Consider the following 72089-nt stretch of genomic DNA (forward strand, 5'->3'; position numbering starts at 1 on the left):
TGAGATGAAGGATTTAGGTGAGCTAAAGTACTTCCTTGGCATTGAGGTGATCAGATGTGATGATGGTATATGGCTATCCCAAAGACAGTATGGCTTGGATATGTTATCCAAGTATGGTATGACAGCATGCAAACCACTTTCAGTCTCGTTGGAGCAGAATGTAAAGTTGAGTGCTGATGTTGGGGATGAGATAGAAGACCCTACTATATTTAGGAGGATAGTGGGGAGTTTGATCTACATGACCATTACAAGGCCAGACTTGAGCTACGATGTTGGTCTTGTGAGTCAGTTTATGCAAGTACCTAGAAAGCCACATTTAGATGGAATCACACACATATTGAGATATGTGAAGTCCACATTACATTATGGACTTTTCTATGAAGCAAGTACAGATGTACAGGTGTTTGGATACACAGATGCAGATTGGGCTGGTAGTATGTCTGATAGAAGATCTACCAGCGGATACATGTTCTCTCTTGGTAGTGCAGCAGTTGCTTGGAGCAGCAAAAAGCAATCTACAGTTGCTTTGTCGAGTACAGAGGCTGAGTATAGAGGTGCTGTTGTTGCAGCATGTGAGGTAGTATGGTTGCAAAAGTTATTGGCTGATTTGGATGTGCAGGTGGAAGGTCCAGTTGTCATTTATTGTGACAACATGAGCAATATACAGTTGGCTAGGAACCCTGTGTTCCATGCTAGGACAAAACATATTGAGGTACACTACCACTTTGTGAGAGAGAAGGTACTAACAGGTGAGATTGACTTGGTGTATGTCAGCACACAGGATCAGATAGCTGACATCTTCACGAAGGCATTGGGTACAGAGAAGCTTCAAAAGTTTCGAAGCTTACTTGGAGTTGCAGGGATGCAGTTGAGCTTGAGGGGGAGTGTTGAGATGACAAGCTCAACACATGCGGACATTGATGATGGACCGCCTGGTTAGATGGGTCCACACGTCTACACTTAGCACGTCGGTGGTCATTATGACTCTCACATGGCCACTAACTCATTACTTATTATATTCAAGTTGTTACACCTATTTACAGCTGGCATAGTTATAGCGCCAGTCGACTAGTGTAGTCGGTTATGCATTGTTTGACTTAGTAGGCCACTTTCCTTTATATTGTATATTATTTATACTTTGTGTATATTGTAAAGTGTGTGGAAGAAGAAGAAGAAACCAGCAAGAAAACGTTTTGGCCTCCATCTCTCTTCTTGTCTCTTGAGTGAGCTTCTCCTTGTGCATTTTGTGTTTGTTCGGCGTAGCATCTTGAGCAAGTCCCCCCACCACACGATTCTTAACAGTAACAAGAGGTCAAAAGATTGAAGAGGGTGACAAAGGAATTGTAAAACCTGTCAAGGGCAGCCCTAAGCAAGATGCTAGGAAAAAGCGAGTCTTAAATCCTAATAAGGAAGGTGGACCGTTAAGACCTATTGGCAGTAAAGTCGATCCCGAGGAGGATAAAGGATTGCGAAGAAAGAAGGTAAAGGCTAAAAAAGAGGCACCAAAGCCGGTGGAAAGACCAAAGGAGAGAATGGTTTGGCGTGAGAAGAGAACTTTGGCTAATTATCATGGCTTTGATCTACCAAGTTCCCTTTGCGAAGTCAAACCAGACGTGAATCTCTTGCAATTAATTAAACTTTCTCCAAGAGTACGTAAGGAATTCAAGAAAATCCTACGTATAGGGTATATAGTAGAACCTTTGGGCATAGCTAGAGTGGGGGAAGATTGGTTCAATCATGCTGAAAATCATTGCCCTAGGGTTCCAACATATGTGGATGGAATATTAGTGGAGCACCCTATCATGGACACTCGATCCTCCGTCAATATCATAAGTTTAGACTTGATGGAGAGGTTAGGTCTAGAGATCCGAAAAGATGGCTCCACACTTCTTAGGATGGCTAATGATAGTCTAAGACAACCAGAAGGTTGCATTACTAAGGTCCATGTTATAGTTGCGAGCGTGGAATGCTATCTGGATTTTAGGGTGATAAGGTTTGCAGGATGTCCTAGCTATCGAGTTTTGCTAGGCAGGCCATGGATTCTACAGACAATCAAGTCGATATACCCGCTGGTCGAGTGATTCTAGGTCGAGATGCCCATCGTATAATAGTGGATGCTTACCCTAAGTCTCCTCAGAGTGAGAGAGATCCACTATCCTCCATTAAACTAGAAACAATAGATGATCCATCTAGTAGTGAGACTTCATCGAGCGATGGATCTAAGGAACGGTTCACTACAGAGGATATTTATCAGATAACCTTGAATGAGCCAATAGAGCCTCATGATCGAATAAGAGATGTGGATGTTATTGAGCTAGATCTTGGTACGCTAAATGATTCGCGGCCAATTAAATTAGGGTCCATGCTTAGTTCAGAAGAAAGAGAGGATTATGTCCTTAATTTGAGAGTTCCGTGATATCTTTACTTGGAGCTATGACGAACTTCAGGGTATTCCTCCCAGTCTAGTTGTGCATACTATTCATATAAAGGAAGGTACCTGCCCTGTAAGTCAAAAAGTAAGGCATATGCCTTTTGAATTAAGGGACGGGTTGTACGAGGAACTACAGAAGTTGTGAAAAGCAGGTTTGATCTTCCCTGTTCAACATATTGAATGGTGCTCACCAGTTGTGATCAGGAAGAAGAATAATAATCAAATCTGTCTTTGTGTAGGTTTTAGAGAGTTGAATAAGCAGATTGTTAAAGATTACTACCCATTTCCGTTTATTGACCAAATTTTGGATTAACTAGCGGGTAGGGAAATATATTCGTTTATGGACTGCTTTGCAGGGTATAACCAAATGGCAATTGCTGAGCAAGACAAGATAAAAACAACATTTATTATAGTATTCGGTACCTTTGCATACCATGTGATGGCGTTTGGGTTGTGTAATGCACCTAGTTCGTGGCAAAGAACAGCCGACAAGACCTTTGGTGACATCTCCCCAGAGAAGCTGAAAGCATTCATTGACAATCTAGGGGCAGCCACCGTAAGGGATAGACAGTTGATCATTTTGCGAAAGTGTTTTGAGTGTAGCAAAAAAATTTGCATAGCTCTTAACCCACAGAAGTGAATCTTCGGAGTCCTTATGGGCTATTGTTAGGCCATATGGTTAGTTTTGTAGGGATTGCGACTGATCCTGAAAAGATCAAGGTCATAGTCGCCATGAGTCCACCACGTACTTCAAAGGAAGTGCATAGCTTTCTGTCATCAGTAGGGTATTATCAGAGGTTTATCAATGCCTTGGCAGAAAGAACGTTGCCGCTGACAAACTTACTGTTCTTTAATTGTCAGTTTACATGTAGTGATGCTTGCAAAGTATCTTTTGACTATGTGAAGCAGGAGCTTGCCAAAGCATCTGTTTTAAAAGCACCAAAAAGGGGCGAGATGTTTTATATATTTTTAGCAGCAACTATGTATAGTATCAGCTGCTGTTTGGCACAAATTTGGGAGAAAACGTGGTACCATTCGATAGCTTTTGCTAGTCGAAAGTTGGGCATATCCAAAATTAACTACACCTATATGGAGAAGTTGTGCCTTGTGATGGTATTTGCGACCAAAAAGTTTAGGCACTACATTCTTTATGAGAGGGTGGTTTTTTATACGAAGGCGGAAGGGCTCAAATTGTTTTTGAATAAGTTACAACCACTTGACCGTTTAGCAAAGTGGTTAATCACTTTGCAAGAATTTGATTATGAGATTAAGAGCAAGCCGCCGAAGCTTTAGGGCATTGTAGAGTGTCGTGAATTTCGAAGAGCCAAAAGAGGTCGTGGCTGAAGGAAGTGACATGGAGGCTTTGTTCAAGATTGATACGGTATCTATTTCCTCCTAGTATGCTACTATAACTCACTATCTTTCTACAGGAGAGACTAGAGCTACTTTATCAAAATCGAAGAAGATGAAGATTAAACAACAGGCACTGAAACTTTCCTTGATCGCAGGCACATTATATCGGCAGGGTGTTGATGATATCTATCACTGATGTGTGATACCTGACCAGGTTCCCTTTATTTTGGAAGAGTGCTATGACTCCGCTTGTGGAGGGCACTTTGCTAGGCAATTAACAACACAAAAGGCTTTAAGAGCTAGATATTGGTGGCCATCCATCTTCCAAGATTCCTTTGAGTACGTTAAGAGATGTGATACCTGTCAAAGGCATGACTGCAGAGAGAACAGGAAGCGTCCACTTACATCTATCATGACTACCCTTCCATTTGAGAAGTGGGGCATCGATTTTGTGGGACCGATCACCCCGTCATCTATTACTCAGAAGATGTACATTATAGTAGCAACTGATTACTTTACAAAGTGGTCAGAAGCACGGGCGACGAGGCAGGACAATGCAAAAGAGACTGCGAGTTTCCTACTTGAGTTAATCATCTACCAATTTGGTCCACCAAAAGAAATAGTATCGGACCGTGGAACTCACTTTTTAAATAAAGTGATTAAAAGTCTAACTGAAGCTTGGAAAATCAAGCATAACAAGACAACCCCCTATAATCCACAAGCAAATGGACAAGTCAAAAGTACCAATAAGCAACTTGTGGGTATTCTATCCAAGATAGTCTCCGAAAAGAAGCGGGACTGGGATACAAAATTATATGTGGCAGTTTGGGCATATAATACGACATTTAAATGAGCCACTAGCCACACCCCATTCAAATTAGTTTACAGAGAGGAGTGTGACTTGCCCTTAGAATTTGAGTTGCCGACCATAAGATTCGCAATCAATCATTCTTTGGGTGATGAAGATGCCCTATTTGAGTGGTTTACGACTATAGCCCACTTGGACGAGCTCAAATTGCAGAGTTTGTTGCACCAGGAGGTAGCTAAACGGCGGATGAAGCGGTTGCATGATCTAAAAGCGAAGAGGTATACCTTTAAGAAAGGGCAGTTAGTTCTAGATTACGATGCATATAGGGAGCTATTTCCAAGAAAGTTGGAACCTCGATGGGATGGCCCTTACAAGATAGTACAAATAGGTAAAAATAAGTCCATAGTTCTATTAGCTGATCTACAAGGAGTAGCATTTAAGAATAAGGTTAATCTTAATAAGATTAAACCTTATTATTTGTAAGTATGCTAATGCGGAAAAAAATGCATTCCATGTCCATGCTGGGGCTGATTGGAGACCTACAGGAGAGCTTAAATTAGTTGATGGGGCGGTTAATCCCTTATTTGGAGCACCCATATCTCGAGCAAAGATATCATCAGGGGCAGCTTATCTAGTGGAGCAAGGAATATGAAGTGATTGAGCAAGAAGACGATACCTTTGTGTGGGAAGTTAAAGTTTTCTGCCATCACTGTTTACAAATCTTGACAAGCATCCCTGTTGAGTTTAATGAAGAAGGTGCGATGGAGCCGTCAGTTCATCCTCTAAATATGTTGAACTTTGACTATCATAATTACGAATAGGGGAGTCCTTGATGGCTGGTTGTGTACATCCATTATGGACATATACATTATACTTTGATGGAGCATCCAGGGGCCCTAATAGAAAAGGAAGTGTTGGAGTAGTTATCCGAGATCCCCCGACGTAGAGTTACAATGAAATTAGCTGCTTATCTCGGGGTAGGATTTACTAACAACATGGCCGAGTATAAAGCCTTGATTATGGGATTGAATATTTCTAAGAAAGGTGGTATTAGGCAATTGTTAATAAAAGGGAATTCCCAGTTGATCTTAAATCAACTCAATGGGACATATACAGTCCGGAATCCTCTTCTTCGTATGTATCATCAAACTGCTATAACCCTACTTGATGAATTTGAGAGCATATCTCTTTAGTTGATTCCGCATTATTGGAATCAGTTTGTAGATTCCTTAGATAATTTTTATTATGAAGATGGCCACTTTTTCAACTATGGTCCTAGTCTGGATGTCGTTATTGATACTGAGACAGGACCTGGTCACTTGTGGGGAATGTTATCAGACCATGTGTTATATAGTAGGCGATGATTGATATGGGTAATGCAAAGAGTAGCTGAGACCCATCTACCGTTGTTATCTTGAACCCATAGGTTAATCCAACGACATGTTATCCGTACGCCTCTTGTTACATATGCATGAGGTATGGGCCATAATTTGATGCATTTAGTTTAGGGCTGAAACCCCTATTTTTCCCCTTGGAATGGAGCATTTCTTTAGGCCAAGAGGGCCCTATCTCTATTTGGTGCAGGTACGTTTAATACTTTGTTGTTTTATAGTGATTGCACCATACAGGTTGACGAAGTTGCTGGAGGGAGCGTTTGCGAAGAAGCTTATTGTGGCCATTCTAGGTGGTTTCATCCCCTTTTTTCCTTAAGAAATTAATGATATATGTGCGGGTGAGGGCTACTTTCTTTTGTTTGTTGGGGACCGACACTTGAGACATGAAGTCCCAAGATTAGGCTCAGTATGTCTGAGGGAGGTCTAAGTAGTCATTGCCTCCTGCAAGGCATTGTCAGGCATTGAAAGACCTGTTTTAGATGGGAGTTCTAGTGACCCTGACCTGCTAGGCGGCCGTTGTAGGAGTCCCTGCTAGTTGTGAGGAAATTAGAGAAGCCTACTAAAATAATGATGGAAAGAGACAAAACCCTAAAGATATGAAAGACAATATATAAATATACGGAGGTGTGTAAAAAGGGGTTTTAACCCCCTATAAAAATAGAAAATGAAAGAAAGAAAAATCCTTAAGATGTTGTTTATTGCCTTGCAAAGGCCTGGTAGGTTCCTGGGGATGAGACAAGACCCGGGGCTGATGCCTTGTCTTCCTTGGGGTAACATCTTGCCATAAAATAAAGAAAATAAAAGAAGGTTGGAGCGAAAATAAAAGTGAGCGTTAAAAAAGGATTAAGTGTGTCGCCTTGCGAGGGCTTGGTAGGTTCTTGGGTACCGAGACATGACCTAAGGCCGATGCCCTGTTCTCCTTGGGTCACTAATCTCAACTCCCTCCTTTTTACACACCTGAGTATGGAAATATAAAAGCCTAAAAAAAGAAGAACTATGCTAAAAGAAAATATTTCTTGATCAGGCTATAGGAGTCCTCGCCTTGGAGGAGCTCCTGGTTGAGTTGTCCTTAGTTAGGTAGGTAGTTCAAACCACCACTTAGGGCGACCTCTTTCATAGTTCTTTTTAGCTTGACAATGTTGCAGCAGTTGGTTAGTGACTAGCTTTGGGCTTTCTATTAGATTATGCTGGGTCTACTCCTCGTGGATTTCATGCCTTGGTTTTATCAGGGGGTAGGGTATGAGCTGTGATGTGTTGTGTTGTGTATATTTTGTACCAGCTTGATGCTCCTTTTTGTTGTTTATGTGCAGATTTTTTCGTGGGATTCAACAAGCTGAGTCCCCCTATCCCGTGGTCGCCAATGACAGAGGATTTTTTATGCTGAGAAAAGCTTAAAATTAGCCAAAAATTATGAATATCAGGGAAAAAATAGACTTCCTCGAAGGCGGCGATGGCAATCAGTACGATTTTAAGCGGCAATGCTCCAGGAATGCTTAAAAGAGCCATTAGACGGCGGTCGGAGAACTTTCACAATTTTTTGGCATATGAGAAAAGACCCTGGGAGATGCCCGACATAGTGGAAGAGTTCAAGATGGACGCCCAGGATTTTTCAAACCAAGAATCGGACACCGGACATGGAAAAGGGAGCGCCCGAAAGGCCAAAGGCCAAAATGGCAAGTGTGGAAATGGACTTTAGGAGAGCCCAAAGGGTGTGAACCTTTGGGGCTCCCTTTGAGGCGCCCAAAAATAAAAAACCTGGGCGGGGGGGGGGGGTTTTGCATTTTTTTTGCCTAACAGGGAAGACGGCGCCATATCCACGAATTGAGGAAGAGATGGAAGTTGGGGGCTATAAACAACCCCCTCAACTGACCGGATACATGATCTACATTCTATCTTCACTTCCTATCGTTAGTCTCCACTCCTCAATTGGCTACCTGGTTGTGGAGATAAAAAACCAGCCTTTCTCTCTCCTCCCTCTTTCTCCTACATAGAGGCAATTCATGTGCAAGAAATCAAGAAGAAGAGGGACTTGTCCGGCTGTGATCGGATTGCTTCAAGATGAAGAGGAGGATAAGGAAAGAGGTTCAACACTGAAGAATGGTTGCTAGTCTGTCTATGGGCTGTCTGGAATAATTATTAAAAAACCCGCAACATGCAAGACACGCGGTATGCTCCAATTTTATGAAGAAATTTGCTTGTTTTTGTTGTTTCATGGTCCAAATGTTGTCCATATGCGATGAATTTTTGTTTAAACCTTGTTTGCATCATGTTTGAGGGCTGTAACTACAAAAATGTAGAACCCGTAATAATTTAGAGCCGTTATTAATTCTTTAAAATCCGTAAAATGCCATTTTTAATGAAAATTAGTGGTTTTTTTTAATTTTGAGTCGAAAAAAATGAGTGAAAATGGAATAAATTCATAGAAAATGTTAACTTTCAGTCAAAATAATAAGCCAACACAAATAAATCAAAAAATACACATTTTTTATGAATAATAAATAGAAAAATTTAGATTTTTCGCACTCAAAAAATATGAAAAAATAAGATTTATGAGCGTGAATATTTGACGATGTTAAAGCATGAGGTTAAGCCTCAGTTTGGCCTCATCCTTTGTATTATAGTCCCTGTTTATTGCTTTTTACATACAAAAATGATACAAAACAACCATTTACACCTATGCACCGCAGCAACACTTAAACGATGAGAGGGGGATGAAGTTTGTGCGACGATTTAATTACTGAAAAGATACAAATGTTGATTTTCCTCTTTGTGCATAGCATTTAGGAATCGTTTCATAATTAAATATAGGTGACTAGTAGCACGAAAGTTCCAATGCTAGTCCCTAAAGCAGCGCAGCACGTAACTCTTAGTTAAAATTCATGAAATGACTGTTTTTCGCACCTCACATAGCTATTTTTTTTTTTACATAAAATGGTTGTGCACAATCGTCATATACCTTACATCAAGCATGTCACTTGGTATCTCCTGAAATGCATTGCAATTGATTAATAAACTTTGACCAACGTTGAGAGGACAGGAAACCCAAGCTGTAGGTTTAGACGGGTGCTCCCATTGGGGAAATTTTTGTGATGCAAATCAAAATCTCCTAGAACGCTGAATTATGAAAGAGTGGAGTTTATGCGAATGTTATATGTGTTAGCGACGCATCTTGGGGCCAATCCTCGAGGTGTAGGAGAGTCGCAGTGGAGCTGCGGCAATCAGCTAAGAGGTGCTTCCCTATGTGTGTATTACGAGGCATTATGTCTATATGTTATGGGATCTCCCTCTGAGGAGAAGGGAAGGTGAACGTTGGACTACATATTGGATACAAATTCAAAATCGTCATAAGCATTTAGTGCAAAGTGAGTCTTAGACGCTCCTGGCCCGCGAGTCTGTGTGGTGGGGTTGTCTGTCGTATGCATGAGGTCCAGCTAGTGCCATAGCCAGTGCCGGCACATTTTAGGTCCCATCATCTATCTGCAAATCAAAGATAACAACATGCATTGTTACATAAGCATTTTGGGCACTCATTTCTTCCAACAATTTTTGCATATTCTCTTTTTCAAAATTCAAATCAAGAGATAAACCAATCTCTTGTGCATGGATCTTCTCATCCTTTCAAAAGATAACCTATATTTCTAATGCATCACAATAGGAATCATAATCATGCCTCTCATGACGAGGGCTATCACACCATATATATATGTGCAAAGCCCTCATATAAAGTCTTAGGACTATTGTCTACCCTTTCTTATCCACCTATGCAACCTTCAATTGTAGGTCACAGGTTCCCTTCACCAACTACTCCATAACATCCTCTTTTACTATTGAAACAATAGGTTTAACCTTCGAAACAACCATAGATGTAGGTGGCTTAACTACAGTTTCAATGGTCATGCCAGAAGTAGTTAGCAAAGCCCCCACATGCAACATTTCCCTTCTTTTGTGCCTCTTGACAAGTGCATTTTCAACATCTTTGACATATCACCATTTTGTTTTAAGTCTTGTTTCAATAAATTGATCTTCTAATAGATCATCCAGCTTCTCTTTCAAAGCAAGATTTGCAACTTGTAGAAATATCTCAATTTTATAGGGTTCAAGAGCCTATTGCTCTACAATATCCAATTCCTTAAATCTACTTTCAAAATCTCAAAGCAATTTAGTATCTACAAATACTATATTCAACTTAATATCCCACTTTTGAAATGTTCTATAAGTAACCAAATTGGCATCTTCTATATAACTCCTCTCTTAATGTCTTCTTAAACACAAGCCAATCAACATTTTACAAATACAATTTTGCAATCCGTGCCTTTAATTCTTATACAATGGATCATACCAAATATTGATTCCATGCAAATTAAGCCATCCCATAGAATTCCATCTTAAGTGCATACAAATACAAATATGTTGATACATTCTGGCCATTAAACAATTTCATCTCTTGCTCTACAACTTGCAAAGCCTTTACCACATTTGACTCTAATTCTACATATGCATGCATCCTTTGTCGATGCTACTATTTTATCTACAAAATCATATTCATATTTTGAATCTGATGCTAAATAACATTTACTTGAATCCAAACTTGATATATCTCCTATCTTGCACCTGTCGACGGCTTTCGCATCACATTTACCACTTGTCAGGGGATAAAGGGATGAAAGCACATACCACAAATGTCGAGGGATACAAGGATGAAAACACATACCACAAATGTTAAGGAATAAAGGGATGAAAGCATTTACCACAAGGGTTTCAGAAAGAAGGGTATAGAGAGTAGTAATTGAAGAGAAAAATAAGAGAGAAGAAATAAATCTCACATCAAATGAGTCTGAAGGCAAGGCTAGCCCTTAATGGGACAACCGATCAACTCAAAAACAATTTCCCAACATATATCCCAACCCTAAATAGAAAAAAATAAAATTCCTACTATACATAAGACTGTGATAGACTAACACATCGAATCTTCTTGCAAGTGCATGAAATTTGATGGGGGAAAGATCAATCTCATCAACAAGAATCAATACCATTTAGCAGAAATGATTAAAGATGAAGGAAACCATGTATGGCTCTAAATTTTGTACTTCAATCCTATCTTTACTATGTATTACAACAAATGCTCATAAGTTGCTCCAAAATCTTCCACAACCATTGTCTTTGACAAGTACAAAGCATCTCCTATTCACCTAAAGGACACCAATATGCAAAAACAATTGAAGATGGAAAAAACCTTGTATGGACCTATTTTTTTTTACTTCAACTTTGTTCTTTCATGTGTATTACAAGAGGAAATAAATGCTCATATATTACTCCAAACGCTTTAAATACTTCGCCTTTCACGTGTACAAATCATATTTTGTTAGTGGAGAGTGGGATCCTTTGCATAGATTGTCCAAAAATCAATAGGAGGTGACTAAATCTCTCGAAACAACAAGCTACCCTATTCTATTACTTGTAATTCCATGTTCTAGACAATAAGAATAAGACAAACAACTCTCTATTTTTGTCAAGCTATAAGACTTCTTGCCTTAATGTTAGAGAGCCCTCTTTTTCGTTGTTGTCCCCTCTAGTTTGCATGCCAAGTTCTCCCCTATGTAGTTCACGAATACTCTTACCCCCTTTTGGATAGCTTGCACCAATTTTCAATCCCTTCTTTACTACTTCTACCTCTCTCTTTCCTGCACTTTCTCCCTTTTACTCCTACCTTCTAAGTCTCCACTTGGTCTCTACATTAAGTCCCATGCTTACCGACTCTTGGGCACTAACTTTCATGATTTCTACTTATCTTGAATCCGACATTACTTTTAGTGATTGAACCACTTGACAATACTATTGAAACATGGATCTAGGACATGGCAATGCAGAAGCTATGGAGGTTGAATGATGAAAATCAAACTCATGAAGACATAAACACAAACAAGACCAACTGTCACACAAGTGATTTAGGTTCCAAGATTGAGACTTGGACTCATAAACACAATCTTGTGTGTTGACAATGACAACATACACTTTACTAGAAAGAAAAGAGTACTATCATTGCATTGAAAAAAGGAAGCAAGTACAATGCTTTATAAAAAAGTCTAGGTAACACATCCTCCTACTGTGCTTATGGGATTCTTGACCTGAGCCCTCACTACTCCATCCAAAGAGACTGAAGTAGGTGTGATTACAAATGTCTCAACACCCCTCCTCAATCATAACCAGAAGTACAAAGTATGTAGAGGCTTTAGTGAAAGCAACACATGCAAAGTATGGTCACACCATAAACATGGCAAAACACCATAGGCTATCGCAAAAAAGGCTAAGCGTGGGTACCACAGACATGGTGTACATCCAAAGGCTGTAACAGGGGTTGCACAAAGTGTATAGAGACTATAGTACAAGGTTTACATGAGGAGTTTACAAGCTTATGTCAAAAGCATTAGGGCTAGGAAATACAAGGCTAAAAAAGTCTATCAAAATAGAAGGACTAATGAGGTTTGTCCTTCTCTTGGTAGTCTACTTCTTCTTTTTCTTCATGGTCTTCTTCTTCTTTAACAACAACTAGATAGGCCTTCTACGACCTCTTCCTGGCATGATAGAACTTCTTAGTGTGTCCGGTCCTTTTGTTGCACAAGTCACAAAATATATGATCCTTTGTTCCTGTTACTGACATACAACATTTGTTCATCTTTAGAGGTGCTTGGTTCTTCCTTTGAAATTATCTTATTTTCCTCCTCTAGCAAAGAAGCTTTAATGTCAACCAATTTAGGGTTAGGCATGTTGATTAAGGTGGTTGAAACATTATCATAATCAAAAGGCAAACTTTTTAGCAAAACACCAATACAAATATCTTCATCCATTTTGAGGTTTCTCCCTGCAAGTTGGGTTAGGAGACTTTCCATGTAGTTCAGATAAGATGCTAGGGATGTATTGGGCTTCATATCAAGTCGAAAGAATTCAATCAATAAACCATACTTTGAGGACTTGGACTGTGCACCAAACAATGTATCTTATCTATCCCAAGTGTCATGGGACATGTCACAAGCATCTACATGATGGATGTAGCTGTCATCCAACTCCAATTTGATGATGGCATGTGCTTTGTCATCATTTTTCTACCAAGTAACTGTAAGAGTTGCATCCCGAGGCTTCTTTTCTTATCCATTGGTAATGGCCCATAGGCCCTTTTTCATCAGGATGAGTGCAGGTTTGCCAGGTGCGAAATCCGACTCCTTTGAAGTGAGTTGTCGGAGAGTCTTTTCCCATGTTGGATGGTTGGAGCAACAGCAAATCAACACAAAAATTTATCAGATTAGATCAGCAAATGAGTTGATTGTATCAAAGGACACAAGTGGCAAAAGTCATTGAATGAGTGTCAATAGACACTATGCTTGCATCTTCTTGGGTCTTCCAAAAACTTCAAGATCTTCCAAATCCAAATCTTCCCCTTCTTGATTTGATGCTGGGAACTTCAGATTTAGTAGGTTGGAACTCAAGTTGATTGGAACAATGAAAAACTTAAGTGAAAAAGAGAGCTTGACATGAAATGGTTATGGCTGCCATAGTTAGAGCCTAGTTTTTTGCTTACAGTAGCTCATACAGTGAGCCGTTTTGCAAAATATTTAAGCTAAGAGTGGCTTAGGTAGTTCCCTTCCATTGCCCTATGGTTATGGGAAGAATCGTTGAGCATAAGCGCAGCATTAATCTTACAATAGAGTGTTGATGAAATTTGCACCAGATCTGAGAAAAACTCCAATGCCGGTTACCGTGCGCATGAATCTGACAAATTTTTAGGATGGGATGGAGTGCCTTAACCTCGAGAAGATATCCATAGAAGAAAGCTCAGGGAGATGTGCCTTGGTTGAAGAGATCTCAACCCTCCAAGTCATCTAGGTCCTGCAGGCTATGGCAATCATGAAGGAAATAATGAGGATGGAGGTGAGAAATGAGCTCATTAGCTGGACTGGAGCTGGCAGAGGTGGAGAGAAGGTGAAAGAGTAGAGAAGGGAGCCAAGACCATGCTCGACTGGGCTCTGATACCATGTTGGAACATGGATCTAGGACATGGCAATGCGAAAGCTATGGAGGTTGAAAGATGAAGACCAAACTCATGAAGACATAGACACAGATAAGACCAAATGTCACCCAAGTGAATTAGGTTCCAAGATTGAGACTTGGACTCATAAACACAATCTTGTATGTGGACAATGACACGGACACTTTACTGGAAAGAAAAGAGTACTATCATTGCATTGAAAAAAGGAAGCAAGTACAATGCTTTATAGGAAAGTCTAAGCAGCACATCCTCCTATTATGCTTACGGGATTCTTGACATGAGCCCTCACTACTCCATCCAAAGAGATTGAAGTAGGTGTGATTGCAAACATCTCAACAAATACTTCTATAGTAGCTCCTCATCTCGTAAAACCCATCTCTCACTAGCACATATGCATACCACTGAAAGCATAAAGGTACAACCCTCAAAGCTTCATAACATGGACAAAGTCACATGACAACAATGCTCCAATAAGGGGATACACATTATTTAATGTTAGGGATGTGTAGGAAGATGATGATTGTTGAAATTAAAAATCTATATATACTTTTCTATGTGCCAACTATTTGGGAAGATATTGTAAAAGTAGTACTTAGAAGGCATTTAAAGCTCGAACAAACTTAAGATCCAATCAATACGAAAGTTAAGAATATCTCCTACCTACACATCATATTCATGTCTACAATGCTAAAACCACCCTTGCTTGTGACAACTACTACTAGCACAAATCCAAAATGGTCTTCAATCCCCCTATCCCAACCACCCATGCTTACAAAAAATTAAAGAAAAAACCTAACTTCCCTCCCAAAGACCCTAAACACATATCATGTCCCCTCTTGGGAAGATTGAATACTTCCCTAACTCCTAAACATCATCCCCCTCCCCTTTCTCCCAAAAAACCACATAAAATCCTATACCCTTAACTTGTTGGGGTAAAGGCGCCTCCGCTGTGCCGCCCCGTGTATTACTACACTGACATTACCCGCCACTGCACACTGCAGGTGGCGGGCGCCCGTCACGTCACTTTATTCTTTACATTCATTTTTTAGTGACTAGTAAATAAAGGAAGGCCCGGTCACACATTGTGACTGTTGGAGTTCCCATTTCTTGTCTCTCTCTTTCTTGCTCTTGCTCTCCCGCCATAGCTCGTGTGCAAGCTTCGATCCTTCTCACCTTTCAACTGGTATCAAAGCTTGGCTTTCTCTTACTCGAGCTCGACTCGGTGCTTCTCTACCTTCGCATCGACTCCCTTCACACATTGGATCTCCATCCCGGCAGCCACATCCGATCTCCCCGAGCTCCTGTCACTCCCCGGCTTCCCAAGCACCTTCCCGACCTATTGAGGCACCTTCAAGGCATTGATACTGAGGTATTTGATCATTCTTTCAGGGTTTTATTTCAGTCTACAGGTTGCAAACAGCAAGGGCAGCCATGACTTCAAACCCTTGAAGCTTATTCTCCTCATATTGTGCCTTACACCTATAAGGCTCAAAGAGGCTTGTCATAGGCCTTTGATAGGCCCTTCTTGAGCCCCCCATTACCCCCTTTTCAGCCCATGTGGAGCAGCAGTAAGTTCAGCACCAACAGGGCAGATTGCACCATTTTTTTCCAGGCTGTTAGCACTCGTCTACTTCAACTCCACACTTGGCCATTGCTTCTTGCTCTCTACCTTGATCAAGAGGGCTATAGACTTCATGTTTGATGTCATTCAAGCTTTGGGCATTGGTCTTGATCATTCGGGGATGATTTCTTCAAATTTGGGACTGTCATAAACTATCATAATAGGCTGAAAACAGGGCAGCACCATTGGCATTAGCATTTGTTGCTTATACTCCATTCCGGTTGTGCTATTTGATGCCGTATGTGGTCTACATGATGCCTAGTGCCTTGGGAATGTATGCACATGATTTTGGCCTGAAATATTGGCTGATTTGGGACTGTTATTTACTATTATACAGTGCTGGAAACAGGGCAGGCACACTTGGCATTGGCATTTGATGCTTATACTCTACTCCGGTTACCTTGTTTGATGCCCGTATGCGGTCTACATGATGCCTAATGTCTTGGGAATGTATGCATTCGATTTGCCCATGATTTGGCATTGTTTTTGGGCTGAAAATTGATAGTTTTGGACTATTTAGAGCTGTTTTACATGAGCGGGCTGAAGCTCATTTGTCACATGTATTGCTTCTCTATCGATACCGGATGTATGCTATGGGTTATGTCATGATGTATTACACTTTGGGGATCGACTTCGAACTCATGATCGTGATTCCGGAATGCTTTTGAGCATCGCATTTGCTCCGTTGTTATTGGTTTGTCATTGGCAGTTTGGTCGACTTGACTGGCATTTGGGCCACTTATGCCTATTGTCTGTACTTGACGGATAAGCTCTATGCATTACATGCTTTGGTCCGTGGTTGATGCCTCTTAGTTCGTCCATGCTTGACAGATATTTTGGAGCTCCGATTTGGATGTTTTGAGCACTTTTGACTCACAGGGATATTGACTTTGGCTTGCTACTGGATGTATTGACTTGACAGAGATCTTGCCATTGGGATTATGTCTTGCTTAGTGGTTGCTACATCAGTTGCTTCATGTATGTCATGCTCTTGGGAAGCATATGACGCATTGACTTGGTCACTTGTCACTGGTACTTTGTCTTGGGTTGCTTGAGCCCTTAACTCGATTGTACGCCTTTTGTGTCAGTGGGAGCATCTTGCATGCTTACTTGACCTTGAGCAGGGATTACATGCTATTGGAGTAGTCTATGTCATTGAGCAGTTATGGATGTATTGAGACTTTGGGATTATACTCCGACAATTGGATGTTGCATTGAGTATATGTCTTGGTTCACAGGATGCTTATGAGCTAAGTCTCAATTTTGGATCCGCTTTCTTTTGAGCAGACACCTATTTGTGTCAGGTTTTGGCAGTTGGTTCTATATTTTGCCTAGATTGTCTGGGGTGTGCCTCTTACTGGCAAATGCTATTTGACATCTCTCGATGTTATGCTCATGTATTTTCACTGTCATTTGGCTTTGCTTTGTCCTCTTTATGCCGGCTTTGGACCTAGCATTGTTTAGTTGACATTAGATCCAGTTTTGGGACAGTTTGCTCTCATTATTGAAATTCTGAAATTTATTACAGCAAGCATTTATTGGTGGACTGAGTAGTATTTTTTATGCTGAAATATCCTGATTTGGTGAACCGCACCTTTTACTAAGTGGGCAGTATCTTTTGGCACACTTTTCTCGCCATTTGGAGCTCATTTCAATGGATTTTGAGCATTTTCTGCAGTAAAACAGCCAGCAGTTTTACATTGTCTGTGCATTTCCAACCTACATTATGGCATCCTCTTTGACTAATAATGCCATATTTAACATCACAGAGTTGGATGGTACCAACTACTCTTATTGGAAGAGTTAAATTTGGCAAGTCTTGGTGCAGAAATCTCAGATTAAGCCACTTCAGTTGAGTGGGGAGTAGCCTGAAACTATGGACAATGACGACTGGCTTGAACTTGATGAGCTATGCAAGTCCACGATTGTGTTGTCTCTCACTGAACATGTACATTATAATGTATTTGAGGAAGCACAGAGTGCATGGGATCTATGGAATAAGATCAAGAATCTTTATGATAAGAAAAGTCCGGCGAGTCAGATGTACTGGTTGAAGCAGCTTATGGATCTGCGCATGAAGGATAATGCGACTATGTCTGCTCACTTGAGCCAGTTCCATGCTATACTGAAGAACTTGACTTCGCAAGATATCACCTTTGGAGAGGAAGTAACTCCTCTTTTCTTGCTTGGGACTCTGAATGAGTCATGGGATGTATTCCGCACTGCCCTATGTGCCTCTAGTGCTACTCTGAAACTGAATGATGTTGAGAGTGCTCTTCTACAGGAAGAGGTTAATCGCAAAAACTTGGATGCCTCTCGTGTTTCACATGCTTTGACAGTTAGAGGCAGGAATGATAGGAATGATCGTGGTAATAACCGTGGACATGACTCGCAGAAGGGTCGGTCTAAATCTCGTGGAAAGTCGCGTAGTAAGTCGCGTGGGCGCAACACTAATGTCACTTGTCATCATTGTGGGAAAAAGGGCCATATCAGACCACAGTGTCATGAGTTGCGCAATGAAAAGCGCAAGGATAAGGGCAAAGAGAAAGTGCAGGAGAAGTCCTCTGATCGCAGCATAGTAGTTGCGAAGTCCAGCGTCAAGATTGAAGAAATTAATGTCATGCAGACCGAGGATTCCGATGGTAGTGACGAGTTCATACTTGCAGCCAGTTCTTCTTATGCTTCACACTTGACTGAGACACCTAGTATGTATGCACAGTGCTGGTTATTGGATTCAGGTGCGTCCTTCCATGTGACGCCTTACTGTGAGTGGTTTCACTCTTACCGTACTGTATCTGGATCAATTAGACTTGGAGATGACAGGTCTCTTGATATTGTGGGCTGTGGAGATATTCGGTTGCAGTTTTCCACTGGCAGTGCCTTTTTGCTCAGGGATGTACGTCATGTACCTGCGCTTACGCGCAGTCTTATGTCTGCAGGACAGTTGGATGATGCAGGGTTTCATGTCTGTTTTGGGGATTCTGCCTGGAAGATTACCAAAGGCAGACTTGTGCTTGCTAGAGGCGCCAAGGCTGGCAGCCTCTATCCTCTTGTTGTATCTAGGTCTTCTGTAGACCATGTTTTGGCAGTGGGCTCTATCCCACATGTATCACTTTGGCATGCCCGTTTGGGGCATATGTCTTTGAAGGGAATGAAAATGTTATCTGGTTTGCAGTATCTTCCGCCTTTGGACTATGCACGTTTTGACTCGTGTGATCATTGTCTTTATGGTAAGCAGAATCGGTCTACGCATAAGAAATCGGGTAGGCCATGCATGAGTGAGCCCTTGGCTTTGGTGCATTCAGATGTTTGTGGGCCCATGCCGTGTATGTCTATGGGTGGCGCGAAGTACTTTGTTACCTTCATTGATGATTTTTCTAGGAAAGTGTGGGCTTATCCCATAAAGCAAAAGTCCGATGTCTTGGCAGTCTTTTAGCGTTGGCTTGCACTTGTTGAGAACCAGACTAGGTATAGGCTGAAATGCCTTAGGACTGACAATGGGGGAGAATATGTCTCACGTGCTTTTGAGCAGTTTTGTGATAACAGGGGTATTAAGCATCAGTTGACCGCCCCTTACACCCCCGCCCAGAATGGTTTGGCTGAGCGCATGAACAGGACTATTCAGGAGCGTGCCCGCTCTATGCTTAGCCATGCAGGCCTACCACAGAGCTTTTGGGCTGAGGCAGTCAGTACGGCAGTGCATGTCATAAACCGATCGCCTTCTAGTGGATTGGATTTCCAGGTTGCAGAGGAAGTTTGGGCTGGTAAGCCACCCTCTTATGTGCACCTCCGTGTCTTTGGATGTGAGGCATTCTGCCATGTGCCCAAGGACAAGAGGAGTAAGTTGGATCCAAAGAGCATTAAATGCATCTTTCTTGGTTATGATGATTCAGGAGAGATGGGCTATCGCCTATGGGATCCGCAGGCACGGGAAATAGTATGCAACCATGATGTAGTCTTCCATGAAGACAAGATGCACAGGCAGCCTGAGAAAGTGGTTGAGATCCGCAGAGTGATCTTTCAGGAGGAGCCTAGAGCTCCTGCACAGCCAGTTGGACAGCCTACAGCTGCAGCAGATGCTCATGGTCAGGGTGTTGGACAGGCAGCTGGGCAGGCAGTAGAGCCTGCAGTGACGGTCTGCTAGAGACAGACGTCCACCTGATAGATTTCAGCCCTCTATGCATTATATTTTGGTTACAGATGCAGGAGAGCCTTTCACTTATGATGAGACTATGCGCAGGGGTGACAGTCACTCCTGGGATAGGGCTATGCAGTCTGAGATCGACTCCTTGCATAAGAATGAGACTTGGGATTTGGTTGCCTTGCCCAAGGGCAAGAAGTCTTTGCCATGCAAGTGGGTGTACAAGCTAAAAAGTATCCCTGGACACCCCAAGCCGGCATACAAGGCTAGATTGGTAGCAAAGGGTTTTAAGCAGGAGCATGGTGTAGACTTTGATAAGGTCTTTTCTCCTGTGGTTAAGATGACCACCCTGCGCTTGGTCTTGGCTTTGGTTGCTCAGCTTAACTTAGATCTATATCAGATGGATGTCAAGACGGTTTTCTTACATGGAGACTTGCATGATGAGATCTATATGGAGCAGCCTAAGGGCTTTGCAGAACCTGGCAGGGAGTACCTAGTGTGCAAGTTGAAGAAAAGTCTTTATGGCTTGAAGCAGGCACCTAGGGAATGGTATCATAAGTTTGATGCCTTTATGCACTCACATGGCTATAGCAGGAGTGCTATGGATCCGTGTCTTTACACGAAGAAAGCCCGTGATGGTTCATTGCTTATTTTGGTACTCTATGTGGATGATATGCTGATAGCAGGGAAAGCTCATGATGAGCTAGATGCTTTTAAATCTCAGCTGAAGAATAGCTTTGAGATGAAGGATTTGGGGCAGGCCTCTCACATACTTGGTATGTGCATTAGACGACAGGCATCAGGGACTCCTCTACTTGTCACAAAGGGAGTATATTCATAAAGTCCTTGAGCGCTTCCGCATGCAGGACGTAAAGCCTATTGGCTATCCATTGCCTTCTTATGTGAAGGTATCACACGCCGATTGTCCACAGACAGATGAGCAAAGGGCCGAGATGGCCCAGATCCCTTATGCTTCAGCCGTGGGCAGTTTGATGTATGCCATGATAGCCACTCGTCCAGATATTGCCTTTGCAGTTGGTGTTGTGGCACGCTATATGGCTACACATGGTAGGAAACATTGGGATGCCGTGAAGGATATCATGAGGTACCTGAAGGACACAACAGATGTGTGTATTTGCTATGGCAGCCAGGATACAGGGGTCGTGGGGTACACTGACTCCGATTATGCAGGACATGCAGATAGTAGGAAGTCCACTTCTAGCTATGTATTCACCTATGCTGGAGGTGCTGTCTCTTGGATGTCCAGAGTTCAGAAGTGTACGACTTTGTCTACCACTAAGGCCGAGTATGTTGCAGCCGCTGAGGCTTGCAAGGAGGCCATATGGCTAGGTCGTCTAGTTGCTGACCTTGGGATTGATGCTATACCTACACTGCATTCGGATTCTATGAGTACCATTCAGTTGGCTAAGAATCCGATCTTCCATGCAAAGACAAAACACATTGAGGTGAGGTATCACTTCATACGTGGTGTCGAAGGACAAGTCTGTTGACCTTGTCCAAATCTCCACTGTCGAGAATCCTACAGATTTGCTCACGAAAAGCCTCACTACTGAGCGCTTTGCCTTCCTCAGGAGATTGATGGGCATTGGATGAGATGTTGCCTTTCCTCATCCCTTGTACCTATGTACAGTTGTACTGTCTTTTTCTTTTCTCTCTCTCTCACTGGGGCAGATTCGCCTTTAAGTGGGAGGTTGTTGGGGTAAAGGCGCCTCCGCCGTGCCGCCTCGTGTATTACTACACTGACAGTACCCGCCACTGCACACTACAGGTGGCAAGCGCCCGTCACGTCACCTTATTCTTTACATTCATTTTTTAGTAACTAGTAAATAAAGGAAGGCCCGGTCACACATTGTGACTGTTGGAGTTCCCATTTCTTGTCTCTCTCTTTCTTGCTCTTGCTCTCCCGCCATAGCTCGTGTGCAAGCTTCGATCCTTCTCACCTTTCATAACTCACAACTCTAAACCCCCAAAACCATTAACGCCCTTAAAACCCTATATACCTATATACCTCGAAAGTTGCCCCCCTACTCCCCCCCCCCCCCACCCCCCCCAATCCTAACTCAATTAGCTTACCTCCCTCTAAAGTCTAAACCCCTTCAAAAGATCCTAGCCCACAAAAGCAAAGCTCCACATGCAAACACACACATAGAGTTGGAAAGAAAGTTGTACTTGCAACCCCACCTTGAACAAGTGGATAAAGAGATGCTCTTACAATAGCCAAGATAAAAAATCAACAATGAAGATTTGGTAATTATTTCTATTTTCAACAGTGTTTAGCCTCAATGACCATACTAATCACAAGGTATGTCACAATGGTGGACAATAATTTGGAAAAATGAATGCTACTTTATTACTATTATTATATTTTGAGACTCTGCAATAGGCTGAGATTTACCTTAATGACCATGAGATACTTTAAAAACTCAAAAAGTATTGAATTTTGATTGTTATTGTACATTTTGTATAGATCTCACAATGAATAATATTTGCGTACTAAGCTTTCCTTAAACTATGAAATCTAAAGGCCCTGGTTTGATGGTGCTATTTAATTATGCTCTCCAACTTGGAAATTATCTTACCATCTCTAAAAGAAAGCAAACCTTCCATGCCACAAAAGGCAATAAGGCAACAAAATATTTGTCTAATATATTTTTCAAGAAATGTTCCGAGTCTTGACTTAGCACTTGCAGTGCCCCTACGACCAAGATTGAGATTATTGAGTAGTAGTGACATAAGCATTTCGCTACCCTTTAATATACCTCGTATTTTTTAAAGAGGAAGATGGTTATACCTCTGAGCCTTCCTTCATCGAAATGCTCTGTGTTGACCAAGTCACCTTACTGCATTTCCAACCTCTTCCTCTTTTACAGAATTCAGGTTTTGAAGATTGTCGGTGGTCATTACTTACGTCCAATCAACATTTACAGAAATGACATCTTTCCGCAAGATTCAGAAAGAGATTCGATGAATAACATATTATCCAAGATAGGAGAATCTTTTTCTAGGTATACTCATGGTGACTGGTCCCTCCCCTTATTGTAGTTTGATGGGAGGGAAAAGGCTCTTTAATTGACCATTGGGCCAATGTTCAGGAAAAACCGTCCTTTAGTGTATTTTGTCAAGGTTAAAATGATTTAAAAAAGGAAGTGGATTTTTATTGGTCCTTTTATCTAAATGTTATTTTTTTATAGGTAGTCTTTATTTGAAGGGTTACATCAAAATCTATCCTTTTTTTTTAGATTCACTTATCATTAAACATTTATTTTCAAGGCATGCATAGGAAAGGGTCCTTTAAAATTTGAATATATATTTGTCAAGACTCAAAGTCAAGGTTCATAAATATGACTTAATATACCTATTAACACACCTGTGGCATGGAAGAGAATTTAATAAGTAATATTTAAGGGTAAGAGACTCCAACTCTTCTAGAAGTTGGTTCCTTAAAGTTCTAAAGTTTAAACTTCTAGAATCGTAAGATGTTTTAAAGCACTTGCACCATGCTCTTTTTCATCAAAGAAGCTTGCTTTTAGGGACTTTTGAAAATCTAAAAACTGATAAATTAATTGAATTTTATGGAGAAGAAAAGATTAGTTCTATTGGTGATATGTATGACCCATTAATTAGGAAATACAAAACAAAAAGAGAATATCAATACTTTACGCTTGAAATCCCTTTTGAATGGTAAGATACATGGGTTGTCATAGCTAGAAATCCCACAATGAAATAGAAATATCCTATGTTATTAAGATTGGATAATATTGCATTATTACAGTGTTGTAGTACAATCTCTTATGAGAAGGGTTTTAGCAAACAAAATTTGAACAAATCAAAGCTATGAAATCACTTAAATATAAGTATCGTTCAGTCTATGAAAGGTCCTTTGCTACGAGATTTTGATTTCTCAAATGCAATAGAGATGTGGAGACGAGGTGCAAAGATGAGTAGACATCTTTTTGGAGATACTATGAGGTAAATTATGTTTATACCTTGTTTCTTTGATATGCTACCTTTTGCAAAAGCCATATCTTATAACAGAAATGGATTTTGAAGAAATAACCCACACACTCTTACCATTTCAATGTGGTCTACAACTTTGCAGAAGAAAGTTTTTTACATTTTTACAAATTTTGAGATATTTAGCATAGATCTGCGCTAGAGATTAGCTATTTATTGCAAGAACAATATTTGTAATCTAATTGAGTTTTGTTAGTGTTTTTTGAAATATGAATATAGATCAAATGATATGGAATAAACGTTAAGCTATCGACAAACATAGGTGCTATTTTTTTCTTCTCAAAATTTTTTTGTATACCCAACTAATATCCAAGCATGTATTTTCTTTCCAAGAAAAGTTAAAAGTTTTAAATGATTTATCACTTTACAAAACATTATTTGATATGGCCAATGATGATATTATCTCAACTTTGATAGATGCTAAAGCAAAGAAGAGAATGGATAGACTCTAGATAATATCTATATTGTGTTAGCTATCCTCTCTCTATGCCTACTTGCACATATAGATATATATTTACTTTTTTTTTCCCCTTTTGTATAAGGTCTTCTATATGTCATTGTATAATTCTATGTTCATATTGCTTCTCTTCTTATCTATGGCTTTGTTATATACTTGTACACTTAAATGATTTTGTTATGTGCTATTTTATATATGATAACAATAAGCTTGAGGCACATATGTTACATCTTATTTTATTTGTGTATATATATCTATAAGTAAACAAATCTATAGATGTACACACACAGACATAGAGTTTTGTATGTGTGTGTCAATATTGACACTTAATTATGTTTTTTTTTTCTAAATCTTGCATTATAGTATAAGCATCATGTTATATATATATATATATATATATATATATATATATACCTTTATATTTTTTAACGTTGTTATCATCTTATTTATAGACAATAAAGTCCACAATCCATTCTGAGGCCAAAACATTACATATCATATAAAATATATATATTTGAATTAATTATGTGATGTCCTTATATGATGTTTTTAAAGGTTAAAGTCGTGAGTTTCTTGAGAAAAAGGTTGCGACTGGATGTTGCCTTGTGAAAAAGGAACGACGTGAACATTAATGTCTTTTCAAACCGGCTAGCTTTAAAAAATCCCGTACAATCTCGAGGTTGGGGGGGTTTTCCATTGGTTCGTAAAAACACTGCATTGGGGAGGCGTCTTGTGATGGCACACGATCAAATATATGCCGCAATTCCAGTGACAAGTATAAAGACAAGGGTAGTCCAAAACAATAAAGAAAGGGAGGATCAGATTTCGCACTGAAAACAAGCAGTGCGAAAACATGCTGGATCATGTCAGGAGCTGTGGGACATCTCTAAACCTATGAACTTTGAAGTACTTACTATTGGGCACATGCGCTGGAAAAGATTTCAGACGACAAACTTGAAAACTGGGCCGGGGAAGGGACTCACAACGTTCGATGAGACATGCGAGTCTACGGGGGGGGGGGGGGGGGCCGGCGAGGGGGGCCTATTCAGGCTGTACAAGAGCAAGGGTATGCCACCATCCACAGGCCACGTCCTTTGCATAGCTGCCTTCCATTGGTACTTCGGCTGGAACGCTCCGATCCACCGCATCACCTACACCGAGCTGCAGTACGCAACCAAAAAGGCGGCCACTGCATCAATTTGGCTTCCTTCCCCTTCACTAAGAAAATTCGTGTTTCCTTACTGAAAGTGATAAAAGTAATTTATGGTCACACTCTTCTGCATTTCCACACACACTGCCTTGATGCGTGCATTTTATTATTAGATGAGAGCGCCATACCTGTCCGTATTTGTTCCATCCCCAGCAAAATACTTTCCCAGTATCTACAGGGCCAAACAAAGAACCACCGATGAATATGATTGCTAAAAGTCTGGACTCTGGAGGTTAAATTAGGCAAAGCTGCAACTGCACTCTCTTCAACATGGAGGCATGCATACAGTACTGACCTGTACAAATTGCAGTATGTCGGGCACCACAAGACACATGTACTGCATGCTGGTTTTCAAGATTCGGTGCTTCCAAAAGTCTGGGGGATGTCTTTAACTCCAAAATTTATGCAGTGGGAAGATTTGCAGAACACATTTAGCATCCTTGTATGAAAGCTTCAGGCAAATTTTGGGGAAGAAAATTACTTGTAAAAAGAGTCTACCTCTGCCTGATCCCCACCAGTACCCAGCTGACCAAATTGGTTGCCTCCAAAAGAATATACATCTCCAGTTTCAGTGATACAAACTGTGTGCCACAAGCCTGCAGCTATAGCTTTAACTGGAAGTCCTCCTAACGAAGAAACATAACAAGGACTGAGTTCGTCATCTGTACTACCCTGCCCACACTGTAAGAAACACAATCAAGACAGAAGCCCTCCACTGCATTAGAAAACTAAACCCAAATGTCTTGAAACATGGTTGATAAAAGACAAGAAAGGCATTTGCTATCTGCAGAAGAACAATCAGCATCATAAATCCACTCTTGCACTGCTGAGATCTACAATAACATAAGTCATAAAACTCATGAGAGTAGCTTATTCAAACTTTTGCAGTTGAAGAATGGCCTGACGTGTCTGTCTTCCGGCTTTTTGACTGATTCACCTATACAACGAGCATTGGCATCAAGACTACCAAGAAAAATGTAATAACTCTAAGTGGCTGTTCTCTTCTATATAACTTCTCAACGAACAGAAACTTGTGTAAATGACATGTCAATACCTGACCTTCTGCTATAAACAGCAATTATTGCCAGATTCCAATAAATTGTTTCGTGTCTCTGACACTAGATAATCTTCAAGTCTCTTCCTTGCACAACCAAGAACTTCATAATTTTCAACGTTCTCAACCTCTCAACATCTATCCAATTCGGGAATGTGTAAGTTACGTCACAGCAAACTCACTAAAGCTCAAATCACAAAGCAATTATGCTTTCTTATTTCTTCAGCAAAGAGCTGATCAGCATAGTTTTTTTGAAATACAAAACTTACACCAGGACAGAGAATAGAAGCCTTCCAAGACAACCTGTCAAAGCAGCAGCCTGAGATGAACCTGTGAGGCGTTGTAGAATCTCAGCACCTTTGTGCCTTCACAGCCTCGTTCATATCAGGCTTTGCTGCTATTGAAAGAAACCTGCTAAGAACATGGGTGCTGTTACTGTTCCACAGAGCTAAGTGGTCAGACAGATAAGCATGAGATAGCATACTGACCAGAAATCAGGAGAGTGATTTATTTTTTCGGGGGGGGTAAGAACAAGTAGAAATCTGACCTTGGCTTGAGCTTCTAGCTCGTTCCTTGCAATCGAACCCTCAAATAACAACAACAACAACAGAAGAATAAATACAATATCACACTTGGGCTTAGATGCTCGTTTGTCACTGTTGTCAATGACCTCAGATGGAAGATGTTATGAACTACTTGCTCCAGGGTTTACATGATCGGACCTACTATTATGAACTACTGGCCTACTATAGAGTCTGAATCTTCAGCCCTTCCACTTTATGGATACTTGCTGCCATTTCCAACTAAGATGTGCTTTAACTTGCAAGCGATCCTATTTATTTAGGCTGCCACTTGGTGTTCAAGACAGGCGCATGCCATATAAAGGTTGAAACTGCCCGTTCCTACATAAAGCAAGACACGTCTTTGCTCATCGAGCATAGATGCCAAGCTTTTTGTCAATAAGCAGCAAACACATGCAGGACCAAAAGCAAAAATACTATATTGCTCACCTGACCATATAAACCCCAACCGAAAGTCAGCAATGCTCCAGCCTCTGTAAAACAGAACAATTGTAAATATCGTATTGATGCAACATCCCACATAATTAGAAGTCACAACTTTGCAGAAAATCAGCTTGACACCCCAGTAAAGTTTAATACATGAGAACGATTATATGGGAGAGAGAGCACCACCACCACAAAAAAAAAAAAGGGTCCATGCATGGCTCTTTGTGAGCTATGACTAGTGTAAAAAATGGCTTGATAAATGAGGATATTGTCGCAATGGACCACAACAAATCCTTGTATGCAGGGCAGGCAGATACCACATTGAACGGGCCAAAGCTCATGATAGAAGCTTCATTCTTCCATGTGTGTTGATAAAAGGAGTTTGTCTATGTACCCAGATATGTATGCTTTTGTTAGCAGGTATATTCTGTATGGTCAAGTCCTTATGTGTAAGACACTCTAGCTTGCACATTCAGCTTGTGGTTAAGTTGTCATCGCTTTCATCACCAAAGCCTTTGCCATATTCTATCCTTGTTCCTTCAGCTATCACCGCCACCACTAAAACCTGTGTGTTATATCAGCCATTAGCCAACAACCACCCCAAAAGATTATGTGACTGCTGCTGCTGCATTTTGGTATGCTGCATCTTCACTTGCTGCTCCGGCCCCAGGTGACCTGCATGCTGCCATAGACTCCATCTAACAACTTTCAGCTGCTGCTGTTTGCAGTTTTCCTACTGCTCCCCCCTTTCAATAGCCCCCAGAAGTCATCATGACTGCAGCTACTGCTGCATTTTGCTACTTTGCTACTGTCTTCATCAGGTTTCACAGCTTGCACCCTCTTTGACAAGTCCAGAGCAGCTGTCATCTGGCTGTCCTACCCTGCTTGCAGCTGTTCAGCATCATTTTCTCATCCAACATCAAGTTCTTGGCTGGTTGGTTGGCCTTGGGATCCATCATAGTACAACACACACCTTTGGCATTCCTCTACCCACCTCCATTAACAACCCTATGCTGCCTTGAGCATCCATTCTATCACCCTTCACACCAAGACAATGTCAACGGGAGGTGCTGTTGACCCATTGATTTTTGGATTTGCACTTAAATAATGATTGTGCATTAACCCCCAAGGAGTGGCATCACACTTCTAAAATGCAAAATCCTCTGACATTATTCGAGGTATTCCATCAAGAAAGTTATACCTACTCACTAAATATGAATATAGTGAAGAGAAGAGATAAAACACTCTAGGGATGGGCATATGTAGCATACATTTAGTACTAGTCCTATCCCTTCAATACACTAAATGGCCCGATATACAACCCAAGGGATGTACAGCAGCCCAAGAATAACACTAACAAGGAATTCAAACTCCCTATAAAAATTACACAACACAATGGATAGAATTTGAGCAAGGAGTAGAGAACACACAACAAATATGAGAAGAACAAAAATTGCTTTAATTTCAAACGAACTAATACAAAGATGGCTCTGTCCACCCATACACTTCCATTGTGAAATTTAGATGGCGATCTAGACAGATGGCTTTGGATGTAAAGAAATACCCTAACACAGAAACCGTACGACAAAGCACTCATGACTGATAAAAGAACACAGTTAGGGTTAGGGTAACTCAGAGACAATGAACACAGTGAATGAATGAAGTGATATAACTACTGAATATACGATGCTCATGTAGCAAACACACTATGCAATGCATGAATACTGTACCTCGAACTCTTGTATCTCAAGGATCAGGGCAGGGGTAATGAGCTGGGGAGTGTGTCATACTCTAAACGGATCCCGAATCATAGCAAGAGGCAGCCTCCAGATGTCGAACACCAGCAAACATAGTAGTGAGAAGCTGGATCTGCTGTAGACAGCGGTGAGGAGAGAGAAATACTAAAAACGCAGGCAATAGGAGAGAGAAAGACTAAAAACGTAGACAGGACAGCCTGCACGAGAGAAAAATACTAAAAACGCATGCAGGACAGCCTGCACGAGAGAGAAACTAAAAACACAGACTGCAGGAGAGAGACTAAAAATGCAGATAGGACAACCTGCAAGAGAGAAAAAGACTAAAAACGCAGACTGCATGACTGTGATGATGTGGCAGGCTGTACGGCAGCAGGTCTACACAAGAATAGCAGTCGCTTGGCTGGAATCAGCTCCAAACTGCGTGAAGAGGGCTGAAAATCAGGCGCCAATTAATGGAGACAGCAATGGACAGCTTCAGCTGAGATGTCCTCCGCGAATGGGGTGTGGACAGCAAGTTGAAACACCTGAAATCTGCAAAAATGAGATTAATGACTAAATGGAGGACAGCATACATATTTATAGAAAGATTGGGCCCTCCCAAGTGTGTTTGTGCTTATGGGACACAAAAACTCTCTAGGATCACGTTTCTTTTAAATAAACAAGGTTTCTTCATTAATTAAGCATGTTTTGGGACTGTTTAAGAAAAGCTAATGCATTTTTAGCTCAACATTGGTGCGGTCGTCCTTTTATAGCTTGGAAAGGTAATCTAGTCAACCTATCCGACCATATTATAAACCTTCCCTAGTCAGCCAAGCAAGGGAATATTCATTTTTCCATCAAGCCGGGGACCTTGCCTCTAGACCCTTGTCAGGGAAGCTGCTGGCTCCCTAAGACTCCCCACCCATAGGCTGTTTTCACAGCCCCCGAATCCCAAAATAAGGGTCTCTAATAACTCCCACACCCCACAACTCCATGCATTGTGCCTGGAGTTGCTACCAACATAAATACTCCATCTAATCCAAAGGCTAGATCTACAAAAGTCATCTTTTTGCCATCCGATTGCATAGACCTCATTTGACATACAAGTTAGGACCCAATCAATGTCCGTGCTCACAAATGGCTTCTCCTCGTAATGGGGGCCTTACAACTTAGAGCACCACGGATCATTGGTGGCACCTTACGAGCGTGGGACATTGAGCATATCTAACACTCCTAATTCCAAGAGGACACACCAACATGGGATTTATACCATATATAATCTCTCAAAGCCCATTAGGTTTAATGAAGTGATGCACTTTACTTTGAAGTGTTTTAGTTGGAGCCAATTTTGGATTGGCCTCTTTTAGGTTCAACTGAGTGTAGAAGGTCCTAGAGTACTCCTTGATGCTTAAGGAGTTTTTCCCTCCACTCCCCTAGTGATGGGCAACTTGATTATGTAGTGGATCTCAAATGTACTTGGTTTACTTCCAAGGTACTATATATTGTCATCACTATTTAGTGTACTAGTTATATAGTTGGTCTACACATATACATGGTTTACAACTAGGCTCAAATTATACATTTGTGAGGCCACTGAAATGTAGAAAATACATGGAATGTATATTTGGATGTGATGTACATTTGCAAGGCGTGTATAGGATACATGATTGTATGCAATGTACATTTACATATGATGCAAGAGAAGTACAATTACATAAGTTACATGTAGTTTGTAGCTGATGTATGCTTTATATAACTGTCATGTGGTACATTATTGCTATGAGGTGGTGTTTATGCTCAGTTCATGCATTACAATGCCTTGGTTGTTAGAGCATTGTAGAATTTGGCATGTGGACGAATCCCATTGTCAAAAAGCGGATTTAGGAATGGAAGCATAAACAAATGCTGAAATAAACTATTGAGCACAAGGATAGAAGAGAAAAACACAAAAGAATACTACAAAGAAGACAAGCCAGAAGAATGCTTGGAAAATGGAATCCATATATCAAACACGAGACAGTCGCATGCAACAATCAATTGTTAGCTATATAGGCAATGGTACTGGCTCCCTCTCTCCAACAGAACCTTAGGTTATGAATGATTGACTAAGGAGGGAGCCCGAAAATATAAAGGAAAAAATAATGCCGTAAATGGCAACAAGTTGGCCAACATTTAATGCTGGTTGGCCATCGATAAATGCATGAATACTCATCATAATGACCACAATAAAATGCCTAAAATACCTAGTAATATCAAACATGACCTAAATTCACATGAGTTGATTAGACTACTAACACCCTCTCTCAGATAATGGATGATTTGATACCAAACAATGATACAATGATAATGGCTCATCATAGTCCGTACAACAAAGACCACTAGAATAAGACCATGGATACTGAAGCAATGGGTGATCAAGCCACCACCAAGGTGCCTTGGTGAGAACTTGAGTAATGATGTCGATCGTACCAAAATCTAAAAAATAGAAAAGAATCATAACAAATATTTGTGTTTGTCAACAATGTCTCATGGTAGCATGCAAGACCATCCTGTCAAAAATGCATCTGATCATATGTGACAATGGATTTCCCACCTTTGGCCAAGGCCATGTGAGCTCAGATTAGGAGCCAATCCCGCTCTTTGTCAAGTAACAACCCATCATGAACTTGGATATCAATCCCAGCTCTAGGATTTGAACTTTGCCAGAGTTGATGCGTCAAGGAAGTCCCTCTCTAGGAACTGTGCACTTGTATACCTATATAGATGAGACCCACCTCACCACCCTCTCATAGTCCCTCTCTAGTACTAGAGATTCGTGAGAAATGACCGCATCACCTTGCGCTAGAAAGTAGCAAAGAAAGGAGCTACTAAGCCCTTCCTTGGGGATCTGAGGAAGGGGATCCTTTCAGCATCATGCACTTCTCCTTGTCTAGAATATTGAGGTCAGAGACTTTGAGGAAGACGATGACTTCTTGGATGAGTCCGCATCGCCCTGCGCTAGAAAACAGCAGAGGAAGGAGTTACTAAACCCTTCTCACGATCTGAGAAAGGGGGATCCTTTCAACGCCATGCACTTCTCCTTGGCCAGAGGATCGGAGTCGGAGTCGGAGTCTAAGAAAGAGGATGACTCGTTGGAGGAGTCCACATCCTACTTCTTCTTCTTCTCCTTCTTTTGTGAGGCTGATAACTCCTTACAATCCTTCCACAAGTGGCCCTTCTCACCACAGTGGTAACATTGGGCATTTGACTTTTCTCTTACTGCCCCTCTCTAAAGTTGTAAGAGCCTCACCAAAACCTCCATAATGAGACACAAGCCTCCCGTGTAGACACAAAGATGCCTCGTGCTCAACCAATAAGAAGAACATATATGTAAAGCTCACAAGTATAGGTGATATTTGAGCCCTTAAAGCATTTGCCACTCCATCAAACTCCACAAGGAGCTTATAAAGTACCGTTCCCACGAGATGTGTCTCAGGAAGGGCAAATTGCATGTGTTGAAGCTGGTCCTACACCTGTGTAACACAGAGCAAAAAAGAATAAATAGTGTCCTAGGCTCGAATTTCATCGACTGGAGCTGTCCTTAAAGTGTCATTGCATGCATTGTGAAAGATGCCTCGTACAACATTTGAAACTTCAACCATACTTCTAAAGATGTCCTGCAAGAGGTAACCACCGTAGAACTTCTGTAGAAATGCATCGAAGAAAAGCAAAATAGACATGCACATCATCTATATCCCATGTAAGCACAACTTTCCCATGATTGTCATCATCGAAATCATTTCAAACTAGAAAAGAACATTGAGGACATGGAATAGCTCCACAAACAATGTACCATAATTGCTTTTGCACAAACTATGCTTTCATAACAACAGTCCAGGTTAGATAGTCGGAGCATGTAACGTACCATTAGTAGAAGTGCACGAAGGAGCCTAGAGAGGATAGGAGGAGAAGATAGAGGATAGAAGGTGGATAGGGAGAGAACACAGCCAAACCGACAGTGAAGACTGCATAAATGAGAGTTCACGCGCAATATTCACAAGCTGATCGCACAAAATCGACTGCATAAAATGAAAAACAGCCAACAAACACTATCAAAAGGCAGCAGATGCTATCACCCAGCCTCTAGTAGTATTAGATGCAGAAAACACAGCATCTGCAAGTAAAAATGCAGCTTAGACAGCATTAAATGCAGGTGACATGTGGGCTACCTGCATTATAAATACAACAAGTAGTGAAACGCAAGCAGCTGGAGCAAAAACGCAGCCTCCAAAGGGTGATAGACAGCACGATAGCAGCAGCAGCAATCGCCAAATCAGCAAGAGGTAGGAGAAGTCCTGAAATCAGCAAGAACATAGATCTTGAAATCTGATACTCTGTCAAAAGTGATGCAACAATGGAAGTATTAACAAGTGCTGAAATAAACTACTGAACACAAGACAGAAGAGAAAGAAAGAGAGAACACTGCAAAGAAGTGAACTCAGAAGAATGCTTGGGAAATGAAATCCATATACCAAACACAAGACGTACAATGGTGAGTCATTGGCTACGTGGGCAATGGCACCAGCTCCTCTCTCCACCAAGGTATGCATTGGATTTGCAAGTAACGAAATGAGAGATTATGGAGGAGAAGCCTAAATAAAAAGGCCAAAAGAATGCCATAAATAGCTGTAGATCAGCCAGCATTTAATGCTGGTCGACCAGTCATAAAATGCTAGACATGACAAAATAAAGGCATATAAAATGCCAAATAAAATCCTAAAGAAGGACCACTATCAAACCACTTTGGACCTTCTTCCCAAGAACCTAGCACACCGAACATACATGCTGAATATGGTAAATTACCTGCAGCCTAGCTTAGAGGCACCATTGCAACACAAAAGATTGATGGCACCGTTGTTCCATGATTCAACAATTCTCGTGCAAATAGCAAAAGAAGGCCACCCATTCAATCTAGAGCGCTTCCAAGACACATCATGAGAATATAACATTGGCAGGATGGAAGTGCTAAAACCCATCTTGCTAGCAACATGGCTATGGGAAGGGAATTTCCATTTTCAAAAGACTCCATCCTTCTTCTACTGCTCCTTCGACATTTTTGCATGCAACCATAAGGATCTTTCAAGCGTTCGCCCTCAATATGGCCAACACTGCATTCCACTACATGGTAATGTGTACCATTACATGAACGATCATAAAAGCTTAACCCTAAGTATGCATTAGAAGTCAATGCAAGAGTTCGATAAAATACTCAAGCCAAAGCTCATCAAGCCCATAGAAAACTTAAAAAATGCCTTGCATCTATTACAATTGTTCCTAAAAAGAATGGAAAAATCCAAATTTGGACTGATATTTGTGAATTAGACAAGGCCACTATTAGCGATAATTTTCCTTTGCCTTACATTGATAAGAGTATCTTAGAGGATTAGCTGGCCACATGGTTCATAGTTCCATGGCTGGCTTTAGCAACTATAACCAGGTGGATATATATCCAAACAATCATGCAAGGCCAAATTTGTTACACAATGAGGATCATTTCAATATAACAAGCTTGCTTTTGGGTTGAAAATTACTCCCAACACATTTCAACATGATATGATAGTAATCTTCTAACCAGTTCTTAATGATTTACTTTGAATATGCTTAAAGGATTTTTCTATTCTTCTAGGTAGCAAGGGAACGATACAGCTAGAAGCCATAAAGCTACATCTTCAGCAACTTGAAAAAGTATTTATGCAATGCAAAGATACTAGAATGAGACACATTGTTTCACCCAATGGCCTCGCCCCTAATCCAGATAAAATCATTGCTAATACTCAAGACAAGACTGCTTCCCAACATCAAGACAATCCACTGATTTTTGGGTTGCACCAAATACCACCACCAATTCGTTAATTTGTATGCACACATTGCCCATCCTCTTTCCCAACTCCTTAGTTACTCCCATCCATTCCAACGGTCCTCCAAGGTTGACAATACCTTCCAACATCTTAGGCGCCACCATACTCAAGCATCCATCTTGATCGCCCTCAATTGGACCAAGATCTTCCATGTTTACAAGGATGCCAGCCTTCTAGCAATAGAATCCACCCTTACACAACCTAATTCCTCAGCTAACATCAAGTTGACAGTGGATTTTTGGAGCCGATTTTTAGCACAAAAGTGACCTAGAGGAGTAAAAGAGCAATTTTTTCATGGAAAATGAAACCATTGCGAATCAAGGAGCTGGAGTTTTCCTAGATGCATTCCGATACCCAGAATCCAAGCAAGTGTATGTTCGTCAATCAGAGTCCGTTTGGCCCCCCCGTTTAATCCCCACAAGGTTTGCCATTATGAAGCAATAGCCGGGTCCGAAATCCAAAACACATGTGATGGAGGCTTGATTGATAGATTTCGATGCCAGAAAGCCGCCCATCCAATTGGATTGCAATTCCGAGCTCGTTTCCCCTCTCAACCGGGTTGAAACCACTTTGCTCAAGTGCAAAAAGACCAAAATAAACTAGATAATTTAAAGCTTAGTAGTAATCTTGATTAAAAGAAGGCTGACTAATTAGAAATGAAACGTGATTCGGGGGGCACCAATTTTTCTACGCCTCCTCAAATTCTCCAAAAATGGCGTTTTCAGACCTGCAACGATCTTCTCCCGGCTGTTGGGCTTGAGTTCCATCATTTTTTCGCTCTCCATCCCTCCGATTCTCGTAAAGAAAGATATGGTATTCATCAAGATCTAAAGTCAGTCTTTCTCTCTCCTTTTTCTCTCTCGCCATAAACGTAGTTCATATGGACTGAGAGAATGAGGGAATGGGTGCCAATTCACAATGGAATGCGAGGGATAGATAGAAAAAATTTCCCATTCTTGAAATATGGTGAATGTATGCGGTTTTATGAGTAGGTGGGTTTGTCTCGGTTTTATGATGCATATTGGTTTCCTATGGTTGAAATTGGTTTCTAGTGTTTGAAAATTGTTCATTCTATCAGAAATGTCAACATGAACAACAAGTCTTAATCGTTTATACACTTGACGCAAAACACGCAAAAGTGCAAGACAAGGAGTAGTCCGGCATTATCATCGCAGCAAAGTCGTTAGTGAAAGAAAATCATGGAAAGAATATTTGAGCACATTCATAATGCTAATTTCATTTAAGTAAAATGTTTGTGCACTCAAAGTCATCCACTTTGCATTGCATTTTATCGATATGGTATAAAGAGAATTATCTCCTAGATGCATAGCACTTGGTTTCAAACTATTAACCCACAATGAGTGTAAAGCTCCCTTTGATATAAGTTTAGTATAATCGTTTCCTTGGAGACTGATTTGGCAAGGAATACACTATCTCTTGGAACAAATGTTGTAAAGAGTGGACTTTGTGTGTACATGTTACATGTTGAGACGGCGCATCCCGAGGCCAATCCCTGGGGTGTAGGAGAGCCATAGTGGGCCATAGCGATAAGCTAAGGGATGCTCCCTTTGTTTGAGTTACGAGGTGCTAGCCACCTATATGTTTGGGTACTCCCTTTGCTTGGAGTCGGAAAGGGCATCACGTTGAACTACAATCTAGAGATTGTATTTACAAACACGTTCTTTCGATAAATCACTTCATAGTCCTATACGATCCTGGCCGCGAGGCTGTGGGGTTGTTTGGGTGAGTATAGGAGGCCCGGCTAGAGCCCTAGAGCCAATGTCGAGCCCATTTTTGGTCACGACACAAGTATAAATGCAACTACTAGACAACCAAGCAAGAAACCTTTGCTATTATTTATGCTTGCATCATGTTTTACATTCTCTTTGGGAAACCCATTTCGTCATTATTTCAAACCATCAAGCTTCAAAAGTTTTGCTTTACAAATCTCGACTTTCTAATCATGTTTGGATATGGTTGCTCCTTTTGCAAGAATTTGATTTTGAGTTATGGATCCATCCAGGAAAACACAACAAGATTGATCATCTTATTCGGACTGCCAGCAAAGAGACACCACCGCCCCCAATTTCCCCACAGTAAGCTCTTCAAGATTACTTGTTCACTCTTCCAAGTGGACATGGTATTTACTTGGTATGAGGATATCACAAACATGTTGACACATGACTCCTCCCATCCCCAAGCTTTTGCAAGAGGTAGGCGCCATCTTCTACTCGAGCCAAACATATCAACTGTGTGCAGACCAACTTTACCATCGAGATTCAAACATAATTCTTTGAAGACATGTGCATCTCCATGAAGTTCAAGATATTGTGATGTCCAACCCATTCTAATCCCTGGAGCTAATGCCTACTTAGCCCATGCCACAACCTTTAACATCTTACGATTTGGTCTTTGCTCGTCCATCTTGTTCCAAGTTTGCATCTCCATGAAGTTGAAGATATTGTGATGTCCAACACATTCTAATCCCTCGAGCTAGCCCCTACTTAGCCCATGCCACAACCTTTAACATCTTACAATTTGGTCTTTGGTGGTCCATCTTGTTCCAAGATTGCAAGCAATATGTCCAAAGCTACTAAGCTTGTAAAAAATGTGCACCCAAGCCTACCATAAGCAACTACTTACCACTTCACATTGCTATTGGGTGGTGGCCAATTGCCAAGTGGACTTGGATTTCATTGGGTCATTCTCATCAGCTATATCAAAAAGAATAACAAGTATATATTGGTCGGCATCAACTTCACTACCAAATGGGTTGAAGCACTTACTCACAACGACAACATTGGGACGAGGCTTGGCTTGGTGTTTTATGAGCATATCACAATCCATAAGACGACCATGTGCCACACACCTTTCAGCTGGCGTTTGGCATGGAAGCAGTCATGCCATTTGAATTTCCACACTTACACCTCAACTTCTTTAACACCCTTATCTCGTGGCCCTATTTTTCAAGCCCTTACTATGCTTGCACTTTTAGGAGAGGACTCCTATCCATGCCGCACTTTAGGAGAGGATGACTATCCATACTGAGCAAGCCCTCGACGCAAACAAAAAATGGAACGCATTGTCCAATCAGTACCTTTGACAGCCAAACTTTCTTAATAGAGACTTGCTTCTAGTCTACAATGCTAGCTACCTCGACAAGGAGCTCAAATTAGTTATGGGTCAAGAAGGTTCATAGTATACATACAAAGCCACAAATATGCTCTATGGTGGAGTAATGGTGCTGCAAACTCTTGCTGATACATCCTTACCCTTCATGAATGGATCTCAAATAAAGAAATATTACTCCCAAACCGCAACTCTCTCTCTCTCTCTCTCTCTCTCTCTCTCTCTCTCTCTCTCTCTCATACTTGCCTAAGCAATTGGGGCATAAAATAACACATGATTGAGGGAGATTTTGTGGGTTTCTATGTTGCGTGAAGTAACGATTTCAAGGAGTAGTGAGCTAACATTGATGTCAAAATTATTATAGGTGCATCTCTTGTTTCTACAATCTTAGGTAGATTGTTAAAGTCTTATCAAAACTTTGCTACTATTGTTCACCAAAAAACAATGCACACTCTTCTGGTGACTTGATCTCCTTATTACTATAGCAGAAGTAATCATGTGGTTTAACTAGCAAGTATGGACGTACTAGGGGATCAAGTATTTTTAGTGTTCCATAGAGGCAAGGGAAAATCATATAGTAAGTAGTTAGGCCAAAAGCCTTAAGGCAAGGTAGTCCCATCCTTACACTCTTTACTATTGCTTAAGATGATGAGAAGAAAAAGAAAAGATTGCAAGCTTAACAATTACAATAAGCATAAAATTCAGATGAACTAAAAACGCAAATGTTACCACTTAATCTTGGACAATGGACAGTCTATTGGTCCCAAAATTGGCATCCTTTGCAATATCTCTTTATCGTGAATTGCAATATGGATGGAATACAATGAGATTCCTTAAATCTCCTTCACTCTCCAATTGCCTCTTGCTACCATGAATGACCAGCAAGCCTTCAAACCAATTTGCCCCTTGGTTTGCTTGGGGATTGGCCTTCAATTGCGCTCTTTGGGTTGATAAATTCAGGCCCAAATGTTTCATGGCTGCATGGCCCCTTGAATCTCTTGAAATTGCCCCAATTTTAGTTGCTAAAATTCAATCTCTAGGCCTTTAATTTTTTAGCTTACTTCGAGAGGTGGCTGTCAAAACCTTAGTTCTACTGTAAATTAAGGTTTACAACAAATATTAGTCATAATCTCCGCTTCCAGTGGGCTGATTTTACTAGAAACTACTGAGAAAGTATGAGAAAATATTAGACACTAAGAGAGAATGCTGAGGAGAGAGAGATTTCAAACTTTCATCGTGAGAAAATTCAAGAAATCAATTGCTACCCTACTTATATAGCTATGAAAGCTATCTCCATTGATGGAACACCTTGAATATGATATTGTTTGGCTAAAACAACCCTCCAACTGTTGTCACCTACTGTTGTAGTCTCTTCTAGGCATGTCACCAGCTCCTAGAGGCTCTCTTGCTAGCTGAAAATGGCCTGTCAACTATTGCAATACCAATGGCAACCTCTCTCTCTCTCTCTCTCTCTCTCTCTCTCTCTCTCTCTCTCTCTCTCTAGCCTCAAAAAACGTTTTCCCAACTTACTTGGGCAAGTTTTGACACCAAATACCACCTAGTGCCTATCAAGCGTAACTTATTACAAATTTTGTGGATGTCACCCAATAATCACTAGGGTTATTAAGATTTGTCTTGCATTTCTCATGTGTGTCTCACATGCGCATAACTTAATAATACCAAAGCTAAGCATTAAAAATACACATCCTCATACATACCTCCCCCTTCAAATCCTCACAATTATCCTTGATTGCATTGCCAGATAACAAAAGCAAACTAATACTAAATTGGCAAAAGCATAGGCATCATAGTCAAGGAATATCGGCTGTTGTCCTACTATACTACTGCCCAACTCATGCTGAAACTTCCAATCATCATAACTGACAAAAAAAAAAGCTCTAACTACTATCAAAACCACCATGGATGCATCCATAAATTATATCTCAAAAGTATTCTAATGAACCAACTGTAGTAAAGCATAAACTAAGCATAATCCATGCCTATACTATCAGTGGCATTACTTCACATGCTATTGTCTATACAAACCAACTGAATACCATTGAAAACTAATGACCATACATTGAAAACCAGCAACTAATAATTAGCCTTTGATGATCATAATTTGATGACCACCATAGAAACATGAAACGGGAAACGGGAACGGGGAACGGGGACGGGGACAAGAATGCCAAACCTAGGGAACGGGGACGTGGGAACGGGAACGGCATTTAAAAAATTAAAATTCATGAAAAAAAAATTTCACTCATAATCCATGTGGACTCTAGAGTGTTAAAACTTAAAACCAAGGTAAATAATCCACAAGGACAAATCATTTTTAAGTTTTAACTATAAGATATCATGCATCATTCTAAAACTACTCATTAGAAATTAAATTGCAACTTACAAGGCTCAAGAGGTAAGCTATTCAATTATAAATAATAAAATCCATAATACATATGTCAAAAATGAAACAATGAACAATGAACTAAACTTTAAAGTCTAAGCTAAAAGAACATGCCTATGGTCCCATTGCCAAAAAACTTAAAAGATTACAAATATGAAATTGAAGTCTAATCTTTGAAAGAACATGCTCATTGCCCCAAACAAGACTACAAATATAAAGTCTAATCTCTAGGCTGAAGCAAAATGCGGCATGCCAAAGTAGCCCAAAGGGCAACTGCAAGACTGCAAGACTCAAGTACAAATATAATATCGGCATGGCACAACTGTCAATAGCCCAAGTGTCACACTGTCATCAATGATCATAATATCATATACAATGTAAATGTGTCATGTATCATGAGACTCACGATAAGTAAACTAAATCAAAGATCATGATCATGATCTGAGGCTGCTCTAGCTACTCCTGCAGTGCCAGCCTCATCATCATGTGTACCATGAATTACTGCATCTCCCTCAACATCAGCATATATCTCCTCTTCTTGCTGCATCTCCCACTCTGTGAATGGATCGGGCTTTGTTGTCATACTGTTACATAACATCCTCAAATTAGCACTAATGAATACTAGATCATTTGCTCTCTCCACACCAAGACGGTTCCTCTTCTTTGAAGCAATGTGAGCGTATATACTCCACAATTGCTCCAAACAAGAGGAGCTAACTGACTGACTCAAAATACAGATGGCTAGTTACTGCAACTCAGGACCATCCGAACCATAGTCCTCCCACTACAAAGCTGCCCCAATCTTACACCAATTCTCCTGTGCATCCCCACAACCAAAAGAACTCCGAAAGGTCTTATAACATGAAAGCTGATCTCTGATCTTTCGTCCATGGCACTAGACGAGACAAAAGAAGTCTCCATGCATCCATAACCTCAATGTCATTCTCCTGACCCTTGCCCTAGAACTCAAGATCCACAACAAATGCAACTGCATGCATGGGTGAGCTATAAGAGTTCCACCTCGTCACAACTAAACGGCATATCTTCTCATGCGCCTCATCATTTGGTGCCAACTCCTGCAACTTTTCATTCAGCCTATCCATAGCCTCATATATCTTGCCAATGCAAGGTTGCATAGCATCCATAACCCTCAATAAATGTACAATAGGTGATACCATAGCATCTATCCGCTTTACGTCATCCCAAAAAGTGGAGTTATTTGCTTTCTCCAAGCATAAGATACCTGTAGGAGTATCTGCCAATGTTGATGAGGTAAACTCATCACTAAGAAATAATTGCCTCAAGGCACCACTGCATTCTCTTAACCTGCCTAGCATCAAGAAGTTAAAGGCAAATCTGGTATCAGAGTGTTTCAAAAGTGTCTTCTTTGACCGCAAAGAGAAGTGATGGCGAAGAAACTAGTGATTCAAAACAAAGCTAACCATTTGAGCTCCTTGCTCTATGACAGGTGCAATCCATGACAAGTTACCAATATCCTTTAGTAGGTTGTTCAAGCAATGAGCCATACAATATGAAATTGTGATATGCAGATAATATCCCTGGATAATAACACCTGCTACCCTATTTGCGAGCTCTCTATCTGCAACAAATCCCACAACATGCTCTGGGCCAATAAGCTCAACACTTGTAGCCCACTCTACTGCAAGTACATCTACTGACTTTCCTGTCCCCGATGCATCATATGAAGATATGAAATACATTTCCCCACGAGAATAAGCAACCATACCATGAATGGATCGCTTGCGTGTATCACTCCAACCATCAGCTATCAAGAAAACTCCATTTTTAGCCCACATGCTATTTCTAGTCACTACTGCTTGCTCAACAAGGCGCTATTCCTTGTCGAGCAAAGTGGGACTAACCTGGCTACACGGAATTGAATGTGGTCATGATAAAAAAAAGCGTGCCACTGATGTATCCACCTCTTCCTTCTTCTTGGGATCCCAACGAGCATCAAGTGTGCTCTGTCTACGTGCAACATGTGGCATTGATGCCATGGCCGATGCAATGCCTGCAGTAGGTGTGGAGGTAGCACTTCCTGATACTGACCTTGCTCTAGATACATCTGATGGGGATGGTGTCACAAAAGTTGCAACGTCAACTGCAACACGTCGTGGTCTAGATGCAAGATAAGCTTGTTGACCTGCTACACAATCAGGAAGCTTCCTTTGCTTCTCCAAGGTCACATTCGGACAAAGTTGTACCTCTGAATTTGGCTCATGTAGGAGATGAGCTCAGACCTAATTATGCATAAATATTAAAATGGAACAAGTGGCAATTGGTATTCCATATTCTAATATTTAAGTAACTTTGAAAAATTAAAATCAATAAAAATTCAAAATACAAATGCTCGGCTCAATGGATTATCTTGTTTGCTCCACTAGTTCGCTTGTATGGGCAAAGCTTGCAAGTCCATGGTCGAGATCCTCCACCACTCAATGGGGGCGGTCAGCATTTACTTCTTCCCACCATGACCAATCATCGGACCTTCTTCCTCGACCACCAACCCGACGAGCGGGGGGGAAAGATGAAGCCATTTCAGGCTGAAAATTGAAGGCTCAAGAGTCGAGAGAAGGAAAAATTGAAGACTGAAAATTGGAGGCTCGAGAGAAGGAAGAAGGCTCAAGAGTCAAGACTCCTCAAGAGTCAAGACTCACTCAAGAGTCGAGAGAGAAGGGAAAAGGAGAGAAGGGAGAAGAAGAAGAAAATAGGAAAACTTGGAACTTGGAAAAGAAGGAAGACTCAAGAGAAGATGAGAAGAAGGAAGAGAAGGGAGAAGGTTCAAGGAAGAAGGAAGAAGAGAAGGAAGAAGTGAAGAGAAGGTAGAAAGAAGAAGAGAAGGAAGAGAAGGAAGAGAAAGAAGAGAAAGAGGAAGAAGGAAGAGAAGCAAGAGGTTGGAGGTGGGAGGAGACGGGGGATGGCCGCTAGGCCCTGGCGGTTGGGATTGGCACAGGCTGCAGCGCAACATGGAAGGGGGGGCGCAGGCGATCTGGAGCGGAAGCAGGACACAGCTGTAGATCATCCAGGCAGGATTAGTGGCTGGCCGGCCGCAGGTAAGTGATGCCACATGGCACTCCCTGTCCCTACTGCGTTCCCTGTCTGAAACGGGACAGGGAACGTTTCACCAATTCGTGCCAAGCGGCCGTTCCGGCCGTTTCCTGACACTATGATGACCACACTATAATGATCATATACTGATGCAAATATACAGTTTTAAAGCTGCAATGAAAACTAGTACATTGAATAGTGACCTCTTGGCAAAAATACTATTATGAAACAATACCTTGGATACATACTGAATTGTCCATCACTAGAGAAGTGGAAGTGAGCATCAAACATTGCTTTGGACCTTCTAAGCTTTGTTGAGCCTAACTAAGTTGTTAGCATATATATCAGTTCATAGCTGAGTCTATGCATGTGATTCAGTGGGCCAATGCACCAAGATATTATCCTGATTATTTAGGCATTTTTCCTAGCATTTTATGATGGTCATTTTAGCATTCATTATTGGTCGACCAGCATTAAATGCTAGCCGACCTCACATGATTTATGGCATTATTTTTGCCTATTTATTCAGGCTTCTCCTCGACATTAATTATCATTCATCAACTGATTGGTTCTGATGGAGGGAGAGGAGCAGGTGTCAATGCCTTCATAGCCGGTGACTCACGTTGGTTTTGTAATGTCTCATATGTTGATATATGGATTCCATTTCCCAACTATCTCTTTGCTGCTAAGTTTCTTGTGCAATGTTCTTTTCTTTTGCTATGTTTATGCTGCCCTCCATTCAACCCTAATCTCCTCCTGGTGATTGTCCCTACATCTGGCGTCATCACCCATCCCCCAACATCAGCATCAAGGCTGCTCTCCTTGCGTTTTGATAGCACCAACACACTCTGGGATTTGCATTTTGCTGCCCAAGCCATCTTCCTGGCATTTGAGAGTTGCGGTTCACTCCCTCAACAACCGGTGATCATCTTCTTCATCTCCAACAGCATGAGAGAACTGCAATTCGCTCACATCAACAGTTGTCCTTCACCTCCCAGTGATTACTTCAATAGCCCATTGCCTAAAGGGTTTTGTTTCACTCCCTTCACTATGCAGATTTCCACAGGTGCCACCGCCTCATTCAAATAGGACAGTGCAATTATCTTCTAAGCTTCAACTCCGTTGTATTAGCTTTTCTTCTCATAGCATGATTTAGTGTATCATCACCGTGCTCTTATTGTGTTTTTGAGTTTTTCTTCTCTCTTAGTGTTTGTTGTACACACTCTATGCTCCTCTCTACAAACCCTACTATCTTTCTGCTCTCTTTTATCTTTTTTTTTTACACACCCGGCCCTAAAGGAAAAAAAGGAGCCACCCTCCAAACAAAAATAAGCACAAGATCAAAAGAAATAAAGAAAGAAAAAAAAAAGAAGCAAGGAAAAAAAGAAACTCTACAAATTGCCCCACCCCATCTTCACTCTCCTCTCCTACCTTCTACAACATACTCTTGTGCACCCTTCCCTCATCAGCTTTTCTTGCTCGATGATCCTACCTTCTCATAAAACATTGATCCACTTTTTTCTCTGCGTTTCACAACTTCAACCATCCTTACCTTCATGTGCACCTCAATCATAAACATTCACAAACTCAAACTTTTTCCCTCCCCACCCAATCAATCATCATTATACTTGTCCAACCCTCCTTCACCTTTGGCTACACCTCCTACTTCTTAAAACCTATTCCTACACCACAATCTTCCTCCTTTCTGCCTTTCCTCTCCAAGCCACTCATTATCACATCACCTAGATCACTCCCCTCCTTTCCTCCATTAGGTTCAAGAGCTACCTTTTCAATATTATCTACTAAAAGTTTAAATTCATCTACGAATCCCCTTCAAATGGCATCAACACCCTTACCACCCATTGCCACAATTGCCTCTCCTTCAACATCAATCTCTTCACTAGCGGCCATCCTTCTTATAGTTTCATCATCTTCCCATCTCAATGTCAAGATTGTGGGAGAGAAGGAAGGAGTCTCGCTTGAAGCTTTCTTGCTTGCACAATGGGGGAAGACACACAAGGGTGGAGGCTGAAAACAGTTTTTCTCTTCTTAGTTGTGTAAGCCAAAAGAACTCTAGTACAAAGAAATAGAAGAACCCTATGTATGGGTCTCAAACCAAACTCAACTAACTAAGGTGGCATACTAACTGAGCCACGAACTAGAGTAGATAAGGATAGCTATCATGTAGCTATTATTCATGGGTGGTCTACCAACCGCGTCTGCAACTGACACGTCGGTGACATAAATACACAACGGTCACCCTGGCGTATCACGAGTGGAGCTCGATATCTCAACACTCCCCCTCGAGCTCAATCCCAATTCCTGCACACCAAGCAGGTCTCTGAACTTGCGCATCTTCTCTGCACCCAATGCCTTCGTGAATATGTCAGCTACCTGATCCTCTGTGCTGACATAAACTAGATCAATAAGACCTAGTAAAACCCTCTCTCGCACATAGTGATAATGCACCTCAATGTGCTTTGTTCTAGCATGATAGACTGGGTTATTTGCCAAGTGTATACTACTCATATTGTCACAATAAATGACAACTGGCCCATCTGTAGACTGATGCATATCATAAAGTAGCTTATGCAACCAAGCTACCTCACATGCAGCCATTGCTGCACCCCTGTACTCAGCCTCTGTGCTGGACAAGGCAACTGTAGGCTGTTTCTTGCTGCTCCAAGTGACTGCAGCACTCCCAAAAGAGAACACATATCCACTGGTAGATCGTCTATCAAAAATACTACCAGCCCAATCAGCATCAGTGTATCCATGCAGCTGTATCTGAATCCCAGTCTCATAAAATAGTCCATACTGCAATGTGGACTTCACATACCTGAGTATGCGTCTAGCCGCATCCAAATGTGGTTTCCTTGGAGCCTGCATAAACTGACTTACCAATCCAACAGCATAGCTCAAATCTGGCCTGGTAATAGTCATATAAATCAAACTTCCTACTATGCGTCTGTACATAGTAGGGTCTTCTAGAAGCTCACCTGTATCTGTGCTCAGCTTCACATTCTGCTCCAAAGGAACTGAAATAGGCTTACAGCCTGTCATCCCATATTTGGACAGCATGTCCAATCCATACTGCCTCTGCAAGAGCTGTATCCCACTTGGTGATCTAATCACCTCAATGCCCAAGAAATATCGCAACTCTCCCAAATCCTTCATCTCAAACTTCTGCTTCAATAGCATTTTCACATGAAGGATATCTTCATCACTGTCACCTGTCATAATCAAATCATCAACATAAATGACAAGTAGCATAATACCTTTCTCTGTTTTCCTCACATAAAGTGAGAAATCTGCCTTGGAAATCTGAAAGCCAATAGTGACAAGATATTGTCCTATCTTGTCAGACCATGCTCTAGGTGCTTGCTTCAAGCCATACAAAGCTTTCTTCAACCTGCAAACAAACTCAGGATGAACATCATGCACATAACCTGGTGGCTGCTCCATATAGACCTATTCTTGCAAATCACCATGCAAGAAGGCATTCTTTACATCCATCTGATGTAAAGACCATCCCTTTGACGCAGCCATAGCAATGACTACTCTTACGGTTGCCATCCTTGCAACCGGACTGAATGTTTCTTCATAGTCAATGCCATATGTTTGTGCATAACCCTTGACTACTAATCTTGCCTTGTATCTGTTCACAGAACCATCAGCATTGTGCTTCACCTTATAAACCCACTTACAGCCAATTGCATTCTTACCTTTAGGCAAAGGTACCAATTCCCATGTAGCATTTGCTTCCAAGGCATCCATTTCTTCATCCATGGCTTTCTCCCATTTTTCTTTTCCCATGGCTTGCTCAAAAGAAGTGGGTTCTGGTTCTTGTATCACCTTGACCATATATGCATAGTGAATGGCTGTAAATCCATCATATTTCAGCCTATCCACAGGATACCTAGCTCTCGTAGACCTGCGCAAAGTAGGTTCATTCCCAGGTGCTCTCAAAACATCCCTGGTCTTCCTTACTCCAGGTGTAACAATAGAAGGAATACCCAACTCATCATCAATGCTCTGTTCTGAGCCACTGAATTCACCATCCACATAAGAGTGACCTGCATTCACATCAAACATGGGCTGATCAACCTTCTCTTTTCCTTTTCGTGATACCTGCATACCACTATTTGCATTGCTTTGAGAAGATTCTCCTGATCTCAATCTGCCTGTCCATGGCGAAGAATGTGAACCACTGCTAGAGGACGCTCCAGGTCCACTAATATTTTGTGACTGCTGATGTGAATTCTGTGCAGCATTACCATTTTGTGCATCTACATCATCAATCACATTTACTGGTTTATACCAGCTACTCATCTCATCAAAAACATCTCTGCTCACTGTAAACTTACGAGTAGAAGGGTTATAGCATCTATACCCTTTTTGCTGCAGAGAGTAACCAATAAAGATGCACTTCTCAGCTTTTGGATCCAACTTGGATCTCAACTCATCTGGCACATGTACATAGGCAATGCAACCAAAAATTTTCAAATGAGAAATATCTGGTTTCCTACCAGTATACCTCTCCTCTGGAGTCATTCCATGTATTGCTGCAGTGGGAGTCCTGTTCATTATGTAGACTGCTGTAGCAACTGCTTCAGCCCAATAAAAATCTGGCAGGTCTTTTTCATTGAGCATGGCACGAGACACCTCTCCAATATGTCTGTTTTTTCTTTCTGCAATTCCATTTTGTTGTGGGGTATGACTGCATGAATATTGCTGCTTTATGCCATGCTCCTGCAAGAACCTTGCAAACTCATTTGAGAGGTACTCTCCCCCTCCATCTGACCTTAGGCATTTTATCTGCAGGCCCGTTTCTTTTTCAACCATCGCTTTAAGAGTTTTGAAATGCCCAAAAACTTCACTTTTCATTTTCATAAAATACACCCAAACTTTTCTACTATAGTCATCAATAAAACTGACAAAATAATGACAGCCTCCAAGAGATGCAGCTTTAGTTGTCCACACATCAGAGTGGATTAATTCCAATGGCTTCTTACTCTCTTGAACATGTCTAGGAAATGGTTTCCTTGCCTGTTTTCCAAACTGATAGGCTTCACATACCTTATGCATTTCTGCAACCTTGAATTTGGGCAATCCTGCAACAATATTTTGGGCCTGCATTGATTTAAGTCGCTGTACATTAACATGACCAATGCGTTTATGCCAGATATCAATATCTGCAACTACACCGGTCCCATGTGCAAACATTGCTGCACTCAATTCAGACATGTCTACATCCAATGTAAACATTCTGCCCTTCTTCTTTCCTTTTGCTATCAAGCGACCTTTATTTTTCATATCCTCAACAAAGCATCCATGAGGATTAAATCTGACCTGCAAGCCCTGCTCAACCATTTGACCAACAGAAACCAGATTCTTGGTAATATTCGGGACATGAAATACATCGGACAGGTATTTCTTTTTCCCATCCTGCATAGACAAAGGAATTTTTCCAATCTGCACAATAGGATGTGCAGTATCATCACCAGTCTCCACAAATCCTGGTTTTTCCATTTTTCTTGCATCCTCCATCCATTCTGCATGACCTGTCATGTGGTTTGATGCACCTGAGTCAACATACCATACATCATTGCTTTCTTCTGCACTTGTCACAGAATTGTTCATGTGCTGCACCATGAACAAATGCTCATTTCTGTCATCACCCTGTCTGCTAGAAGATGCATAATTCCCTTGTTGCAGTTTTCCATTCATGATGTCATTCTGCTTTTTATAGCAGTCTTTAGCCATATTACCCATTTTACCACAGTAGTAGCATTCAACATTACTGTTTACATTTTGACCTCTTTGCCATCCACCACGACCTCTTTGGCTCCCCCTGCCTCTAGAGTTACCACGTTCTCCTCCATAGGACTGGTTTTCTTGAGTTTGCTACATATTCTGATTTCTACCACGGCCTCCAAATTTGCCTCCTCTACCTCTGCCTCTACCTCTTCCAGCATTTGAGTAGAAGACAGTTTCTTTTGAAGTTCCTTCTGAAGAAGATGCACCACCATTTCTCTGCTCCTCAGAAATTAGAAGAGCAATCAACTCCTCAAAATCAGGAAATCTTTCACGAACTGAAATGGATGTCCGAAACTATGCATAATCCTTTCCTAGACCATTCAAGGTCACAGAAACTAAATCATCATCTTCCACTGGCGACCCAATGGAAGCAAGTGCATCTGCAATCTTCTTCACCTTCATGTGGTAGTCATTGATGCTCATATTTTCTCTTTGCACATTGTACAACTCTTGCTTGAGCTGCATTTTCCTGGCTTGCGTATTTGTGCTATACATCTTTGACAGAGTATCCCATGCCTCCTTTGGCGTACTTGCATCCTGAATATGCACAATCATAGTCTGAAATGCTGATAGACAGCCAGTACATAACTTTCCTGGCTCTCTCATGCCATGCTTTGAATGCCTGCATTTGCTGTTGATTGGGAACATCAGGAAGAACTGGTTCTTCTTCATTTCCTGCAACAAATTCCCAATATCCTTTTCCCATAAGGAAATTCGTCATTCTAAACTTCCATGCCTGGAAGTTGTTCTTGTCAAGCTTTTCAGTTACAATCTGTGAAAGAAAATCAGACGCCATTACAGAACACTGCGAAAAATTCTGTCACTGCAAAAGCTCAGCTTCACCCTCACAAGGGCAAATCTGCAAAACTGGCGAAAGTGGTATTTGACCACACAGTCACTTCCTAGTGACGATTTTGTATGAACAGGAACCAAGGATGATTCTGAAACTTCCAATGTCTCTACGCACAAGCATACGATGCAATTTCTACAGTAACTTTTCACCGACCTGTTAAACAATGGCTGAACAGCATAAAACTGAGCCTTTTCCTGAGTGCGTGCAGAAAAATTCTGCCTCCAAAACAGGCCCCGAAATGACCTCAAATCAAAAAAACAGGGTCGCCGAGAGCTAAAGCTCCATCCCGCAGCATATACTGCCCTCTTGCTTCACCGCGAAGGGCGTCTCAATCTGAGACAATGCACTCCTGCAATTTTCGGCTGTGCTACCTGCAGAGATCTGCTCCCAAAACAGAAAATGAAAGCAACACTGCTCCTCTTACCAGAACACCGCGAGCTTGGCTTGCTTTCTTGAGCTCCTTACCACGAACAAGGCTCTGATACCATGTCAAGATTGTGGGAGAGAAGGAAGGAGTCTCGCTTGAAGCTTTCTTGCTTGCACAATGGGGGAAGACACACAAGGGTGGAGGCTGAAAACAGTTTTTCTCTTCTTAGTTGTGTAAGCCAAAAGAACTCTAGTACAAAGAAATAGAAGAACCCTATGTATGGGTCTCAAACCAAACTCAACTAACTAAGGTGGCATACTAACTGAGCCACGAACTAGAGTAGATAAGGATAACTATCATGTAGCTATTATTCATGGGTGGTCTACCAACCGCGTCTGCAACTGACACGTCGGTGACATAAATACACAACGGTCACCCTGGCGTATCACGAGTGGAGCTCGATATCTCAACACTCAAGAGCATAGATATCCACAATCACTCTACTTCCAGTTTTGATCCATCCATGATTATTACATCAAGTGTGTAAGAGTTGGTGCATCATCTCACCACTATGATCCATCATATGAAGCCAAGATGCTCACCAAGACCGGTAAGCCGTCTAGTAGTGGACAACTTGTACAATGCTTATGTATACAATATAAGAACAAGCCTTCAGTTCTTTTTACTTTTGTTTTAGAGACCAAGTCAAATTCAGCAACTTTTGACTTTTTTAGAGAGTTTTCTTTCTAGAGAACTCCATGACAAAACCAACTAGATTTTTAGACCCAAACAGGCCCAATACTTCAAACCCAAGGCTGGAATCTAGATCCATTAGGACTCTCGACTCTAACCATAAAACCTGGACCTAGACCTAGACCTGGACCTAGACCCTAGACCTTGGACTTTGGAGCCCCTCGACCCTAGGACCCTGGAATTGACCCTCCGCCATGAAGCACAAATCCTAGTCCCTAGACCTTGGACCTAGGACCTAGGACCTAGGACCTTGGACCTTGGAAACCTTTATAAAAAAAGATGCAATAAGATTCTTTGCATAACCCTTCTCTTATCTTGAAAAGAGGCAACCTCCCCACTCCACATCACTCTAGGATTGCACTTCATACTGCACTCCATTCTACTCCACCTCACTTGGCACCACTCTCCATTCCACCTCTTCACTCCACTACACTCCTCTCACCTCCCAATGTCACCACACTAGCACTCTCCTCCCTCTATCCTCCCCCTCCTTTGTGTTCTTTACCTCTCTCAAGCATCCTCCTCTCTATTCTCTATTCATCTTCCTCTAGCACTCTCCCTTCTCTCTATTTTTCCTCTCTTGTATTATTTACAAATAGATTGTAGATTGTATAAATTGTTGATCAAATAGTAAAAAAGGCTCCTTTATTTAGTGCCATGAACTTGTCAAAGGTTGTAGAAGGCTTACTTGCTATTTGGGACTTAGTTTTGTCATAACGGTTGAGAATGATGAAAACCCTATTATTAAGAAGCAAGACAAGAACAACTACCCATCACAAAGATTCAATGTGATAAACTCTCTTGTTGGAAAAGGCCTCTACAAGTTTGTTTCAAGTGAAGAAAAAGAACCACAACTAAGTGATCTGGTGACCGCAAGAGAATCAAAGGCATGAAAAGCAATAGAAAAAAAACAATATATTGGTCACATGCAATCTTTGATCACACTATGCTATGGCATATCAAGAATACAACAAATTCACGTGCGGCCTTAACAACCTTCGAAAACATGTGTCCAAAAAAAAAAGGCACAAAAGATTCAACTCTAAGCAAGACTTGAACACTATTAAACTTTACTTCTTGTTAATAAAACCCTATCTCAATAAGGTGGTCATTGAAGCCTCCATAAAAAGATATTTCCATGGACCAGATCTACAGATCTTGGGCCTCACATGCATACAGTGATTGGTCCAAAAAACTTCTCATTGAGATTTTGATTTAGAAATCAGATAACAAGGAAGTGCTTTTTTTTTAAAGAATAAAGAAACCAAGGAGACCAATAAGTTAGCTCTAGTGGTGAAGTATGTTCTTACTCAATATATTTCAATGCAAAGCTAGAGAAAGCTTCATTCTAATAATTCAAGCCACAAGAAAGATGATTGTTTCCATCTTAAAGAAGATGGTGACACATTCATAGAACCCTTCTCAGCTTCATTGTACCATGTGTGCTCACAACTACAGCATCACTTTTGATTTACCATCCTTGAATGACATCATTTATGAAACTTACATGGAGAAGTTTTAAATTTTAATGACCTACAAAGATATATAGTTGTGCTTACAGCTAAACCATCATTTTGGCTGAGCATCCTTGTTTGACATTATATTTTGAAACTTGTGCAAAGTTCTAGTGGCCTACAAAGATAACATTGCACAGCATCATCACAAGATTCTCCAAGGAGAGCTAGTAATCGATAGGCATGCCAAAGTGTTGATCCAATATCATTTTGGGCAATGCTTGGTTTTATTACAGAACCCAATTACCAACTCACCTTTCGAATGAGATTGTACATACTAATAGTTCACATTATCCTGTTGTTATATAAATCCAGAGAAAAACTTTCATAGTTGTAAGCAAAGCCTCACAAGACAAAATTGGAGCAGAATAAAAGATATCTATAGAAACACATATGAGTCCTACATTGTGAATGAAATATAAGTTCACCTTCAGTTTTTATAGACCGGAATATACATCACCATTCCCTCTGGCATGTAGACTTTGGTTGGCAGCACTATGAAACACCATGATTAGAACTATCTGTGTTGCAGCCCTACAGCTATAACCAACCTGACTTCTAAATTGCACCCAAGCTGGTGTTGAGTAGATGATAGGTTGCTGAAGTTAATGCCATATTGGATTGTCAAGCACACCACCACTAAAATCATGCACCCGAGTTGGGTAGATGATAAGTTGCTAAAATTAATGTCATATTGGATTGTCAAACATGCCACCACTAAAACCGTACACCCAGCCTGTGAACTGTCATTCTTGGACTGCACTGTTTGCCCTTATGATGAGAGCCATACATGCATGCATGTCTATGTAGGTTCAGCCAACAATGTACAGTGAAACTTATTGCATAAGCACTATTCATGCTGAACAATTACTGTAACAAAGTCTCTGCTCATGGGGGGGAAATCATAATAAGGCAACTACACAAACAATAGATATTCTAAGTTTGTGAAGCACTTGTAACAAAACCACTTTTTCAAGAAGACCATTGAAGAACTGATCTACTTTTTTTAATTTTGAGGCACTATTAATTTTCTTGCAGATTATGTAACCTATTTCACAATGATTGATGTAAAATATTACCAGAGCAAAGAACATACCATCTGCTTTACAATAACTGATGCAAAACATTAGCCAAAACAACAAAGACAAATGACCATGTCTACCTGTGAGAACTGCACTATGTCGTCCCCCACATGCTATAGCTTTCACAAAGCTTCCTGGAACCTTTGATAAGAGGCCATCAGAAGCTTTACTATTCTTGCTTATACCTATGTGCAAGTCTTGCCAATATGGAGCAGCTGATTCCATGCAAGGAATAGGATGAGGAGATGACACTGTCCGAATTCGTGAACCAAGGCCTAGTTGCCCTTCACCTCCATAACCCCAGCCCCAAACTTGGCGCGCATCTTTTGCATCAACACCATGAAAATTAGTTTCAGCGACTATGTTACTACAGCATTCTAGTTTCATGTATCGATTCATTTAGTAAGTTATTCACCAATAAGTGCAACCAATCTGTAATAGAATATGATAATAAGCTTTACAGATCATCAAAACAAGATACCTGAAAGTGCCAATGTATGTCGCCCTCCTGCAGCAACACACAGGATTTTGACACCGGGATGCAGAGTAACAAGGCATGGTGGAGCACAAGCGGTTTCATCACTCCCCATAGTAGAGCTTTCTGATGAAGTAGCTTGCTCAGATGCAAGACGCCTTTTCTTGATGCCTTCATCGCCTGTTTTTTCAGATCCAATTAGATTACCTGTGCTAGGTACCCTTGCCATTTTACCAGCTTGTGACTTTCCACTAGATGATGGAAGACCACCTCGCAGCTTTTCAAGAGGAGAAGAAACTTTGATTTTCAAGCCAGCAGGGGTTACTGAAGATGCTGGTACTGCTTCAGACAAATCTGTTTGATCACTCAGCCGAACTTTTGCCAGCATTTCATCCTCACCTCTGCCTCTTCCATCAATATGATCATGAAGGTCTCTGTCAGAACTAGATAATGAACCAGCCACCTGATCAACACTGGATTTCGTTGTGGGAACACATTCTTTCCATCCCCACGTGTACACCTCTCCTTTCTCTACAGAGCATACAATTAAATTAAAAAAAGGGTCTTGTCAAAATTAACTATACACACTTACGTTCAATAACTATTTCAATGGACTACCTGTCACAACAGCACAATGAGCCCAGCCTGCTGCTGCTTGAACTATGGCACTGTCAGTTGGAAGTGGAAATGGCTCTGGCCACTCCTACAGGAACATTCAAAAGTCACATTATCAACAGGCTTTTTCATAACAGCAGTACAAACAAAGATGACATTCCTCTTACATTAACTATCCCTCATGCTTAGCCCTCCTACAGGAACATTCAAAAGTCACATTATGAACAGGCTTTTTTATAATAGCACTAGAAACAAAGATGACGTTCCTCTTACATTAACCATACCTCATGCTTTCCACACGTCAGGTAGCTTTGTCCAACATCCTCAGTTGATCCCCAAGTGTTCAATTTTCCTGACTCTGCGGCCATCAATATGCATGTAGAAATGAGCATGTTGCATTTGAGAATAGCTACCAACAAGCAATAAGAATAACTACTGTTCTCCAAATATTTTGCCAATTATTGTCATGTGACACATAGATGCGGCCTTAAATAGCGTTTTGAGCAGAGGTCTGTGACTTGACTTAACAAACAATCAAGTTTGCTTAATGAACTATGGACACTCTCCTTTCTCTGATTGACATTTTAATCCTTTTTCTACATGTTGAATCACTTGAGAAATATGAAACTAAAATGATGGGACTAAAAATAAGTTGACTGTTGTCGGGTATTGCCAGCAAATCGGAATGCTCACAACCTCCCTGTGTGTTAAGATACTTGAATGCTACTGAAGACTGTCAATGTCCTGGTGTTCCACTTGTAGATCCTACACAGTGACCAGGCTGTCTTCAAACGTTGAAATAAGGCCCGCAGGTTACAGCAGCCTCCACCTACTGTCTTGGTTTCTGAATCTCCCTGAAATGAGGCTACATGGTTTTGTAATAATTACTGAGGCACGGAGCAACCAGTAATTCTTTTTGAACCTTCACTTCATTTCATAACTGAGGCATCTGTTAGCAGCCTACATATCTGGAACAAGACCTAATAACACGATCTTTCTAACCTTCAGTGAAATTTTCCGATTCGGGAACCCACACATTGGCCTACGAAAACTCTAGAGATCCTGATGAAATTAATCTCCTTTCTCTGTTACCCGGGCTGAATGGCGGGAGAAGAGAGAATAGAAAGAGAGAAAAACAAGATTTTGTGCATTTTCCAGCAGATGGAATGTGAGTGTAGGCTAACTTTTCTGTGTTCTGCAAATCTTAGCATTCTCCTACACGAGCTCTACAAATCCTGATGAGAATAATTCCCTTTCATGTTACCCTGGCCGAATGACTAAAAAGCAGAAAAGAATTTGCGCATTTTCTGGCTCATAGAATGTTCAGAGTGCAGGCTGAACTTTTCTGCGTTCTGCCGAAATGAACTACAAATGGCAAAGTACTCACCTGAGATGGCGAGCGAAAAGCCGCAGCCGCCGCCACAAATGGATTTCCATCTTCGCTCGTCTGAGGGCGGAGGTGCAGGGACGGGGCTCTGGAGAGGGGAACGCTGAGGTGAAGCTCCCGGTAGGTAGCCCCACATGAGAACGCCGACGTGCCCGTCGGAGTCCCGGTGATCCTTCGGATCTTGCATGAGGGATTTCACTGGCAGGCAGGTATTGCAAACAGAGAGTACCAGAAGCTACGGTCGGTCAGGGAAGGTTCGTCTGTATCTGTCGTTTGATGCTTCTGCTTCGTTCTAAAACCCTCAGAAGGCACCCAGAAATGGTATGTCTTTCCTTTCGCTTCTCTCTCTCTTCCTATCTTTCGCCTGCTGCTTGTTGAAAAGGCCTGGCCACGTGGCGCCTTCCGATCGGCTGGTTCAGCTGAGATTTGCTCGTTGCCGCGTGTCGCTCCCAGATGCTTCGATGCATCACAGCCGTGAATTGGTGGACGTCATGCCTGGCTGAGCTGGCAGAGGTGGGGATGACGTGGGTGCATCGAAAGTGTCTATTGGTATTTTTTTAAAATATCTAGCGCTGTCAAAAGAAAATTAAAAAAATCCTGCCCTCTTTTTGAAGTGGCCCGCCCACCCTCCTTTCGAGGCTCCACATGGGAACCATTTTAAACGTCCCAAAATCTTTGGCCACGTGGCCAACCCGCAGCCTCCAGACCATCCACGTAACGTGAACTTCTGTGGCTCTCCTTTTTTCAATAAGGAGAAGAAAAGAAACGCGCTCAACACGACTTGCCTGACTTGACATCCTCAAATGTCCGTGTCGCACGTAATATTGGTGCGGGGAGTTAAACCTATCGATTAAAAACTATTGCGTTGAAAGAGATGTGAACTCACATCATCGCAATGCCAGGCCATATGTTTAATTACTAGGCCACACAAACCTTTTGGTAAGTAGTTGGGTGTTTTAGGGTCCCAACCAATAACGTCCACTTTTTTATTTTGCAGGCGAGCAAGCAGGGAACTCATGGTGTGGAAATCGACCTAATGCCCAATGCACACTGCTCCAAACGAATGAGATGCACCTTGCAAAAAAGGATGTTTGTGCATTCACACACACTAGACAAACAAGAATACACTTCAAGTTCCAAAATGGTATCACCAAAAAGTGATTGGTGTGATGGAAGTCAAGCAACCACATGATGCCAAACCTATAAGTGCAACTCTTGGCAATGCCAAAAACATCATAATTTTGACTATTGGTGACATGGACATGAAGGTCATATTTTTGCTTGCATCAAAAAACTTTGTGAATATCTCTCTATGTGGCATGTAAGCACATGCTCTTATACATTGAAGTCGTCCAAACATATAGATCTTGCCTAAACTTTGGTTGTGCCCATGGTTTGGGGAGTGAGGTGTTAACCCTAGCTTACATTGGTAACATCCTCACAAAAATTTGTGATATTAGTGTGCTAGCAGGTTTAAGGAGATCCACACTCTCTTATTGATTTTTGCAAGACGACGCTTTTGGTTGCTATTAGAAAATATGGTTGAGGCACCAATTCACAAAATAGCATTAAACACATGGAAAATATTTCTTTATCCCTTGCACAATCACCACTTGTGCATTGATGCAATCATAGCCTTGCTCTTGCACCATAACCCTTGGTGTGATAAGGCTCTTGGGAGTTTGTTAGAGCTCCCTTACACATGGGCCATCGAAATGTAGTGACGGATTTAAGGTAACGAGGTCAGCCAAGGATTATTTGAAGCACATGAATGTGAAAACTTGGAATTGCACTTGCTAGTCAACATATTGCAAGAACTCGCCATCCATCATCCACAAGGTTGATTTGTTAATGCTGGTAACCTTTCATTACCACCCCATTTCGCCTAGAGTTTGTGGGATGCTATCAATTGTAATCACTCCCCATTGGGGATTGTATTTCCTTCTTCTTCCTTGATGAGGTTATTAGCCTCACCTGCATGCTTGAATTGATCATTAAGGTTGTCTCGGCCATCTCTTGCATGTTACTTGTCAAGCTGTTTGGCTACTAGGAGCACTTTGGCTTCGTCTTGTTTAGTTGGTGTAATTCTGTCACTAAATTGATTGCTTATTCTCTATTTATAAATTTATGTCAATAAATTAATGACTCAATTTTCTTTAAGTGTTGATGATGATCTAGCATGGTCATAAGGCCATTTCAAGACCAATATTCCTAGTGCATCACTTAATGGGGTGATCAGAGCACTGTGACGGGGATATCTAGTACAAGCAGTACAAGTGAAGAAAGGGGAAAGAAGTGTCTGTCAAGTGTAAGAGTGTGCACAAGAACCAAGGAGTTACACATAAATGAAGATGGATTAAGTTCTAAGAAGAGGAAGTGTATTAGCATTGTGTATATGTATCTATGTGTGCATTCGGGGATGCCTGGGAACGTTTACTTGTATGTAATGAGCATTGCATTCATTAGGGGTCATCCTCTCCCTTACAAGTCAAGGTTTAAGGTCTTTTCTTTCATTAAGAAAGATGAGAGAGGTAATTCTCTCACTAAGAAAGACGAGAGACATGATCCTCTGGAAGTGAGGAGAAAAGTGATTTTCTCTTTCTAAGGTCTACAATGACACAAGCTTTTGTGTGGAAGTTAATCTTAAGGTTGAGGCCTAATGCAATTTAATGAACTCTTCTTAAGGTGGTTGCATGGACCACAAGTTAAGAGTACAATTTAAGAAGCTGTTTTTTTTTAAAAGACATGGTGAATTCATTTTTAAATTATCTTGCGATAGAAAGATGATCTCTAAAAACGGCCTGCGAGACTTATAAAAAACAAAATTGGTGATGCAGAGTAGGTCTTTGAACAGCCACATCTTGCATGAAAATCAACTCAAGTCTCTCTCCAAGAAGAGAAGCTCTTGAAAGCCTATAAAAGAGGAGGCTCTCCTTGGGTGTGAGGGAGGTGAAGGAAGCATCACTTTGCATGCATCCAAGAGGAGAAAAGCATGTGCATGTGCTGCGGAAGCAATGCTGAAATCAAGTGTTACAGAACCTCTGCTGAAATCAAGTTCCAAGAGGAGAGAATAAGAGAAGGTGAAGTGCTGCAGAAGCTCTGCTGAAGTCAAGTTCCAAGAGGAGAAGAGAAGGTGCAAGTGCTACGAAAGCTTTGCTGAAATCAAGCGCCAAGAGGAGAGCCCTACACATACTATGTAGGAGAGAAGGAAACTCAACAAGGATCAAAGGGTGCCAACTTCCAAGTTGTGCAAGTGTTAGACAATTGTATACCATGCAAGAAACCGTGATCTTGTCTCCAAGATTTACAAGTAAAAACTGGTTTATGTGTAATGGAGGAGCTTGCTCCTTGTCAATAATATAACAATTTCTACCAACATTGCAATCTCCCCTTCCTACTTCATGGCGCCTTCATCCTAGAGCTTTTAGGCCAAAAGAGAGCTTATTTAACCTTATCCAATTAATTTTAAGATCTCCATCAATTTCATGGGGGAGGGAGGCCCTTTTTTTTTGACAAGGCAACATTAGCATGACATACTCCTTTACCCAAAACGTCAATTTTTTTTTCTCTAAGTTGTACTAGCCTTAGCCGATTACTCTCATACCTCTCGAACTTACCCTCCTTCACACTGTGTCCCACATGGATCTCCTTGGTCTACACAAGTCACTATTGACTTGCTGCTTGTATGAGGTGGTTCCGACATAGCCTATATTGAACTTCTAAATTTTGTTGAGACCCCTTCAAGAAGTCTTGCAAAATTTTAGATTCGGCATCCACATTTTTCCACAAAGCTACTCTCTTTCTTGGTGCTCAAACACCAAAATTTTATTTTCACAAGTAAGGTGACTTGTCATTCTTTGACTCAACGGCAACAAGTTTCTCTTGATTAGGTTTCTCAACCTAGTCATGGGCAACCAAGATGACTGAAGAAGGACCATCAGCCAATACAAATTTTGACACAACTTCATTGCTTCTTGAGCCAACTATGGAGCAATGCATGAATCTCCTAGTCATGTAACAGCTCGATGAGGAACATCAACACCGAGCACATCTTGAGCAAGAAATATTATCCCTCAAGCATCCTGCCTTACAAATTTCTTCTGCTGATAATGATCCCATGATCCGCACCATCAATGCCCCACTTGAAGCTCAATCTCTTTGAAGTGAATCAAAGATAAGCAAGTGTATTTTCAAATTTAATACTTATGATGGTATTAAAGATGGTTGCAAGGTTTTGTCATGGCTTAGTCAATTTGAACCGTATTTCAACAATGAAAAATATTCCAAAAGTGATAAAATTAACTGTGCTTCTCATTATCTCATCAACAAAGTTTCACTTTGGTGGGATGTTACTCACAAGAGTGTCGACTTTCCTCTTTTGTGGGAAGCATTTCGTAAGTAGGTCCTTAACAACTTTCTGTCTCCTCAATTTGAACTTTGTATTCAATAACAATGGGATGTATTCATGTAGTGTGAGTGAGAAACTATTATGCAGTACACTGAAAGATTTTGGAGTACTCTGCTTCAACTACAAATGGTGGAACCCATAGCTAAGTCAACCTTTAAATGAAAGTATATGTCTTGTCTCCTTCCATTTTTTTCAAGTTGAAGTGAATATGTTTAAGCTTGACACTTTGGACAAAGCAATTTCTTTGGCACATGATGCTTAGAAGAAGCAAAATAAGGATTGACGACAACCTCAAGCTCTGATGGGTAACAATAATTTCCATTTCAATTCTTTCAATCCTATTCGTACTTCTAATTTTCAGATTGGCAAGAATCACAACAATCACTGACCTTAGATGAAGAATTTCAATAATAATTTAGGCCACTTTGTTTCAATTTTAAATCCGAAGCCATGCAATCACAGGGCTAGTGTAGATTTGGTGGCTTTAGAGGCAAGGGGAGATCACCCCATGGTAGAGGTGGTGGATTTAGTTCATGGAAGTCAAATGATCAGTCAAATAGAGATAAGGGCTGTCATTACTGCGACAGATATGGACACATTGCAAATGATTGTTACAAGAAGTAGAAAGATATGAAGGCAAAGGGCAAACAGCATGGGCACTATGGATATTCTAGCGAAGCTCATGATGAGTAGGTTGACAGATTGTTTACCATGCAACATGTGTCTACGAATGCATCTAGGTGGAACAAAGATGAGAGATGGTACATTGATTCAGGGGCTTCAAATCATATGACACTCCATGGAGAATGGTTTGATGAGATGGTTGCAGATTCACATGGTTATATGTGTACTGGGGATGACACCCAACATGACATTCAGCACATAGGAATCGCTCTGTTGTGGATGCCTAATGGCAAGAAAAAGAGCCTGCATGATGTACTACATGTACCTACAATAACCAAGAATCTTTTGTCAGTTGGATAGATGGTAGAACAGAATCTATATGTGCGATTTAATAGAGATGGATGCTTTGTTGAAGAATATGGTTATGGCTGCAAATTGATTGCTAGAGGCTGAAGAGATGGCAAAATGTTTATTCTTGATATGTCAGTCCCAGAATTGAAAGCAGCCATGTTTGCACATGATGATGGTGCTATACGGGATGTTGAGATATGGCATAAGCGGATTGGCCATGTGAATGCACAAAAGCTTAAATCTATGCAGCAGGAGATTGTGCTTGGACTGCCTAAGCTCAAGTATCATGACTTTGGACATGTATGTGATGCATGTCAGTTTGGAAAGTAAGCACGGTTTCCATTTATGAGACATGTATGGAATAGCTCACGACCCTTGTAGTTGGTACATTCAGATGTATGGGGTCCATCTCATAATGCTTTGTTTGGTGGTGCTCGTTACTATATATCCTTCATTGATGATTTCAATAGGTATACTTGGCTTTACATACTGAAACATAAGGATGATGTGTTTGATGCATTCAAGGATTTCAAGAAGCATGCTGAAAATGAGTTGAGTTGTAAAATTTCATGTCTTAGATCAGATAGAGTTGGAGAATATGTCTCTAATTACTTTGACAAGTACCTTGCTAAACATGGGATCGGAAGACAGTTAATTTGCAACTATACATTGTAGAAAAATGGTGTAGCAGAAAGAAAAAATAGGGTACTGATGGAATCGGCAAGAGCTATGCTAAATGAGAAGAGTTTGCCAAATGGTTATTGGGTTGAAGTAGTAGTGAATGCTGTCTATGTGCTGAAAAAGTAGTAGTGAATGCTGTCTATGTGCTCCGATCAGCTATTATTTACAGCAATATGGATTTAGATTGGGTGATGCAGATCACAGTCTGTTCACAAAGAAGACAGATCATGGATATGTGTTTCTAGTGGTTTATGTAGATGATCTTATCATCATTGGAGATGATGAAGAGGGCATTGCTGAAATTAAATCATGTTTACATGCTGAATTCAGAGTCAAAGACCTTGGTGAACTAAAGTATTTTCTTGAGATTGAGGTTGTCTCTATGCCTCAAGGTATATGGCTACTACAAAAGCAGTATGCTCATGACATGTTACAGAAGTATGGTTGTTGAGATGGCAAGCTCAACATGTGTGGACATTGATGATGGACCGCCTGGCTAGATGGGTCTGCACGTTTACAGTTAGCACGTTGGTGGTCGTAATGATACTCACATGGCCAATGACTTATCACTTATTATATTTAGTTTGTTACACCTACCTACAGTTGGCAAAGACATAGTGCCAGTCGATTAGTGTAGTTGGTTATGCACTGTTTGACTTAGTAGGCCACTTTCCTTTATGTTGTATTTTATCTATACTTTGTGTGCATTGTATAGTGTGTGGAAGAAGAAGAAAAAACCAGCAAGAAAACGTTTTGGCCTCCATCTCTCATATTGTGTTCTTGAGTGAGCTTCCTCTTGTGTATACCATGTGTATTTGGCACCGCAGCTCAAGCAAGTCCCCCCACCACGAGATTCTTGACATGGTATCAGAGACGTGCCACTAAAAGAGGCTGATTTTGAAGGCTGAAGTGAAGGAGAAGAAGCAAGGTTTGAGCAAGCAAGCCACAGGTAAGAAGCTCTCCCATTCTTCCACTCTCTCTCTTGGATAGTGCCTGTGGAGGCACCAGAAGCAGGGTCGAGCAAAAATCTCAGATTATTGTGAGATTTGGTGTGCGAGTAGATTACTATACATTCTGCAAATAAACTCTTCAAGGCTTTTCTGCAGTTATTTTGGGCGTTTGAGGTTGTTTCAAGCCCCGTTTTAGGGCCGCAAGGTTGCGGACAGTAGTTTCAGGGTATACTGTGATTTCGGCTGTATTGACCGAAAGTGCACAGGTTACAGATTGTGAATCTGTAATTTTTGAGGTGTTTGCAAGAAACAAATATAAGGTTTATCTACAAACAAGTTGCATATTACATGTATTATTGAGCAATCAGTGAAAAAGGTTGCTTGGTATAGTGCTGTGCACTTGTTGTGAAAGATTGCAAAAGACTAGCTTGCTGTGCTATATCCTTGTTTGTGATAATGGTACAGAACAGTGGAAATCCCATTATTGAGAAGCTCGACAAGAACAACTACCCTTCATGGAAGTTCCGTGTGACGAACTTCCTCATTGGAAAGGGCCCTTATGAATTTGTCTCAGGTGAAGAAAAGGAGCCAGAGCTGGGTATCCCTCCGCCGACTGCAGATGAGTTAAAAGCATGGAAAGAGTGGAATGCAAAAGACAAAAAGGTGATGTGCTGGCTATCTGCAGTTTTTGATAATACTATGCTGGGATATATTAGGAATGCAAAAACTTCACATGCAGCTTGGACAATTTTTAAGAGCATGTTTTCAGTAAATACAAAGGCACGAAAGATTCAACTTAAGCAAGAGTTGAATGCCTTGAAGAAAGGGAAAATGTCTGTCAATGAGTATGTGCTGAAGGTGAAGAGCATTGCAGATGCTTTAGTAGCCATTGATGCGATGCCAGATGATGATAATTTGGTTTCATCCACTCTAAGTGGCCTTAACAATGAGAAGGCATGGAAATCATTTGTTACTTCAGTATATGTATGGAAGCCATTGATCCGGGTTTTTTACAACCCAGATTACTATTACAAAATTTGGCCAAAGCCCCTATCAAGAGCTTACCATATCACTTTGGGTTTACTCTTCAAGCACTAGGTATGCTACATTGATTCTTGATTATGATAACTCTAGCAAATGGGGGGAACAAGTTCTTAGGAGGCATGTCAATGTAAAGGCTAAAAGGGATGGTTATCTTAGTAAAGATGAAAATGGATTACACCTAGGAGTTGAGTGAGTGCATAGATTTTTCAAAGGACTAGCCTCTAACTACACATGGGGTCCGTCTGCATCACTAAGATTTGGAATCTATCAACATCATTAGAGGACACCTCACCCTAGCATACAAGTCAATATCCACATCATGGTGTCATTTGGATCTTGTACAAAAGCTTACAAGCATGGACCCCCTTTTGTCACATGCTTATATGTATTTATATACATATGGGGGACTAAAGTCAAAGCAGCTTTTGGAAGCTGTTTTTTATAATCTCAATAACTCCCAAGAAAAAGCTAATTTCAAGAAAATTCTCATCAATGCCCGATCGGTTTCGACCTGGTTTACAAAGTTGTAGAAGAAACTTTTTTCAAATTCCTCACGGATTTGAAGTTACGAAGGCGCAGACTGTTGGCTACATGCAATTTGCTTCTCTCTTTCACCACACCAACTTTCCACTCTATCCTTCTTGTAAATATATTATAATAATGTGCTTTGGGCACCCACCTTTGTAATCTAGCTTCATTTCTCTATTTTGTCTACCACCACCCTTGGCTTCTTGCATGATGACTAAGGTGGAGACTTGTGCCATCCATATTCTCCATATTTTCAAAGATGCCATACATCATCTAGGATTATGTTAATCAATAAGATTAGCTTAATCTAATTCCTCATGGAGGCTATATAAAGAGCCCATGGAGAATGAAGAAGGGGAGGAGGACAATGACAAGCCCATGAGAGCACTTTAGAATACCCTCATCTCTGTGAGGTAAGCTATGAGTAAGTTCTTTTATTATGTAGTATAATGGCAAGCTTCCTCTACCTCTTCACCTATTATCTCTCTCTCTTCTCATCTTCTCATTCCATGTAGCATAATTGCAAGCTTCCTCTATCTCTTCTCCTCTTGTCTCCCTCTCCTCTCATCTCTCTCTCTCATATTCTAATATGGTGTCTAGTACATATATTCTCTCTTGTAAATTTGTGTCTTGGATCTCTTGATTCTCTTTGAGAAAAAGGATGTCCTAGCCCATCCTCCCTTTGGCTAGGTGGTTCCCCTCTTTAGTTCTCTTAGTGAGGATTGGAGGTTGGATGGGTAAGAGGCAACCCGTTCATCATTTCAGCCCTCATTTTTGGTGCCCCGTGCTGAGGAGTTCTCAAGCTACGCTCTACAACTTCTATGAAGAAAAAACATCTAAGGAGTTGTCCTCTTCTTCAACGAGTGTTTGTCAAGAAATCACTAAGGAGGAATCTTCATCAAACCCTATTCAAGGGATTCACCGCTCAAGAATACCGCTATGGTCTCCAAAAGAAGCTCAAGAGAAGAATGATCTTTATTGACAAACGGCACGTATGCGGGTAAAGCAAGTTAATTACACACACCCTTCTTTGCTTCATGAGAAATCTTGCTCTCATCAAGTCTCTAGGTCAAGGCATTGTGTTGAGTGCTTGATGTCTAGTGTAAAGACACTCCCTAAGGAGCTTCGTCTTCAAGTGGTGAAGGCGCTTTCAAATTCGAGGATTAACAAGTTTTTGGAGGGTGAGTTACACATCAATGGTGTGCGGTATTGGCGAGAGGCTACATATGGTGATGCGCTTCAACTACTACTAGCAAGGAGACTCAAAGTAATTGAGAAGATAGCTATCGAAGCCTATGAACTTTACAAGACTGATGATGGTCACACAAAAGCTACGCTAATCAGTGGTGAGCAAATCCTTCGCATCTCTCAAATGGTGGGATCTAAGAGGCCATAGCTTCAACAACACGCTTCATGAAAGTTTGTAGTGAAAATTTGTAGTTAATGCATAAATGACTACTCCTACTTTCTACAACTTTCAATCGGTTCAAAACATTCGGGTGGATATGTGCATTAGTAGAAGGATACATTTTCAACAAAGGTTGATCTTCTATTTTGGAGCTGAGAGGTTGAGAGAGATCTTGTTGTCCCTTGATCCCATAATACTCCCTATTTTGGATTATAACATCTCCTTTAATGTGCACATATTCATTTTACTCTAAGTGTATCCCATGAATCATAGGGATTTGTATGGACCTATTCGTCCACTTGCTAGACAAACCGTGCATATAATCATTAGCACAAAGCTCAGGTTTCAAAATATTATAAGGGTCTTATTGGGCCCTCATCGTCTTACTGAGATTAATGTATCTATAAATCCATTTATTCTACTCTTAATAAGATATGACTTGGGCCTAGACGTGTTCGTATTTATTTTGTATTGAGCTAGATCAACATCTTCCTATCATGGCTTTTCCAAGTTTTTTTGGGCACAAAGGGGAGAAATGTCTGGACTTTTTGGATGACTTAGAAATGGCCTTCCTAGTCACAGGCCGGGATGATGAGGCAACCAAAGTACGGGCCTTCCCTTTAGTTCTAAAGGGTGATGCTCGAGTGTGGTATCAAGCTCTCTCAGAGGCTACAAGGGGTAATTGGGAGGATCTCAAGACAGCATTCATCCACAAGTACCAAGATACAGAGCCACCTGAAGATATTTTGAGACAACTCTTAGATCTTCGCCAAACCTTACCAAGGGAGTACCAAGCATATGAAGATATGTTTATAAAATTGTGGGATAAATGGACAGCCTCTTTAGTCGAGGGAGAAAGAGTACCTGATTGCCTTAAGAAAGATTGTTTTCTAGCCGGACTCCATTCTCTACTAAGGGATAAGGTCAAAGGAAAGTTTCCCACATCCTATGAAGAATCAGTCACTTATGCGAGGGAGAAAGATAGAAAATTGAAGTATCAAGCCCAGTTGAAGGGGGGAGTTGAGCCCATACAGGTTTTACCAACCATGCCAAGGCCTAGAGAAATAGCAGAGGCCCCACCTGAACCGAAGATACCGCAGCAAGAGCTCCTACAACGCATTACTAATCAACTTGAAAGCCTTTCATTAAATTTGGTGCAAGGAGTGCGGCCCCCTCCCCTCATAAATGAAGGCAATCGAGGTCCAAGGAGACAAGAAAGAGAGTATGTTTGCTATAATTGTGGGGAGACTAGCCATGGTATGTACTTTTGTCCTCATCCTAGGCGTTTTTCAGAAAATGGGTTCCAACCAAGAAGGAGGGGACAACAAGTGACACCACCTAGGGAAATGTTTGTTCCACCAAATCCAGAGCCTCCACCACCGGTTCAAGTTCTCTAGCATCCTCGACCACTTGCAGAGGTGCCGCCCTTGCCTATCCAACTGCCAGAGAATCATGATGTTAGGATAATTAGTTTAGATGAGAGTGATGTCAAAGGGAAGGCCAAAGTAGTAGAGGTTGAAGCAATGCCGGTGAAGAAAGCCCGGAGAATTGAGGGAATGGATCCTACACCACCAAAGGAGGTTGAAAATATGGAAGAGGAGGCAGAGTCATCAATGGCTGCAAAGACACGCAACAATAAAAATAGGAGGGCTCGCTCACTCCGACACATTGAGCCAGATGATTTTTCCATGGGTAAAGATACTAGAGCTTATGATTTGCTTGTTGATGTGAGGAATCAAGGGCCAAAATTTCATGGCCACAATTACTACATCTATCTCCAACAGTACGGCGACAATGGTCAAAGATGGTAAGCATTAGACCCATGAAGAATAGACATGTGAATGCAATCCAAGCTAGAAAGATGAAAGATATTGTGCCTCTAGTGGAAGCCGAAATCAATGGGCAGAGAGTGTCAAAGACATATGTGGATGGAGGTGCAGAGATTTGTGTCATGACGGAAAAGTTGATGCATCGTTTGGGATTAGAGGTAAATGAAACTACTAAATTTGGGGCCAAGATGGCTAACAATGTAGTAGTAAATTGTTTGGGAGTTATAAAGAAAGTCAAGATAAAGGTGTGTGGAGTGCAATTCGAGCTTGACATGTATGTGATGCCAGTGAAGGGGGATGGCTATCCGCTCATTCTTGGGCAACCATGGCTAATGGGGATGAAAGCCAGACAAGATTGGGAGATAGGGGCTTTAGAGCTAAGGCCACAAAAGGGGTTGCAGAAAAAATGGAAGAGCACTATCTACAACATGAAGGAAGGCCAACAGGAGGATCTTGTGTTAGAGACCACTGCTGATGAATGGAGTTCCAGCGAGGGTTGGTCATCTATGACAGAGAGAGAGTCTTCTAATGAGGAGGAAGAAAGCTCTCTAGAAGTGATGGGGATTACATTAAAAGGGCCTTCTAGTAGTGAAATTCCGCAGCAACTTCTAAAGGTCGAGAAGGAGGGGTTAGAAAAAATGTTGGCTAAGGATCTATCAGTTGAGGAGAAGGCAGCCTACATGGAAGTGGTGATAAAACACTCTGCACTTTTTATTTCTAATTATGAACACATCACCGGTGTGACAGCAGTACAACATCACATTAATCTAAAAGAGAGAGCACGGCCAGTGGTGCAGCGACTACGACGATTGGGAGTAGTTCAACAAAACACTCTACTCATTGAGGTGCAACGACTTTTGAAGGTAGGCTTCATCTATCCAATAGGGGACTCAAAGTGGGTTTCACCTGTGGTGGTGATACCCAAGAAGAATGGAAAATGGAGGATTTGTGTGGATTACAAGCCGCTAAATACTGCAACAAAGAGAGATCACTTTCCTCTTTCCTTTCAGGATGAAATACTCAACGAGGTGGCCGGGCATGAGAGATACACTGTTTGTGATGGGTATTCAGGTTATTTCCAGATCCGAATAGCTGAGGAGGATCAACAAAAGACCACCTTAATTACACCTTGGGGTTGTTTTGCTTACAAAGTAATGCCATTTGGATTAACAAATGCCCCAGCTACCTTCCAGCGATTCATGAATTATGTCTTCCAACCATATTTTGGGAAATCCATCAGGGTCTTTATTGATGATTTTTGTATTTATAGTTCTAAGGCTTTACATCTAGGAAAGGTGGATGAAGCTTTCAACCGCCTTGCACAAATGGGGGGGGCAATTAAACCATGAGAAGTGTCGCATTGGCGAAAGCAGTGTAACTTTGTTAGGGCATGTCATAAGTGAGAGGGGCATTGAAGCAGATCCAAACAAAGTTAAGGCCCTATTGGCGGTGCCATCACCATCTTCTGTGAAGCAACTAACCTCTTTCATTCAGAAGGTGTGATATATGGGGCGGTTCATTCATCTCCTCTCCCAATTAATATTTCCACTGCAACAGTTAACCCACTCTGAGGAGCTCCTGTGGAGTGACGAAAGCGAAAGGTGCTTTCACGAGGTGAAGAAGGCTCTTAGCACCCTTCCTATAATTTTACAGCCTTGTTGGGATCAGGAGTTTTTGGTCAATCCGAGTTTTGGGGAAGATGCTCTAGGGGCAACACTAATACAAAAGGATGCTAAAACTGGCCTAATGAGACCGGTTTACTTTTCTAGTAGAGTAATGACAGCATCAGAACGAGGGTACAAGATGGTCGAGGTGATGGTTTTGTCTCTAATGTTTGCTATAAGAAAGTTTCGTCCTTATCTTCTCCCTAGGCCATTCACAGTGATCATGACAGAAGAGCATTTTCCCTATGCCTTACATCACATGGATGTTTCAGCTAGAATCGCTAAGTGGGTGATACAACTCCAAGAGTTTGACTACACCTTCAAGGTGGAGGATTCTACTCGAGCTTGCCTAGCTGATTTGTTGACCCATAGATGCCATCAAAAGAAGGAAAAGGAGAAGGGAAAGGTAAAAGAGGAGACACCTCCTCTTGAGGAGCCGCCACGGGTGGAGAATGCCCATGCCCTCTACTTCGATGGGGTCTACAAGCGTATTAAAGATAGAGCGGCAGCAGGAATAGTGGTGTTCAGTCCCGAAGGTGACAAACTTTATGGAGAAGGTATCATCTCGGAGGATGTCCATTCTAGCAATGAGGCAGAATATCAAGCCTTGCTTTTAGGTCTGAGGTGGTGTCTCTCACATGGTGTCACTCGACTTAATGTTTTTGGGGATTCTATGCTAATTGTTAAGCAAATGAAAGGAATCTAGGCTTGTAAAAATGATAACTTAGTAGTGAAAATGAGAGAAGCTAAAACTCTCATGAGAAAGCTACAGAAAGCCCAAATCTATTTTGTGCCAAGGCGCACAAATGGCGACGCAGATGCTCTAGCAGCTGAAAATTTGAAAGAGGTAATGGTGGGCATCATTACAGTAAAGCTTCCCTTGTTTCAGGGTAAGTTTCAACTACAAGATGTGCTTTATTTTCTTGAGCATGGTGAGGCACCTACACATATGAGTAAGAGTGAGAAAAGGTGGCTAGCTACTAAGGCCACTAAATACCGCTTGATAAATGATGTGTTGTATTGCAAAGGAAAGGATGCAGTGCTTAGATGGGTGCCAACAACAAAGGAGATTATAGATGTGATTAAGAGCTGCCATGAAGGGGTTTGTGGCGGACATTTTGCTCAAGAAATAACCAGTAGGAAGATTCTCCAAGCAGGTTTTGTGTGGCCTAGTCTACATCGAGATGTGCAACATTGGTGCCGCACTTGTGACAATTGCCAAAAGGCCGGACCAAGGAAGCTAGTGCATGAGAAACAAAATCCCATAACTACATATGACCCATTTGAGAAATGGGGGATTGATGCAATAGGGCCACTCCCACGAACTCAATCTGGCAAGGAATACATCATAATGGGTGTGGACTACATGACGAGGTAGGCAGAGGCTTCAGCAACTAGTAGGATCACAGCCCAAGAAGTGGGAAAATTTGTGTTTGAAAATATTTGTTGCAGGTTTGGCACACCTTTGGAAATTATCTTTGATCGTGGTCTTGGTTTTAGGGCGAACCTAGTAGGGGAGCTAATGGAAAGGCTAAAAATCAAGCACAGGCATTCTACTCCCTACTACCCACAGTGTAATGGTTTGGTCGAAAAAGTGAATGGGCTGATTTGTAAGATAATTACCAAGAAAGTACACATGCACCCCAAGCACTGGGATAAAAAATTGAATGCAACTCTTTGGGCCTACATAACTTCATTCATAACCTCACTTGGCTATACTCCATTTCACCTCGTCTATGGCCAAGAGGCTTTGCTTCCTATAGAGGTGGAATTGGCCAATTTGCGTGTTTTAGTAGCCAGTCAAGAGAAGAATCAAGATAAGAAGTTAGAGGAAAGGATCTTGGATCTAGAGAGGCTAGAGTTAGACCGAGAAGCAACAGTCCAACATTATTCCATGCAGGCTGAAGAGAGGAGGAAGACATTTAATAAGAAGCTGGCTAGTAAACACA

At 41.2% G+C, this 72089-nt stretch overlaps 1 protein-coding gene across 10 annotated transcripts; it reads right to left on the minus strand.

Moving 5' to 3' along the window:
- Positions 1-24870: 24870 nt before the first annotated feature.
- LOC148040935 (Regulator of chromosome condensation (RCC1) family protein) lies at positions 24871-56987 on the minus strand. 10 transcript variants are annotated; one of them, XM_087674756.1, is made up of 10 exons: positions 56654-56987; positions 55551-55624; positions 55270-55354; positions 54658-55182; positions 54257-54499; positions 27556-27599; positions 25990-26172; positions 25787-25877; positions 25620-25663; positions 24871-25442 (listed from the first exon to the last, which is right to left on the minus strand). In XM_087674756.1, exons 1-10 carry the CDS (start codon positions 56838-56840, stop codon positions 25323-25325), a joined length of 1596 nt encoding a protein of 531 aa, XP_087530882.1. In that variant the 5' UTR covers positions 56841-56987; the 3' UTR covers positions 24871-25322. The 10 variants fall into 10 exon arrangements, 6 of the variants coding, with proteins under 6 accessions (XP_087530882.1, XP_087530874.1, XP_087530890.1 ...); XM_087674748.1 differs by having other exon boundaries at positions 25787-25883; XM_087674764.1 differs by having other exon boundaries at positions 25395-25522; positions 25787-25883.
- Positions 56988-72089: the final 15102 nt, after the last annotated feature.

Source organism: Lygodium microphyllum, chromosome 1 (genome assembly GCF_053477565.2).
Source record: "Lygodium microphyllum isolate KBCC chromosome 1, Lygodium_microphyllum_v1.1.10, whole genome shotgun sequence".
NCBI classification, from domain to species: Eukaryota; Viridiplantae; Streptophyta; class Polypodiopsida; order Schizaeales; family Lygodiaceae; genus Lygodium; species Lygodium microphyllum.

Bases quoted from the DNA above. Each gene is read 5' to 3' on its own strand.
- LOC148040935 (XM_087674748.1), bottom strand. From the start codon at position 56,840: ATGCAAGATCCGAAGGATCACCGGGACTCCGACGGGCACGTCGGCGTT. The intron at 55,183-55,269 runs GTAGTCCATTGA...TATGCTCTGTAG, and splicing joins TCATTGTGCTGTTGTGACAG to AGAAAGGAGAGGTGTACACG. The intron at 25,664-25,786 runs GTCAGTACTGTA...TTGGCCCTGTAG, and splicing joins ACATACTGCAATTTGTACAG to ATACTGGGAAAGTATTTTGC.